Source organism: Microcebus murinus, chromosome 9, assembly GCF_040939455.1.
Source record: "Microcebus murinus isolate Inina chromosome 9, M.murinus_Inina_mat1.0, whole genome shotgun sequence".
Taxonomy (NCBI): Eukaryota; Metazoa; Chordata; class Mammalia; order Primates; family Cheirogaleidae; genus Microcebus; species Microcebus murinus.
The window spans coordinates 14437701-14509789 of record NC_134112.1 but is presented as its reverse complement, the minus strand read 5'-3'; the positions used below and the strand labels follow the sequence as shown (position 1 = coordinate 14509789).

General features: G+C 41.0%; 1 protein-coding gene and 2 pseudogenes across 1 annotated transcript; 1 reads left to right on the top strand and 2 right to left on the bottom strand.

Annotated features, from left to right (window-relative positions):
* Window positions 1-20382: 20382 nt before the first annotated feature.
* Window positions 20383-20864, bottom strand: LOC142872880 (large ribosomal subunit protein eL21-like; annotated as a pseudogene).
* Window positions 20865-42761: 21897 nt separating this feature from the next.
* Window positions 42762-48640, top strand: YAE1 (YAE1 maturation factor of ABCE1). Its single transcript, XM_012777601.3, has 3 exons — window positions 42762-42946; window positions 44420-44541; window positions 46024-48640. Exons 1-3 carry the CDS (start codon window positions 42818-42820, stop codon window positions 46451-46453), a joined length of 681 nt encoding a protein of 226 aa, XP_012633055.1. The 5' UTR covers window positions 42762-42817; the 3' UTR covers window positions 46454-48640.
* A 16546-nt stretch (window positions 48641-65186) lies between these two features.
* Window positions 65187-66139, bottom strand: LOC105878265 (large ribosomal subunit protein eL6 pseudogene; annotated as a pseudogene).
* Between the last annotated feature and the right edge of the window lie 5950 nt (window positions 66140-72089).

Below are 72089 nucleotides of genomic sequence, written 5' to 3'. Positions count from 1 at the left end.
GCGTGAGCCACCGTGCCTGGCCTGTAAATAATTTTAAAAGTATAATCCCTGTCCATCCTTATACTGGAAACCAGTTGGACTCTAAATCCTCTTATACTTATTAAAATGGAGACATTTGTTTATATAAAAGCTATGCCACAAGAATAAAAATAATACCTCAGATAAATGTTGTGTGTGTGTGGTTTTTTTTAAGTTTTAAAACCAAACTTGCACTGTGGCCACGAGGGACGAGCCCAGCGGCAGGGGCTGGCTGTGGGTTTGTCAGGTACCTTTTCCCCACTTTGGCTAATGGGAAGGAGGCTGGCCATTGTGCGGCGATAGAAGAAAAGGAACCTGCAGCCCCTCTGAACAGCGGGTGCTGAAGTTCTGTCCGTGGGAATATTCCTCAGAAGAATAGGAGCCTCATTAAACCACAGGAAAAAACATTAAATAAATGATGGTTTCCAGAAAAAGGAGAGCAAGAAACGAATGTTTCTCGGTGCTCGCAGGGATGTTGTGCTGGAATATGAGTAAAAGAGAAATAGGGACGTGTTCTAGCAGGCGCCCCTCATTCCGATGAAAAGCAAAGAGCAATGCAAGGGAAGGAGAGCAGGGAGGATGGAGGAGGGATGGGGCGGGGGCTGGCGCTGGAGAAAGAGAGAACAAAGATCAGGGAGAAAGGAAGGGAAGAGGTGGGGAGGAAAATTAGAGCCCCTGAGTTCTTGCTGGGACTCCTGGAGAGCCCCTCACACTGGAAGAAAGAGGGCCTCTCCCTCAGATGCCTGTGCGCTTTCTCTCTTGTATCTGTTTCCCCGCAAGGGATTTCTGAGAGGGGGAAATAGAAGCTTCCAGTCTTCAGTGAAAACCGAAAGTTTGAGAAGGACGCTCTTAATTAGTTTCTTAACCTCCGGAGTAAGCAGCGAGTGTCACAATCCAGGCAGCCCTGTCCCTCTGAGCCTACACACTGACACGCACACCCTCACACGCTCACGTGGACACACGCATGCACACCACGCTGCACACGAACACACGCACACCCACACCTGCACACTCACATACACACAGGAGTCCACGCACACGCGCTCTCTCCTTTGGGCACTCCCAGAGCCCACCCTGCTAAGCACCCACAGTGGGCCCCCCCCCCCGGGGCCTTGAATTCCTCAGGAACTGCTCCCAGTGCCTTGGAATTCCAGCACCATCCCTCATGCTCCCCCCATCCCAAGGGAAATATTTTTATTCTGTGTGCCCCCCTAGAAGAGCAGTTTAGGATTCCTACCAATTCTGAGAAAAATCAAATTGATAAATCACTTCAAAAAGAAACTTGAGGGGCTGGGTGCGGTGGCTCACACCTGTAATCCTAGCACTCTGGGAGGCCGAGGTGGGCAGATCGCTCAAGGTCAGGAGTTTGAAACCAGCCTGAGCAAGAGTGAGACCCTGTCTTTACTAAAAAAAGAAAGAAATTAATTGGCCAACTAAAAAATATATATAGAAAAAATTAGCCGGGCATGGTGGCGCATGCCTGTAGTCCCAGCTACTTGGGAGGCTGAGGCAGAGGGATTGCTTGAGCCCAGGAGTTTGAGGTTGCTGTGAGCTAGGCTGACACCATGACACTCTAGCCTGGGCAACAGGGTGAGACTCTGTCTCAAAAAAAAAAAAAAAGAAAGAAAAGAAACTTGAGGAAAGAAAGCAAGGAGGAGAGACAGAAGAAGGGAGGGGGGAGAGGAACATGCCGCCCCCACTAAGCTGGCAAGGTGCAAATACTATGCTAAGTGCCTTACATATGCCCTCTCATTTTCCCTCAAAAGAATATGAGGAGGTGCATCTTACTATCCTCTTTTGAATATAAGGAAACTGAGGCTCAGGAAGGTTAAATAACTTGTCCAGTGAAAGTTCACAGCTACATCAGAACCCAGATTTAAACCAGACCCGCCTGCCTCTGCATGCAGAACTGATAAATATGGGTGACGGGAGAGGGAGACCCCAGGGACGACTAAGCTAATTGTTTCTAAATGTAAAGGTTTCCAATAAACATGGAGCTCCCTGAGAGAAACTGGACGAGGCTGGGGCCCGTCTGGGACCTCACTGAAGGGTGGCAAGTTTCCGTGTTCATCCACTTCTGGGTCTGCCTCATTTCTGAATCCATTTCCATGCCCACTCTGCGTTCTCTTCTTTTTCATGATCTTACGCTATCTAGCAATATTTTAAGTATTCTTCTAAGCCTCCATAAATCTCCATTTTAAAAACCTCCTTTAAAAAAAAAAACACATATAAAGAAATTAATTTTAAAAAGAAACGTGCCAACATAAGAGAGATTCCAAGTCACCTGGGACCGGGGTGACCCAGTTGTCAGGACGGTTGGCTGTGGGCTGGTTTGGGTCTGACCCCTGAGAAGAGGTCTCCTGCCCATCCTCGTGTCTCCAAATCAAACTTGATCGGCTGCTGGTTTCCTGCGTGAGTATGGTCAGTTGTTACTCAGTAAAGAGTGATAACAGGATTTCCCAGGAGGTGGGTTAGAAAGGTTTTGAAGTGCTTGGGTGAAAAGAACCACAATACAATCTTTTTGGTGTCTTTGAATGTCAATACCTCACACCCACTTTTCAGTAACCTTTTAAGAGCAGCTCAAGTGTGCTGTGCCGCAAAGCCGCTGACTCGGAATGAGGAATCGGTCACTGAAAGTGCTTCAAGGCTTTTCGAAAACAGCTAAAGGAGCCCGTCCAAGAGCTCTCTCCTGAGCCCCAGGGAGGCCCCAGATTTTCCCTTGCAGGATAGATTATCCTCACCCCGCAATAGAAGTGCGACCCTCAGGTCACAAATGGGCCTCGAACAGTCAGACCTGGGTTCAAAACCTGGCTTCACCACTAACTCTCTGCATAGCTTTGAGTAAATTATTTCACCATGCTGCCCTCTATTCCCTCATCTATGAAATGGACACAATAACGGTACCCACCTCAAGTTTTGTCAGTGTATTAAAGCAGATAATGGATACAAGCGTGCCCTGCAGGTATGAGTCGCCACTCTCCACATTATCAGCAGTGGCTGCAGCGCGGCCTCTCAGTTGTGTGTTCATTTTCTCTCTTCCATGGGCCCTATCTTAGGACAGACACTGTAAGATACTGGGCTATAAGGACAATGGACACCTTCCAGCTTCTGTTTACTGCTTGTTTGCTAACCGCAAGGCATTATGGGTATATTATGGGATGCAGAGGAGAAAGACAAAGAACGTGGAAACCGGAGTCTCTCAGCTAGGACCCGGAACAGGTTAGAGCCTATTGGGGGGCAGGATGAAGTAAGAATCACTGTGGGGGCGGATGCATGACCAGTGTGTAAACAACTGAGTTATAAAAGGGCACTAGCACACAAAGGAGGGTCCCTGCCCAAAGAAGAGGCCGCTGCGCTGGCACTCTGGGGCTCGGACCCCAGCTAGAGCTAGACAATAAAACTCCTTTTGATAATTACAGCCTCGGTGACTCTGTCTCCCTGTCCTGCGGCCTTGTGAATCTCGAATATAACAACACAACAGAGGACTTTGGTGGCAAGGAGTTAATTTTGGATTAAATTTGAATGTGCCAGTAACTCGGTTTTATTGACGGAAGTTTTTTTCGAGTCACCCCTACCCCTAGCCTCTGCCAGGGATTGGACAGTATCTTCCTTAAAGCTGATACCAATTACCCCCAGTGCTGCTGGAGCATCCTCCATCTTTCTGTCTGCGGGGCTCAACCAGCCACTGTTGCGGGTAGAAGTGGAAGGCAAGGCGCCATGCAGCTGGGAAGTCAGGACGCTGTGCCAACTACGCAAAAGACGGAGGAATTAAACCCCCAGCCCTTCCCCCGCTGTCTCCTGGTTTCTGTGCATTATAGAATTTGAGTCGTTGTTGTGGGGTGTGGGAGACAGCACATTTAAAACGAGCACTAGGGGGACAGAGTCACACAGCACTTGACCAGGGTCACTCCTAGGGTATGTGGGGACCAGGAAAATGGGTTTTTGCAGGACCTCTGGCCATATAAACAATTTCAACAAGCTGGGTGCAGTGGCTCACGCCTGTAATCCTAGCACTCTGGGAGGCCGAAGCAGGTGGATCGCTCAAGGTCAGGAGTTTGAAATCAGCCTGAGCAAGAACAGCGAGACCCCGTCTCTACTAAAAATAGAAAGAAATTAATTGGCCAACCAAAAATATATATAGAAAAAATTAGCCGGGCATGGTGGCGCATGCCTGTAGTCCCAGCTACTTGGGAGGCTGAGGCAGAGGGATTGCTTGAGCCCAGGAGTTTGAGATTGCTGTGAGCTAGGCTGATGCCACAGCACTCTAGCCTGGGCAACAGAGTGAAACACTGTCTAAAATAAATAAATAAATAAACAAGCAAACAATATGAACCACCAAAAGCAGCATATCGGCACCAACTGGCAGCACAATTTCATATGGTTCCACCAAAGAAATACTAGCTGGCCAGTGGGAGCTATTTGCTCCCCAGGCTGCCCTCCCAGAACTGGAGCCCAAGCTCTGGTCCCCAGACAACATGATGGGCACAAGGCCAACCTCCTGAGCCATCTGGTTGACCCCCATGAGGAGCAGAGAATGGGAGAGTCTCCCTAAAGAGCAGAAATGGGCATCAGGACCCACAGGGGTCCTGGGACAGGGCCAAGGAGTCCCACCTGGTTGGTTCTGCTAACTCCTGTGCATCCCAGGCGTCAGAGAGAAATTAGAAGGATTCAAGGAAGGTGCTTCAAAGGACAGAGCCCCCTGGGGTGCAGGGCCATGCCAAGGGCCCAGTTTGCTCAAATCTCAGGATAGGACTCTAATTCCAAAGCCTCCATGAAAGTTTCCCTCTCTGAGTCAGGCTCAAAAGGAACACCATCTCCTTCCCCTTTAGTGTATGGACATCGTAGGAGCCTCCTAAATGCTAGGCGACGGTCTTCCTCTTTTTTTGTATTCCAGCATCTCAAGGACCATAGCCATGAACTAGGAGGTCGAGTGTCATTATGGTGAGCCATTTGCCTATTAGTGATCTGGCAGATGGAAGTAAAAACAATAGGGTTGAATCTAGCACAAGTGAACCAGCTTAATCCCATCAGGAATTATTTGCAAATTCCATGTTTTTGCTCAAAAAGCTGTAAGCCTGGACTCCAATACAGGCCTACTCTAACATCTACAGGCCTAGGACAATAACACAAATGGAGGGCCCTGGCCCACTACCCACCCTTGTCTCTCCTGCCTCTCCTGGTTCTTCCCAGATCATAGAAGACCTTTTCCATATGCACATGGGCATCCCAGCTAATCTCCATCTACTCCCCCACCCACAGTCCCTGCCAAGCAGCCACCCCTTGGCCACCGTGTGGGCACATAAGTGGCACTATTAGCCCTCAAAACTCAGACGTGGGAAGGAAACTCACAAAGACCGTGTGTTTGGGCAGGGAATCCCAATGTCCCCAGTTACCTGAAGCATAGTCTAGAAGTAGGCGGGCATGGGCTCCAGGTGGGCACACGCCGGGTCTCCTAACCTTCTCGTCCCATAAGGAGGGCACAGCCCGAGGAGGGCCGGAGCCCAGCTCTTGAAAGCTAGGACCAGAGCAGAGGCCCAGCTGCCCGGGTCTGAGGGTGCTACCCCTCTCCATATGATTTCTGAATCCAAGCCTTACTCTGCTTTTCAGTTTCTCCTTCCTCCCGCTCCTTCAGCCCACTCACCAACTGCTCCTTTTCTCTCACGTATAAGAATCCCTAGTTCCTATTTCTGAGTCATCCTGAATCTGACCTTGAAGCTAGTGTTATACAAGAAAGGAGATATTATATCTTTTTTAAAAGTCTACAGAACCTGAATATTTATGATGTGCCACATCAAGATGTCCTGGTAAAGAAATGTAATTCTTGTCACCTATGGCTACTGAAAAATGACTTTCTGGATACACTGGTGGCACTTTTTATCTTTCATAGGCTGACAGATAATGGGATTGCAAGTTTCAAGCAGTAATCTCCTCGTCTTACTGTGGTTTCTGGAAATAACAAAAAAACAAAACAAAACAAAAAAAGATGGCAATACGGCTAAGCTCTATAGAAGACTGAACAGACAAGCAAACAAAATAACACTCTACGGCAAGAAGTCCCGTTCTGTAAGCAACCTGAGGGGTGTTATACTCTTCCCAGGGGAATCAGTGTTGTTCCATTTCATGGATTGAGGATACCAATGAAGAGGCAGAAGAGTGGCTCTGAGATTTGCCCCAGAAGCCAAACCCAGGGCTGGCAGAGTCCGAGTGCTTTAATATTACATGGTATTGCAATATGAGCTCCTAAAAAATGGATCTGATCTTTCTTCTCTTTGAAGCCACGTAACACTTTCCTTGTAATTTCCTTATGGTAGCTGTGGTATAATAAAAAAATATATATTTGGTCTTTATCCCTGGTTCCTGGTATAAAGCTCATAAAACCCTTGGAGTCCCCAGAATGATAAGAGTGTCCTTTGTACTCTAATAAGATTACTGGTGGCTGGGGGCCCTTAGATAGCTTTAGGATGGGAGCTGGTTGCCAGAAAGAACTTTCGGCCCTACCTCCCAACCTAAAGAGAGGAGAGAGGACCTAGAAGTAAGTTAGTCACCAATAGCCATTGATTTAATCGTTCATGCCTAGGCAGTAAAACCCTGAAACTATGGGGCTCCAAGAATTTCTGGGTTGGCAAAAATATGCATGTGACAGAAGCGTGTTTGCACCCTAACGCCACAGGACAGAATTGAATTGTTGAACACCCAGTTCCTGTCCAGAGAATTGGTTATTGGTGTTGGAAAACACCCCAAAATGGTTATCTGACATTGCCCTATATTATGGTCATTTGTGCTCTTGTTTTTTCCCTCCTATTGGTTGTTTTTTCTTTGAAGATAAGAACTGGGTCATACTCATCTTTGTACCTCTTATGACACCTAGCACAGGGCCCTGCCCATAATAAAAGATGAATAAATATTGCTGAAGAGGTTCAAATTTGTCCTTGGGTCTTCTGTTATGATTGTACAAGGCAAGTAGGAATCGTGCCACTCACTATAGCTATGTCTACCACCTTCCTACACAGCAGCAGGAAGAAAGACACAGATGTTGGGCACAAGCCAGCCTGGTCACTAGGCCGCTGACTCACAGGCCCAACCACTCTGCAGTGCTGGTGGTTCAAGTTCACGCCTCGGCAAAAGTATGCATTTCGCCTTATAGAATGTACTTCCAGTTTATGCTCAAGAGGCTGAAATTTTAAATCTTACAACCATAAATGGTCAGAGTCTATTATGTGGGAAAATTGTTGCATATCTCAGTCAAATGGGAAAGTGTAGAATAAACTGAACTAACAAGGAGAAAACTCCCCAAGAAGTGACAGTAATTACTAGTCTTTCTCAGCCTCTTTTTTTTTCTTTTTTACCACTCTAGTATGACTGCCACACTAGAAAAAAATTTTTCCTTGGGGCCACAGTGTTGTATTACAAAAATAGAATAAAAACTTCAAAAAACAAAATGATCTTTTCTAATTCAATGAAAAATTTGTTATTTTTCATTGTTTTCTGTGTGTGTGTTATATGCAACTTGACAAATAGTTCACACAGCTCCCAAGATGAAGAGATGTGTGAGTTCCATATGCTTCACGAGGCCTCGGGCTCAAAACTGGCGTGAGTTAAATACAACTCACAGGGCAATCAATGTGTTAAAGTGAACGAAATGAGGAAGAGTCCTTTTCAGCCTTTTGACTTGCCTGGGCCTCTGTGTCTGCCTCAGACCAAGTTCTGTGACCATATCAGCAACTTGTCGCAGGTACAGCTTCAGATTGTTTCCCCCAAATATATTTTTAGATCCATTACAATTAATTAGGAGAAAAAAGAAGAATGAGAATCAGGCCTTCAACATGCTCATGATGAAGTCTCTTAGAGCTGAACTTAAATGACAGATTTGGTCTGTCTTTAGAGAATTAAAACTTTCCCCCATACACACATGAAATCATTAACAATAGCTATAAAACATGGCCAGGCTCGGTGGCTGACACCTGTAATCCTAGCACTCTGGGAGGCCGAGGCGGGAGGATCAGCAGTTTGAAATCAGCCTGAGCAGGAGCGAGACCCCGTCTCTACTAAATAAATAGAAAGAAAATTAATTGGCCTACTAAAATATATAGAAAAAATGAACCTGGCATGGTGGCACATGCCTGTAGTCCCAGCTACTCGGGAGGCTGAGGCAGAAGGATTGCTTGAGCTCAGGAGATTGAGGTTGCTGTGAGCTAGGCTGACACCATGGCACTCACGCTAGCCTGGGCAACAAAGTGAGACTCTGTCTCAAAAAAAAAAAAAAGAACACAGAGAAGATTCAGGACCTCTAGTACATCTCTGGGCACCCTGGGGCAGGAGCAGGGAGGGAATTTTTACAGCAAATCTACAGGCTCTGCGGGGCTTGTCCACTTGTGCAATGGATGTCTCGAGTTGACTCTGGTGGGCAAACCCCATATTCTCCCTCAAACAGCAAACCACAGTACAGTGAGCAGCAGAGGGCAGGCACCCCAACAGGCACCCCAGGGTGCTCATTCCCATCCTGAGGACAGGAGAGTGGAGAAGAGGGGAGGGGAGGAGATCGCATCATCAACCTGTGCGGTTTGATAAGACAGATGCCACACTAGCCTCTTAGCGGGCCAGGCCACAGGCTGTGGGCCACCAAGGCATGTATTCTAAGGTGCAATTCTTCAGTTCAGCTTGGGGAAATTCACATTGGTCGTGGCAAAGGATTCAATAATGCAATACCTGCCTGGAATCCCAGCATCATGACCACAAAAGACCATTTTGTGATTTTTTTGTTTTTTTGTTGTTTTTTTTTTTTAGTTCACTCCCCAGACCAGAGTGCACTCAACCCCCTGCAGGATAACCTCTGGCCCATCATCCCATCTGCTCTCAAATGCCTCAAGTAGTGGGATTTTCACAGCTTCCCCTGGGAAGTCATTCTTAAAGTTGAACTGCCAGGGCATTTTTCCTGATATTGAACATCCATCTTGCCTTTTCTTAGCTTCATCCCTGTTATCCTGCAGAATAAACTCCTGGCCTCAGCATTGTCTTTGTCTCTCAGCGTTTACAGACGCATTTCCTACGCACGCTTACTACACCGCTCGGGCCCTTGTGCAGTCGAGCCTCGGAGAGCAGGGAACACCTAAGAAATGCAGTGACAAATAACAGCTCTGCCATCCAGCGGACAGAAACATAAATGAGACGTGGGCCCAAAATCTCCATAAAGAAGGGATCACTATCAATCCGCGCTCCGCGCAGAGCCCCAGGACAACTGCAGGGCTCCGCTGCAGGGACCGATGCTCTGCCAGCCGGCCCCTGTTCTCACTGGGATTCATTCTCACAATCTAGCACGGTCTGTCTCCCCAAAACTGATTTTGTGAAATACCAAATTTATTTTATCATATGTGTCCTTAATTTCATTCACCCTACTTGTTATGTTCTGTATCTCACTGCAGTGTGTGCAGAAACGGGCCCCGGTGTGTATATTCTCATCGTGCAACCTTTTGAGAGCTGTTTGCCAGCTCATTGCTTTAGGCAGAAGAGCAAAGGGGGCTGTCATAGCAGCGCTGCCCAGAGGACATTTGCTTTGTTTCTGCACTGGCGACAGTGGGAGATTTGGCTGTCTTCTCCCTACATTTAAACAACCTTTCTCCGCCAGGTGGCTCACGCCTGCAATCCTAACACTCTGGGAGGCCAAGGTGGGCAGATCGCTCGAGGTCAGGAGTTCGAAACCAGCCTGAGCAAGAGTGAGACCCCGTCTCTACTAAAAATAGAAAGAAATTAATTGGCAAACTAAAAATATATAGAGAAAAAACTAGCCGGGCATGGTGGCGCATGCCTGTAGTCTCAGCTACTTGGGAGGCTGAGGCAGGAGGATCGGTTGAGCCTAGGAGTTTGAGGTTGCTGTGAGCTAGGCTGATGCCACGGCACTCTAGTCTGGGCAACAGAGTGAGACTCTGTCTCAAAAAAAAAAAAAAATTCTAGCAGTGTGACCACACACGAGCCCTCTATTATACAGCGTCTCTTGACATAACATGCAAGGGAAGAATGGTGAGCGATGAGGCTGGAAACACCTGCCAAGGAGTGTGGACATTCTCTTGAAGGCCAGGGGGAGCTGGTGAATGGTTTCAAGGGGAGCAGCAATATAGTCCAATTTGTATTTTAGGATGGTCACTTTGGAGAAAGAGTGAGACCAGAAACAGAGGTTACTGTAGGCACCCAACTGGTGAGTAACAAGGATCTGGAAAGCATGATTCAAGGGAGATTTAGAAAACCAGACAGGATTTAGCAATCAATTACATGCTGTGGAGAGTGGGTGAGAGAGAAAGAAGAATCCCAGATAACACCTAGAGGGAGTCCTGCTGAGGCCACGTGTTGAAGAGTTACCATTAATCAGAAGCACGGTCATAGAAAGAACTTGGTTCTGTTATGTTTCCTTCAAGATCAAAACAAAGAGTCACATGTTTCATCCTATAATGATTTTCTCCTGCTCTGAACTTCAGTGTTTCTTCTTTTTTTTTTTTTTTTTTTTTTTGGGGACAGAGTCTCACTCTGTTGTCCGGGCTATAGTGTCGTGGTGTCAGCCTAGCTCACAGCAACCTCAAACTCCTGGGCTCAGGCAATCCTGCTGCCTCAGCCTCTGGAGTAGCTGGGACTACAGGCATGCGCCACCCTGCCCGGCTAATTTTTTGTATATATTTTTAGTTGGCCAATTAATTTCTTTCTATTTTTAGTAGAGATGGGTTCTCACTCTTGCTCAGATTGGTCTCAAACTCCTGACCTCAAACAATCCTCCTTCCTCGGCCTCCCAGAGTGCTAGGATCACAGGCGTGAGCCACCACACCGGGCCTGAACTTCAGCGTTTCTTTCTGCAGGTGGCACAACCCTGCCAAACAGGATGGAGCTCACTCATCTCCATCGGGCCCTTGTGGGAAACAGACGGCTCTCTCAGCAGGGGTAATTGAGAAGAGTTTGTTGGCAGGACTATTTCCAAAGGTGTGGACAGAACTCAGGGAAATTAGCAAAGACGGTGACTAGTGCTGACAGGGAGCTGCTGCCACCCATGACAGTTCCCCGACACGCCCAGCCCACTCCCACTGAGCCAGTGCGGACTGGATCAGTACCAGGACCTGAACCCCACCTTGTGTCTCCATGGTAACCCTCCCTCCCTGATGATGTGTGGGCTCCTCGCTTCTCTCAGCTTGTGCCACGCCCTTTCCAAATGAGTCCCTGTGTTCTTTTAAACCAACTCACTGGTACAATTTGAAAACTACACCCTCCTCAACTCCTCAACTTGTTTTTTGTTTAAATTATCTACAGGTTATTTTTGATGAAACATATGTTTGGGAAGCTGTCGAAAGTATTTTATGGAGTTCTATCCCTAGCTGCAGTGTGCCTTACCTAATAAAAAGGAGCAAAAATAAATATTATTTCATAGGAGGCAGAAAATTGAAGTGTGAGCTGAATAATTTTAAAGAATAACCCATCAAACTAAATTAGAGCTGAAAATAATTAAATAATAGCACCCTCAAAATCGGGACCCCAAGGGAACACAACCCTTGCTAAAAATAGATTGTTCTGTACTTTCATAAATTGGTGAGTCCATTTCTATTGAAAGTTATTGCTCACACTTAGCAACATCCTCTTTAACCTCTTCATCAGGATAAATGAACAAATTCATTTCAGATGATAAAAAGAAAGTGTCTTTAGATCTAAAATGCATGATCTGGAAGAAAGGGTTAGAGGTTAAGGTTAGAGTTCCACACCTACACAAGCTCCACAACTAGCAAAGTGGGTCCCCAGCCCTGATCCAAGCTGGTTATAGCAGGTTGAGGTGCAGCCCTGGTTCCTAGGTACAATATGAAAATGTTAATGTGAGGAAGCAAATCCAAAACCAGAAGGGACATTTAATTATTCATCAAAAATAGCTAGGTATAATTTTCAAATTCCTTTTGAAAGCAAAACGCAACTATGTAATTTTGAAATTACTTGCCAAAACATCCTAAATAATTTAAAATAAGATCTATTTTTGTTATTCCTAAATTAAAAGTAAGCTTGTCTTTGATGTTTTCTTCTTCGAGAGACATCAATAAATTCATGCCATGGGCCTCCTTTCTTTCTGCTGTGACCCTGAGCCTAACACTGTCCCTGTTTTAAGGTATTCTTCACTAATGTGGTATATAAATAGACTTTTTAAAAGTACATTAGCAAGAGTTCCCAGTCTGATTGGCTAACATTTGACATATATCATCTTATATACTCCATACACAACAGGCAAGAGAGAATTTTTGCCACACTGTGCAAATCAGCAAACTAAGGCAGGAAAATATTTTATTTAATCTTTTCAATTAAAAGTTATTGCTTTTTATTCAGTAATTATTTTTACTGCATGACAAAATCAAAATTATACATGAGCCAGGTCTGTCTGACTCCAACTTGTGTGTGTCTGTGTGTGTGTGTTTTAACTCACTCTGTGTATCAAAGCTGGTTTCAGCATTATTTTCCCCAACATTAAAAATGTTTTTATTGTCTCTGGAAGCTAATATTGCTGATAAAAATCCCCCTTCATTGTTCTTTGCAGGTCATCCGATTTTTCTGTCTGGTGACTTTCAGGGTTTTCTCTCCATCCTGGATTTTCTGCCATCTCACCCTGCAGTTTCGCTGTAGTATATGCCTTGTGTACTTTTTAATCCTACTCACCACACCATGGGCATTGTAAATGAGTCTCGTTTTTCTTCCTTTATGGAAAATTCTCAGCTATCATATCTTTGAATATTTCTTCTGCCATTCTCTCAATCATCTCACTCCTATTAGACATTTGTTGGAACTTCTTATTCTGTAAGTTTTGCATATGAATTCATCTTCCATGGAAATGTTGATCTGTGGAAGCTTCTGTCTTAAGTGCCTTACATTGTAGAAGCCATGAGACAGGCGGAGGGATTCTGAATTGCTTCTGTCTGGGACCTGGAGGGTTTGATTTTTAATCCATCCCTAAACTTGAGATTTCCACACTGCACCAGTGAGGACTCAGGGTTCTGAGCCCTGCCTGGGTGGTGAGACTCCAGCCCCCATGGCCTGCATTCAGTCCAGGTCCTCCACGCACCTCATGGGTTCTTCTGCCATTTGCTGGCATGGCCTCCTTACCTGCTTTGAAACCTTAAGACTTCACTTACTGCTTTTGAGCTTAGTGTTTAAATAGTTTATCTATTATTTCTAAATATTTGGAATAGAAAGACAGTTAAGTTAGTAGCCAGATGTCTAATATTAGAAAGATTTTTAAAGAAATTTCATACATAGTACATACTGCATTGAAACAAATTCAAAACTACCCCAGGGCCAGGCATAGTGGCTCATGACTGTAATAGCAGCACCTTGGGAGGCCAAGGTGGGAGGATTGCTAGAACCCAGGAGTTCAAGACTGGACAACATAGCAAGACCCTGTCTCTACCAAAAATTTAAAAATTAGCCAGGCATGGTGGAGCACACCTGGATTCCAGCTACTTGGGGAGACTGAGGCAAGAGGATCATTTGAGTCCAGGAGTTTGAGGCTGCAGTGAGCTATGATGATGCCACTGTACTCCAGCCTAGGCAATAGAGTGAGACCCTACCTCAAAAAAAAAAAAAAAAATTGCCAAAGTATATAAGCAGGAAATGTTACTGTCCTTTCCAAACCCACTCCCTAGTGTTAACCATTGATAACAGTTTAAAACATGGGTCCTTCCAAACTTGTTTCTATGTATGTAAAACATCCAAGTATATCTACATGAGAGAATCTACATGAGAGAATTAGACTTAAGAAAGTAAAAGAGAAATTCTGTTATCAATAACTTGCAGTAATTTTTTTGTAAACGATTGAATTACAGTAAACCCATTTTTCCTTAATGAAAATTTCCTATGTTTACAGTCTGTCTATTGGTATGCAAACAATCTTGTAACTTTGATAATGAACCGTGAGAGATTTTTAAATAAAGCCTCTAAATATGTCATTTTAATAACATACAGTTTTGTCACTTTTCAAGTACATTCTGCCTCACATAAAAAAAAAAAAAAAAAAAAAAAAAAAACCAGGCGTGGTGGCTCACGCCTGTAATCCTAGCACTTTGGGAGGCCGAGGCGGACAGATTGCTCAAGGTCAGGAGTTTGAAACCAGCCTGAGCGAGACCCTGTCTCTACCAAAAATAGAAATAAATTAATTGACCAACTAAAAATATATATACAAAAAATTAGCCGGGCATGGTGGTGCATGCCTGTAGACCCAGCTACTCGGGAGGCTGAGGCAGTAGGATCGCTGAGCCCCAGAGATTGAGGTTGCTGTGAGCCAGGCTGACGCCACGGCACTCACTCTAGCCTGGGCAACAAAGTGAGACTCTGTCTCAAAAAAAAAAAAAAAAAACATGAAGTACATGAAGTACATACATGAAGTAGCTTGAATTATTATTCAAAATATTTGTGGCCTTCCTCCCATTTGTATCTTCCTGTCCTGTGGGAGGATTCTACTTCCCATCCCATTGACCTCAGGCTTGCTCATGTGCCTTTCTTAGGCCGGCGATACGTGCCACTTCCAAGCAGGAGCTTTAAGAGCCATGGTGTGTTTCCACCATCCTCTTTTCCCTTTGCCATGAGAATAAGGATGTTCCCAAGAGAGATTACTCCTTCAGCCAGGATCCTAGAGGGAAGACGCACAACAGAGCAACAGTCATTCCTCAGCCAGCACCTGACATGGGCCAGCCACCAGCTTTACTGTTTTAAGACACTGAGATTTGTAGGTTGTTATTACAATATATCCTAACCTAAGCTGCTTCGTACAACATACAAAGGGGGCGATTGTTTGTTTATTTTTCAACAATTGGTTCAGATTATAAATTTTTCTCTGCAACTTCCTATTTTCATTTAACGTCTCTTAAAGCCCATGTTCTCAACCACTAAGTTACAACGCCTTTGCATGTTAAGGTTTGGCCTTACAGGAAACAAAATATAACCAATCTACGAATCATGAAGACACTTCCATGACAACTTTGTTAAGTTAGGGTTGGAGAAAGGAGTTGTGAGGTCTCAGGTTCACTCTGCATATCGTGACATAAATACTGATCCAGCAGATATGGGCAAAGGGTTTTTGTAGACTAAAGTCGCATGTTAGACACCAAACTTAAAACGATTTTTGGCCCGTAGGATTTCCAAGCCAAGATAAAGAGCTCTTTTCTACCATCCCTGTGCATCCCCTACTTCACCTTTCATCTTTTGGTTTTCTTTTCAGGAGACCTAAAGGAATCTCCAGAAACCAGCCTAGAAAAAACAACTATGTGAGCACTGTGCCCTAATTAAAACCGATGCTTAGCAAGAATGTGCAAAGTTACTTGATATTAAAGATAAATAAGAAAGCCTTATAATAATCCCAAATCCTCCTTTTTACCAAGAACAAAAATTCTAGTCTTCACCTTTCACTATTATTAATAATTAGACATTGCTTCCGCGGCTTCCATTCGGCATTTGTGAAGGCAAATGTTAACATCAAAGCTCTCTCTCTTTTTTTTTTTTATTTTGGCATATTGTGGGGGTACAGATTTTAAGGTTTCAATAAATACCCATTTCCCCCCCTCCCCCCAAAAGTCTGACCATCCATCATGACCATCCCCAGATGGTGCACATCTCACTCATTATGTATGTATATACCCGCCCCCCTCCCCCCTCCCACCTGCCCAATACCCTATTACTGCAGTACCTATGTGTCCACTTAGGTGCTACTCAGTTAATACCAGTTTGTTGGAGAATATATCTGGTGCTTGTTTTTCCATTCTTGGGATACTTCACTTAGTAGTATGGGTTCCAACTCTAACCAGGAAAATATAAGATGTGCTATATCACCATTATTTCTTAGAGCTGAATAGTACTCCATGGTATACATATACCACATTTTATTAATCCATTCTTGGATTGATGGGCACTTGGGCTGTTTCCACAGCCTTGCAATTATGAATTGTGCTGCTATAAACATTCGAGTGTAGGTGTCTTTTTTGTAGAATGTCACTGGATCATTTGGGTAGATGCCCAGCAATAGGATTGCTGGATCAAATGGTAGATTCACTTGTATCGCTTTAAGGTATCTCCATATTGCTTTCCACAGAGGTTGAACTAGTTTGCAGTCCCACCAGCAGTGTAGGAGTGTTCCTCTCTCTCCGCAACCACGCCAAAAGCTCTCTCTTTTAAATGGCTTTTTTCTTTTATTATGAAAGCAATGTGCTCATGATAGTAAACTAGGAAAATCAGTATAAATATTAAAAAAGAAAAAATAGTGGCTGGGCGCGGTGGCTCATGCCTGTAATCCTAGCACTCTGGGAGGCCGAGGCGGGAGGATTGCTCGAGGTCAGGAGTTCGAAACCAGCCTGAGCAAGAGCGAGACCCCGTCTCTACTATAAATAAAAATATATTAATTGATCAACTAATATATATAGAAAAACTTAGCCGGGTATGGTGGCGCATGCCTGTAGTCCCAGCTACTCAGGAGGCTGAGGCAGCAGGATTGCTTGAGCCTAGGAGTTTGAGGTTGCTGTGAGCTAGGCTGACGCCACAAAGCGAGACACTGTCTCAAAAAAAAAAGAAAAAAGAAAGGAACCATAAATTAACCATAGTCTCATAACCATAGAGATAACCATTACTCAAATGTCGATTTTTTTCTCTTCCTTTGTTTCTATGCATTTAGTTTTCTTAACTAGGATCATACTTTATATAATGTAGTTTCATATACTGCTTTTCTCATTTAACACTATAATTGTAGTATTTCCCATGTACTTAAAAGGTCCTCAGAATATTTAATACTGGCATTGTAATCTTCCACTTAGCACAATGTGTCCAGCCCAAGGTGGGGATCTTGAGGCTAAAAGACCACATGCAAACTTCTAGGTCCTTAAGTGTGGCCTTTTGACTGAATCCAAGTTTTACACAACAAATTATTTTTATTAATAGAAGTTTGTTCATCTTTTATATTTTCATTTTATATTTAAAATGAATGTATGTAAAATACCAAAGAATAAAATGTTTCAACAAAATAATCCTCCCACCTGATCAAATTAAAAAGCTTCTGCACAGCCAAAGAAACTGTCAAGAGAGCAAAAAGACAACCCACAGAATGGGGGAAAATTTTCGCAAGCTACACATCCAATAAAGGGCTGATAACTAGAATTTATTTAGAACTCGGGAAAATCAGCAAGAAAAAATCAAACAACCCTATCAAAAAGTGGACAAAGGACATGAACAGAAATTTTTCAAAAGAAGACAGAATAAAGGCCAACAAACATATGAAAAAATGCTCAACATCTCTAATCATCAGGGAAATGCAAATCAAAACTGCAATGAGATATCACTTATCTCCAGTAAGATTGGCCTTTATCAAAAAGTCCCCAAACAATAAATGTTGGCATGGATGCAGAGAAATAGGAACACTCCTACACTGCTGGTGGGACTGCAAACTGGTTCAGCCTCTGTGGAAATCAATATGGAGATACCTCAAAGCGATACAAGTACATCTACCATTTATTTGATCCAGCAAGTCCACTACTGGGCATCTACCCAAAAGATCCAATGACACTCTACAAATGGGACACCTGCACTCAAATGTTTATAGCAGCATAGTTCACAATCACAAAAGTGTGGAAACAACCCAGGTGCCCATCAATACATGAGTGGATTAATAAAATGTGGTATATGTATACCATAGAGTACTACTTAGCTTTAAGAAACAATGGTGATATAGCACCTCTTGTATATTCCTGGATAGAGCTGGAACCCATTCTACTAAGTGAAGTATCTCAAGAATGAAAAAACAAGCACCACATGTACTCACCAGCAAATCGGTATTAACGGATCAACACTTAAGTAGACATATAGGAATAACATTTATTGGGTGTCGGGCAGGGGGGCATAGGCAATATACATAACCTTAACATTTGTACCCCCATAATATGCTGAAATAAAAAAATATATATCAGGAAAAACAAAACAAAACAAAATAATCCTCCCAGATTGACTGGCACAATTAGAACATTAGAACATAAGGGCTAAATTGACAGCTGCTAGACTCATGATTTAGTTCTAACTTGCCCCGCCTGACTGGCGCCACTACGTGCAGGAGGCGGGTTGGCAAGAGTTTAGGGAGGTTACGTACGCCAGTCTGCTATCAGCTTTTGACAATGATGCACTGTGTTTCTGTTTGAAGTGGAATTTGTGAATAGTTGCATAGCTCTACAGTGTTTTTAATTTTGTCTGTTTAACAGCCCATTGTGTCAAACAAAGAAGACCAAGAGAACACTGAAAGAAGAAAACAGATTTTTTAGTGAGGATTGGGATTTGCACTGTTATCTTATTTATGCTAATGACAAGATGATCTGCTTGCTTTGTGACACTGCAATATCAACATTAAAGAAATTCAATGCTCATCACCATTATTACACGCATAAGGATCACAAATATTTTAAACTAGAGGGAGAGGCATGAAAAATTGTATTGCAGAAATTAAAATATGAAAAGCAAAAGCAAAGACAACTCTTTCAAGCAGCAATAAGACCTGGAAATAAGACCACTGAAGCAACTTACAGAGTATCTTATATACTTGGGGAAAAAGGGAAGACACTCAGTGATGTAGAAATTGTGAAAGAATGCATTGTCAACGCTGTAGGATGCTTAGACCCCAATAACCTTTCAAAGTACAAACAATTGCCTCTTTTAAGGAGAACCATAACTGATCAGCAGCATGAATTAGGCTTCAACTTAACAGAACAACGTCATGCAATACTTCAAAAGGAAAATATATATTTTCCAATCGCTTTGGATGAACCAACTGATACTACTGACTTGGTACAGGTTTTATATTTCACTCGGGTCATAATAGAAGATTTTCTTTGCCATGGAGTTATTCGTTTTGGGCACTCTTGCAAACAGAACACAGGGAATAGATATCTTCAATAAATTTCAAGATAAATGTGTCATGAAGTTGGACTGAATTTGGTTAATTTAGCGAATATATGCAAGACAGTGCATCTTCCATGACAGGAAAACATGAACAGTTTATTGCACAGATGAAGTATTAACAGATCCAGATGCTCTCATTTCTTTTCATTGTATCGGAAAAATCTCTGTGCTAAAGCTACTATTTTAAGTGACACTTTGTAACAAGTTATAAGTATTGTTAACTATTTTCATACATATGCAACATGGCATTCTCAGTCTGGTAACATGCTAAAATTGAAAGATGAGGTATTCAGTGTAGATTTGCCATATCATTCTAAAGTATGTTGGGACAGGTGTTAGCCAAAATTTTATCTCTGTGAGTACAGGTAATTAAATTTTATGAAGAACAGAATCAGCAATGTGAATTATTGAAAGAAGAAATGCTATATTCTATAGGATTATTTGATTTGACATGTGATAGCACGTCAAATCAAAACGACTCAAATAATTCTTTACAAGGTAAAACTGAGTCTAGATATGCTACGTGGCAAAAAAAAAATGCAAGCATTTTGAAAAAAAGCTATCTTTTTTAAAAACACTTTTTCAAAAGGACATTTTAGATGAACATTTCCCCCAGTTAGCAAAGGTCATTGATGATGTATGCAGGATGATGTATGCAAATCATTTTAAGATACATAGCTCTTATAGACCTATTTATTGGAGAATACAATGAAACATTCACTGACTTTGAGAATCAGGACATCATACTCAAATTAGCATTTCATTCTCACCTAGCTGATATCATCAAGGCACCTAAAGAAGTACAGATGGAATTGATTGAGCTCTCAGTAAATGACATTTTAAAGTCATTGTTTGATGCTAAGAAAGATCCAATTGAAATATGAAAAAATACTGAATACTCATGCCTTCGGCAACATGGCCAAAAAGTGCTTTCTTGCTTTTCAACCACAATTACATTCTCCTACCTAACCCAAATCAAGACATCTTTAAGATCACAAATTACTGATACCCACCTAGAGGATCAAGTGAAACTGCGTGCAACCAAATACTCAAATGCTTTCCAACAAAAAAGCAGACACAACAAAGTCATTAAAAGGTTAGTGAAACTTAAAATTAACAAATAGTTTTCATTTTTTGAAATTATTAAGTGCATAGTAGTTAGATTTTTACAAACTAATGTGCATTTTGAAGTATATCTAATTGAAGTTTCTTTCTTTTTTTTTAATTAGGACACAATTAAAATTTGCTTTAAAATTTGCAATTAAAATTTGCTTTATTTCTTTGGGGAAAAGGCCACAACACTTCTACACAACGAAAAGAAACGTTTTTAGAATCCGGCAGGTTTTTTTAGGTTTGTTTCCCATGACAAGCATTAATAGGGAATAGATTGCCACTCACAAGGTCCTTCGTTTGTTTCACAGAATGTACCACACATGCCTATTACACCAGGAATACATAGGGATCAGATTCCAGCAGCTCAGTCTCCTTTCCATGGTTCTCACAAAGTGTGCTTCTCTGGGTGGAGCAGGCTGGCGCTTCAGCTGAACCCAGGTATCTTTCTCTTCGGGCTTCCTTCTTTTTCTGATCGTTTTCCTTCACACGTTTCAGGAAGCTATCTCGGCTCTTAAAGTGCTTAATATGCTCAATATGCACATTAATCTTCTTGGCAAGAATCTTGCCCTTCACTTGTGTGTTTACAACAATTCCAACAGCATGCTGGGTAACATTGTAGACTCTTCCGGTTTTGCCATGGTAACATTTATGGGGCATGCCTTTTTGAACAGACCCATTCGTTTGATGTCTACAATATCACCTTTCTTGTAGATGCACATGTATGTGGCCAACGGAACAACTCCATGTTTTCTAAAAGGCCTAGAGAACATGTATCGAGTGCCTCTCCTCTTTCCCTTTGTGTTTGCCATTTTGGCAAATTACTGGAAGATGGTCACTCCGGCCAAAAGGCTAATTGAAGTTTCTTGAATGCAGGCTTATTTGATTACAGCTAAATTAATACAGACTTCCAACATGAAAAGTTTCCCCACCCCTGGTCTAGCCATTTCCCTCTTCTTGTGCATTTTAAATAATGCTATAATAAACAAGGTGGTGTGTAAATCTTTGTCTACATTTCTAGTACTCACTCATTATTTACCTAGGGTAGATATTTTTAAATGGAATCACTGAGTCAAGGAGTTATTAATATTTTAAGGTTTTTGATGTATAAATATACTGCCTCTGAACACACATAACAGAGACTCCTGCCTTAACCCCCACATATTAGAGGTCTGCCTATATCACAAACACACACACACACACACATGCATATATGCACATGCAAATGCATTTATTAAAAAACACATATGTGCCTGGATCCATCAGGATCCAAGGTTCAGCATCATCTATAATTCTAAATATCTGCTTTCATGAATAAGACCACTCAGGCACAGGAACACACAGCTTCACCTCTCTTGCCCAGTGTCCTTAAAACACAAAGTTTACTTCATTTGAGTAACTGTAAGGTTTAAGAATTATGTCCATCAAAGATGGACATTTCTCTGTAAAGCTAGGAAGCACCTAGGTAAGAGAACAACAAATTAACCTGACAAGCCCTTCCTCTCATCATAAAGGAAGTAGATTCTTAGAAAATGAGGGATCATTTGCTGGCAGTACTGAGGGTCAGTTTTCCAACTTCCCTTCATGCTCCAATTCATGGTTCCCAAGTTACTCATTAATGTATATGCAACAGTCCAGAAACACTCTGCAATATAAACCAATTTACATTACTCTTCAATTTATTTCTATGTATGTATAGATGTAACACACATGAAGCATAAAACAATTCTTTTTTTTTCTTTTTTTTTTTGAGACAGAGTCTCACTCTGTTGCCCGGGCTAGAGTGCCGTGGCATCAGCCTAGCTCACAGCAACCTCAAACTCCTGGACTCAAGCGATCCTTCTGCCTCAGCCTTCCAAGTAGCTGGGACTACAGGCATGTGCCACCATGCCCGGCTAATTTTGTATATATATTTTTAGTTGGCCAATTAATTTCCTTCTATTTCTTAGTAGAGACAAGGTCTCACTCTTGCTCAGGCTGGTTTTGAACTCCTAACCTTGAGCAAACCTCCTGCCTTGGCCTCCCAGAGTGCTAGGATTACAGGCGTGAGCCACCACGCCTGGCCAAAACAATTCTTCACATTAGCAACTACATGGACATTGATGTTAAACAATTTTGAATAGTTTTACTTTCATAAAAATTTTAATAAATCAATTTTTTAAATTCTAATATTAATAATAATTTTTATTTTAACATTTAATTTTAATAGATAATTTGAATACTTTAGAAGAAAAATAACATTTTAAGTATATATGAAACATAATTTTAATCTTCCACTTCTCACATCTAGTTTAATTTACATGTTTAATGGGGATATATTCAAATATATATTCTTTCAATGTGATTACATATTTTAGATATTTAGACAAATGGCATAGGAACTTCCATTTACACTTATATCCTAGGCCCCCAAATGTCAGGGGTTAATTAATAGCTCTCTGATGTGTGTATAAACACATATTTTCCCACATCAAGTCAAAATATTACTTATAATTATTCTCTATGATTAAGTGACATTTTTCATTTGCATTGCTTTGGCTACTAGTTAAGGTGAACATTTTTTAATACACACTAGTCATTTGTAATTTCTCTTCTGTAATTTGTTTCTTCATAACACTTGGCCCATTTTTAATCTAGGGCTTTAAATGTTTTTCTTATTGATTTGTGTGAACGCATTACATATTAAAGATATTGACCTTTAGTCATGTTTCTTACAAACATTTCCTCAGATTATCAAAATTGTTAAAATTTTATAATGTAACCCAAAGGTCAAAAAAAGGGAAAAAAGAAACAAACTTTTATCGGGTGGTAGGCAAATGGGAGGGGGGAGGAGGGGAAGAATTTACACTTACAAAATAGGTGGGATGCGCACCACCTGAGAGTAGGACATGCTTGATGTTTTGCTGAGGCGGGGAGGGGGGGCCGGGGGGAGGAATGGCAGGGGCAATATATGTAACCCTAACAGTATTTGTACCCCCATAATATGAAAAAAAATTTTTTTTAATTTTATTTATGATATTTTAACATACATACATTTTTAATTTGTATTTAGTCAAATCTTTCTATCTTTTCTTTTGTGAAAGTCTCCTACTGATTTCATGCTTAGAATGCCCTTTCCCACTCAGATCAGATAAACATTCATCTTAATTTTCTTCTAGTATTTTTACTTTTTAAACATGACTCATTAATGTACCTGAAATTTATTTTAGCATATAATATGAGCTCATAAAGTTTGTTTCTAGAAAAAATATTCTCTTTCATTGACCTGTGGATCTATTCTTGAGCCACATTAGCTAATTATTGTAGATTTATAACATCTAAATATCATCTAAAGATCTAAACATCATAGGATTAGTCACTTTCCTTCCATTAACCTTCTATTTCATACCTTATCCACTTCCTTTCCATCTTTTGCAGATGAACTTCAGAATCATATAATTGGTTCTCAACTTGTCACCCCTCTGGGCCCTGCCTTAGTAGTAACTGGGCTCCCCTTGACCGGAAGTAAAGCCAAAACCAAGTGGCTATCTGGTGGAAAGGCAGGACTGGGTAATCACTAAAAATAATTCTACAGTCTCTGGCCTCTGGCTCACACCTGTAATCCTAGCACTCTGGGAGGCTGAGGTGGGAGGATTGCTTGAAGTCAGGAGTTGGAGACCAGCCTAAACAAGAGTGAAACCTCATCTCTACTAAAAATAGAAAAATTAGCCAGGTGTGGTGGTGTGCACCTGTAGTCCCAGCTACTCCGGAGGCTGAGGCAGGAGGATTGCTTAAGCCCAGGAGTTTGAGGTTGCTGTGAACTAGGCTGACACCATGGCACTCTAGCCCGGGTGACAGAGAGAGACTCTGTTTCAAAAATAATAATAATAACAATTCTATAGTCTCTTTCAATGTTAGTTATCTGTGTACTCCAAGCTTCCTTCCTCTAATTCTACAATCAGAGTCTCCAAAACATTATTACCTACAACTATTTTGCTATATACTAGAAAAAGCATAGGCTTGTGGTCAGATTGACCACCACTGACCACATAGTCAAATGACCTTAGGGAAGTTGTGTTGCTTCTGTGAACCTCAGCTTCCTTATCTGTAAAACCAAGAGGGCAAATGCAACCTTACAGGGCTATTGGGAAAATTAAAAGAGATGATGAAGGTAAAACACCCATTATGAGGCCCTGGAAGAGCTCTCTTCCTTTCATCACTCTCTTGCTATGCCACCTCTAGGCACCTGCCTTTCCCTCTTTCCAGCAGCTTTTAGTCCTGAGCCTTGCCTTTGAAGGCATTAGAGTATCTCTGCAAAATAGATGCTCAGGCTGATGCCTCAGGGCTTCAAGGGATGTCACACTGGTTGACCTCTTCACTCTCTGTGAGAGGAAAGGAAAAAGTCACCCTTCAGTTTTGTGGAGTCCTGAGTCCGCCTCTTTACTGGGCTGTCGGGACTATACGCTAAGCTCTTGCCTTCAAAGATTCCTCTGCCAGCAGCAAAGAGAAAAGTGTGAACATTTTAAATGATTCCAGCCAGCTTGTCAGCATGTTCTTCAAATCCTTCTACACATATATTTACACTCTGTTAAAAAGATGGATCACCCTTAGCCAGGCAGAGAAAGTGACGACTCTAGGTGGTGATCTGACACTAGTTTGGACATAGTTTTCTTTCTCCTAAGAACATCACTCCAACAATAGGAATTATCTGTTAAAAAAGAACATGATAGAAACATATGGTAAATCATTTTTTTCTTCCAACTTGCTCTAAGTTTGAGCCCATAAGCCTCTAAGCTGAGCCAACATTGTGAAAGAGTCTTCAACAAGATCACATCAACCCTGCCCTGCGTCACCCAAACTTAGCCCCAGCCCTCCCCCTGCTCCAGGACAGCGACCAACACATTCAGCCTCCACCTGAGTGTGTTATCTGCTGTTCCCACAGGGCTCCATGTTGCCCCTGCAATACCCTCACTGCTGTCTTCCTCATGAAGTAACTGGTTTCTGCCTCTCTGGTATAATTAAAAATAAATACTGTTGACCCTGGACAACATGGGTTTACACTGTCGGTTCACTTATATGTGGATTTTTCTTCTGCCTCTGCCACCTCTGAGACAACAAAACAACCCCTCCTCTTCCTCCTCCTCCTCAGCCTGATCAACATGAAGATGATGAGGGTGAAGAGCTTATGATGATCCACCTACACTTAATGAATATTAAATATATTTTCTCTTCCTTATGATTTTCTTAATAACACTTTCTTTTCTGTAGCTTACTTTATTGTAAAAATATGGTCTATAACAGCAGTCCCCAACGTTTTTGGCACCAGGGACCAGCTTCATGGAAGACAATTTTCCCACGGACAGGGGTGGGGGAATGAAGAGGGCAGAGTTCAGGCAGTGATGTGCAGCCACTGCACCACTTTGTTCAAGGATCAACCGAACTTAGTTTTGGTCCCCAGTTGCTGGCACAGAGCTTCTAAGACCCTTGGAATTTACTGCCTTTTGTATGCTCATAAAGTGACTCATGGTGGAGGCATGATAGAAGGGTTAGAAACTTTGGTCCCCACCCAATTCTGGGGAGAGAAGAGGGGCTGGAGACTGAGGTCAATCACCAATGGCCAATGATTTAATCAATCGTGCTTATGCAATGAAACTTCCATAAAAACCCCTAGACAATAGGGTCTGTGGACCTTCCAGGTTGGTGAACATGTGGATACATGGAGAGTGTAGCACCTATAGAGGACATGGAAGCTCTGTGCCCCCAAACCTTGCCCTGCACGTCTCTTCCATCTGGCTGTTCCTGAGTTGTATCCTTTATAAGAAACTGTAATAGTAAGTAGTGTACTTTCCTGAGTTCTGTGAGTCATTCTAAAGAATTTTCAGGCTGGGCATGGCGGCTCACGACTGTAATCCTAGCACTCTGGGAGGTCGAGGCGGGCGGATTGCTCAAGGTCAGGCGTTGAAAACAAGCCTGAGTGAGACCCTGTCTCTACTAAAAATAGAAAGAAATTAATTGACCAACTAAAAATATATATACAAAAAATTAACAGGGCATGGTGGCGCATGCCTGGAGTCCCAGCTACTCGGGAGGCTGAGGCAGGAAGATTGCTTGAGCCCAGGAGTTTGAGGTTGCTGTGAGCTAGGCTGACGCCATGGCACTCACTCTAACCTGGGCAACAAAGTGTGACTCTGTCTCAAAAAAAAAAAAAAATTTTTCAAATTACCTTGGCTCAAGCCAAGGCAGGTGCAGGGGGGGTGGGATCACAGGACTTCCCAAATTTATTGCTGGCTGGGCAGAAGTGTGGGTCACTGGGGACCCCACTGGTGGCTGGCAGCTGAGGTAGGGACAATCTTGTGAGACTGAGACCTTTAACTTACAAGATCTGATGCGAAGTCCAGGTTGATAGTGTCAGAATTGAACTGAGTTGTTGGATACCCAGTTGCTGTCAAAGAATTGGTGCAGAAAAACAACACCTATTTGGTGTTAGGAAAAAAACACACATTTGGGGTCAGAAGAGGTATCAGAAAATGCCACACAGCCCCAGACTCCCTACACTCGGCCCTGGCCCCCAGGTGCCACCTACCCTCATTGTGTTCCTTGGATCCCCAGAGGTGGTTCATAAATCCCATAAATCCTAATTCCAAAGCAGGCCCTAAGCTACAGAACTGTCCCTTTCTCCTTCTCTCGTCTCCCCCACCCACTGCCACAAGGAATGTTTACATTCCTTGTTCTGTGCTTTCCCATTTCTATAACTTTGACCACCTGGAATGTGTGTGTCTTCTTTTCCTGCATATTTGAAGTTAAGCTCAAATACCTTCTTGAAGTCTCCCCTATCCCTCCACAAAACATCATTTATCCCTACTGGGAATAATCCATCTCCACCTCTCTTTATCTGTATGCTTTAATGCCATTTGACTTTCTATATCATAGTTTTCTGCTGTTCATAACATATTTTCCCTACTAGACTGTAAGCTGTTTGCTGGCAAGGAGCTCACAGTCAAATTAGAGAAATACGTTGTGATCCCTGCTTGAATTGTCTTTGTATTCACAACCTGAATGAATGCCGGAATGAGTCAACCAATCTTGCCGTGGCACTGTATGAAACCTACCAGCCTCAAGAGCAAAATTAATCCCCGAAGTGAACATGTGCAGAATCTGCTACATGGAGTAGAGCAACTCTGTCCTTTTCTACACATCAGGTCATGGGCAAAATCAAACATGTTTGGCTGTGCTTACCACCCGATTGATTATTTTGCCCGGAATCCTGGTTTACAGGGCCACAGCAACTTTTGAATCTGAATCAACACGCAAAGAATAAAAGAAACAGCTGGGGTCTTTCCTCCTAGAACGATGATTATTATTTAATACTGCGTCCTGTCACGTGTCCCCAAACCTCAAAAGCTTCAGGCCACGCAGAATGCTGAGAGTAATTGCGAAGTGCTGTTTTGAACCTGCAGACCACAACCAACTTGTGTGGCTTGACAACCTCCGTTATTCATTATCTGATGATTTGGTGAGAAGCAAAAACTTTGCCTTGTCAATATTTTGCGATTAATTTTTTCCAAAAGAAGTGGAAAATAGAAAGACATAGACACTTTCAAACAATAAAACTCTTGGCAAGTTCTGCTCACACTTAACCATCCCTGAAGATTGAACGTGTTCCCTGCTGGTCCCCCCACACCCCCATGGAGGGCTGTCACAGCTGCAGGGAAACGCTGTCCCCTGAACTCAACAGCTGATGAGAAACTCTAGACAAGAAAACAGGAAAAGAACCCAAAGGAAGAACTGAGCCCTGATCTCCACGAAGCTGACTCGACTAAATAAACGGCCAGGCTCAACCGCTGCGCTTCACTCCGCTGTGCAGGGGGACGCCTCCGTTTTATTGCTGTCGTAAATTCAGACCGGAAAGCGACAGTGCATTGGCATTTCAATCAAGGCAGCTTCAGATAGGCACACAAGCACACACGCCAGCGAGAACACGCGCGCATCCTTTCCCTGCCCGGCCCACTCGGCTCTGTGTGTTGAAAGCTTTATGAAAGCAGCCTGGAGGATTTCCAGAGATCGCTGACAAGATTCAAAGGGATGGAATTGCACAAATCCTTATAAAAGAACCAGGAGCCCTCCCTTGCCAATAGGAATTTCAAATATGTCCCTCTGCTCCTCTGCCTGTACTGATGAAAAAAAAAAGCACAAACAACTTGCTAGGGACAGACATTCCCACCGAACACATCACCATCAAGCTAAATGCTCACTGTCCTCCCTTCTTTAAGAACTAGGAATCAGTGACATTACTGGGGTTAAGAGGGACACGCCCGGCGCCTTCAATCACTTGGCAGATTGTAAGACAGGGCTATGTCACCTCAGCAACTGAAATAGGGAGGCAGACCAACATTATCAAATAAGCACGTGCAGTGCAGGGGTATAAGAAATGGGGCAATATTTCAAGTGCCCGGGAAGTGACAAATTTTATGTTGAGCCACATCTACTGCAGGGCACTGTATGATATTTCTTCAGGTGCAGACATTGTTCTGTCCGCATTTGTAAAGTATTTATATTCCATCAGCTTTCTTGCCAGGAGAAAAATAATAGTGGTTCTTTGCACATATGCCAGATTAGTTTTACAATGGAGGCCATAGCTTGTTTCTAAGTAAATTATTAAATCACCAGCTCTTTCATGAAATGGAATTGTCTGCACTGATCTCCCAGATAAAAGATGCTCAATTGTAGAAAATGACTGTCCCAGAATAGGAGACATGACTTAAACATAGGCTTCAGAAGATGGTGGAAAGGGAAGGAAAACAGCATTTATTGAGCAAAGCACCAGACACTGAACTGAACAGGCACTTGCTACATGATTTCACTAATTCTTAATATCAACCCTTCAAGAAAAGAGTAAGTACTCCCACATTAGAGATGTAAGCATTCAAAGAGGCTAGGCCACTTGCCCAGACACACAATGCTAAGAAGTGGTAAAAATAAGATTTGAAAATGTAGGTCTTACTAAAACCTAAGCTCATTCAAATACTGTATGCTAACTCCCATTATCTAGGCAAAGTTGGCCTAGATAGTCTCGCCCTGAATTTTCAAGCCAAAATTGAATATACTCTTACTAAGTAAGTCAGTTTGTCAACTGATATGTGTTAATGTCCGTACATATTGAGTAATTATATGTCACTCGTTTCATACATATAGACTATATGTCCTAATATAATTTCTATTAGCAAAAAAGACTCACTAATAACAAGCATGGTCAGAACAATACTTTTGCATTTTATTCTAAAATATGAAGGAGTACAAATGTTTTTGTTACATGGATACCTTGTATAATGCTTAAGTTGGGGATTTTAGTGTGCCCATTACCATAATAGTGTCTATTGTACCCAATAGGTAAGTTTTTACCCTTCATCCCCCTTCTAACCTCCCCACTTTTGGGTTTCCAATGTCCTTCATATCTCTTTGCACCTGTGTGTAGCATCGTTTAGCTCCTAATTATTAGTGAGAACTTGTGGTGTTTGGTTTCTTAGTCCTGAGATACTTTGCTTAGGATAATGGAATCTAGTTCCATGCAAGTTGCTGCAAATGACATTATTTCATTCCTTTTTATGACTGAGTAGTATTCCATGGTATATATACACCACACTGTCTTTATCTACTCATGAATTGATGGGCACTTAGGCTGATTTTACATCTTTACAATTGTGAATTGTGCTGTAATAAATACTCGGGTACAGATGTTTCTTTGATAAAATGACTTCTTTTCCTTTGAATAGATACCCAGTAGCAGAATTGATGGATCTAATGGTAAGTCTACATTTATTTCTTTGAGGAATCTCCCTACTGTTTTCCATAGAGGTTGTACTAATTTGCAGTCCCACCAACAGTGTATAAGTATTCCTTTCTCTCTGCATCCACACTAGCATTTATTGTTTTTTGACTTTTTAATAATGGCCATTGTGACAGGGGTAAGGTGGTATCTCCTTGTCCCTGATGATTAGTGATTGAGGAATTTTCATATGTTTGTTGGCTATTTGTCTATCCACTTTTGAAAAACTTCTGTTTATATTTTTTACCCACTTTTTAATGGGCTTGTTTTATTCTTGCTGGTTTGTTTGAGTTCTTCATAGATTCTTGATATTAGCCCTTTATCAGATATATAGCTTGCAAGTATTTTCTTCCATTCTCTAGGTTATCTATTTACTCTGTCAATTATTTCCTTTGCTGTGCAGAAGCTTTTAAATTTAATTAAGTCCCATTTATTTATTTTTGTTATTGATGTATTTGCCTTTGAGGTCTTCGTCCTAAATTCTTTGCCTAGGCCAATATCTATAAGAGTTTTTCCTACTTTTTCTTGTCAGAACAAAATTGTTTTTTTGAGACAAAGTCTCACTTTGTTGCCCAGGCTAGAGTGAGTGCCATGGCGTCAGCCTAGCTCACAGCAACTTCAAACTCCTGGGCTCAAGCAATCCTGCTGCCTCAGCCTACCAAGTAGCTGGGACTACAGGCATGCGCCACCATGCCCAGCTAATTTTTTCTCTACATATTAGTTGGCCGATTAATTTCTTTCTATTGATAGTAGAGATGGGGTCTCGCTCTTGCTCAGGTTGGTTTTGAACTCCTGAGCTCAAACGATCTGCCCGCCTCAGCCTCCCAGAGAGCTAGGATTACAGGTGTGGACCACCGCACCTGGCCCAGAACAAATTTTTTAAAAGAATTGAGTAGAATGAAAGCTAAGTCATCTAATTCATCCACCCATTCACTCATTCAACAAATATTTATTGAGTGCCTATGACCCATACACTGTTCTAGACACTGAAGATACAGCAATAAACAAAACATATAGCATCCTTACTCTCATAGATTTTATATTCTAATGATGAAGATGGCCAATAAATAAGCAAATAAGTAATATGTCATCAGCACAATGGAGAAAAATAAGCCAGAATTGGAAAGGAAGAGTGATTGGGGTTCTATTTCATACTAAAATAGTTAATATAACCATGTCACCTCTCTGATAAGGTGGCATTTGAACAGAAACCTGAAAGAAATGAGGGTGCAAGCTTTGGAGGGTGAAATGAGGTGTTCCACAAGGAGGGAACAGCAAAGGCAAAGCCCCTGGGGCAAGAATATCCTCATTATGTTCAAAGTCAGCAAGGAGGGAGGCAAATGTGGCTGGAGAGAAGGAAATGAGGAAGAAAGACAACGGAGTAAAAGAAACTAAAAAGACGTGTCAGCCAAACACAATGATCGGAGTATTTACATTCTGATTCCCAGAGAGGCAACTGAAATAATTAAGAAACAATTGTGCTGGGCAGAAATGGAGACGTGGGTAAGCAAAGGGAACGGAAATACAGAGGATGTAAAGGAAATGGGTTAAGTTATTCATTCAGGAGACAAAAGTGTCCAAGAGGACTCTGCAGATCTCTTCAGCATCTAATCTCTGGGCAGATAAGAGAAATAAGTATAATTGCTAACATTTACAACACTGCTTTTGTACAGTTATTCATTTAATCTTTATGACATCTATATGAGGTAGATACTAGTATTAGTCAATGTTACTGATGAGGAAACCGAGGCACAGAGAGATCAAGTAACTTGCCCAAGACTATGCAGTCAGTAAGTAGCAGAACAAGCATTCACACTGACGAAGTTTGACTCCAGAACCCTTGCTCCTAACCACTGGGGTGTAACTGGGGCATCCCTGACCAGATAATGTTTCCAAATAAGTACCAAATGAAAATAATGTTGTCCCTGGGAACAATAATGCCATGAATAAGGACATTACTTGGCAGGTGAAATGGGGCTAAGGGAAATGTTAGAAGCAGTTGTAAATACAGAAGTAGGAATCTGTACTGGGGGAGTGGAGAACAGCTCAGCCTCTGGAGAAAGACGGGCAAGGGAACAGAGTCACGCAAACCCTCCTCCTCCAACAGGGGCAGGGCCTCCTTAAGGTTCCTAAGTAATGAAGGGAAGATCTGGCATGCAGAATCTCTCATTCAAGAAATGTTTATTGAGCCGAGAAATATATGAAAAAATGCTTGACCTCACTAATCATCAGGGAAATGTAAATCAAAACCACAATGAAATATCAACCAGTTAGAATGGCTAACACCAAAAAGACGAAAATAACAAATGCTGGCAAAGATGCAAGAAAAAGGAACTCTCAGACACTGCTGGTAGGAACTTAAGTTAGTAGGGCCATTAGGGAAAACAATATGGAAGTTTGTCAAAACACTAAAAATAGAACCACCAGCAATGTGGTGGCTCATACCTGCAATCCCAGCACTTTGGGAGGCTGAGCAGGAGGATCGCTTGAGGCCAGGAGTTCAAGACCAGCCTAGGCAACATAAGTAAGACTTCATCTCTACAAAAAATTTAAAAATTAGCTGGGCATGGTGGCATGTACCTGTAGTCCCAGCTACTGGATAGGCTGAGGTGGGAGGATCAATTGAGTCTGAGAGTTCAAGGCTGCAGTGAGCTATGATTGTGCCACTGCACTCCAGCCTGGGCAACAGAGTGAGACCCTGTCTCTAATTAATTAATTAAATAGAACTACCATATGATTCAGCAATCCCACTATTGAATATTTATCCAAAGGAAAGGAAATCAGTATATGAAAAGGATGCCTGCACCCCTATGTTTGTTGCAGCACTAATCACAGTGGCTGAAATGTGGAATCAATCTAAATGTTTATCAACAGACAAATAGAGAAAATGTGGTGTATATATACACACAATGGAATACTATTCAACCATAAAAAATGAAATCCTGTCATTCACCGCAACATGCATGGGCCATTATGTTAAACAAAATAAGTCAGGCACAGAAAGATAAATACCACGTGTTGTCACTCAGATGTGGGAGCTATGAAATACATTTGGAGCTCATGGAAGTGCAGTGCAGAATTGTAAGCATTAAAGCCTGGGAAGGGCAGGAAGGAGGGAAGGATAGGAGAGGTTAGTTAATAGATACAAAATTACAGGTAGGTAAGAAGAGTGAGTTCTTGTGTTCTGCAGCCCTGTAGGGTGAACCGTGGTTAACTATAATTTATTGTGTATTTTCAAAAAGCTAGAAGAGAGGATTTTGAATGTTCACAACACAAAGAAATAATAAATGTTTGAGGTGATGGATACAATAATTACCCTGATTTGATCATTACATGTTGTATACACATATGGAAATATCACCCTGTATCCAATAAATATGTATCATTATTACATGCTGACCAAAATTTTTTAAAAAATAAATATTTATTTAGTGTTCACTATGTGCCAGGCACTATTCTGGGGACTGGGGATATAGAAGTAAGCAAGACAGCCAGGGGAGACACGGACAATTTTAAAAAATAAACACGGCCGGGCGAGGTGGCTCACGCCTGTAATCCCAGCACTCTTGGGAGGCCGAGGCGGGCGGATTGCTCAAGGTCAGGAGTTCAAAACCACCCTGAGCAAGAGCGAGACCCCGTCTCTACTATAAATAGAAAGAAATTAATTGGCTAACTAATATATAGAGAAAAAATTAGCCGGGCATGGTGGTGCATGCCTGTAGTCCCAGCTACTCGGGAGGCTGAGGCAGGAAGATTGCTTGAGCCTAGGAGATTGAGGTTGCTGTGAGCTAGGCTGACGCCACGGCACTCACTCTAGCCTGGGCAACAGAGTGAGACTCTGTCTCAAAAAAAAAAAAAAATTGGCTGCTGCAAAAGCCCTTAGGTGGGCATAAGGCTTATTGTGAGGGACATACCAATGCTGACCTTGTGGGGGACATAGCAGGCTGTGGGTTCAATAAATAACTATTAAATGATACAAATAAAACCCCACCAAAAAATATTTGTATCTTTGGCAAGAGTATGAAACCTTCTTCAGCTAAATAAAACTTAACAGTATCAAGGAAAACTTAAAAAGAAATTTTAAAACTTCAAATCCTTAAATATAGAGGCAAATTGAAGTTGACATGTTCTAAATTCCCTTTCCTCCTCCCAGATACACACATTTTCAAACATGTGAACACAGATGGTAAAAATACTTGTGTTCTCATAATTATAACTGGAACATGGGATAGCTTAAAATGAGGTGTTGAAGAATTTAATGAAATTCATTAATTTATGTTATAAACATTTATTGATGATTAGGGAATATAGACAATTAGGCATTTATAAACAAGGTAGTAAAGACTAGAACACATATGGGAAGGACAGCTAACCCAGATTGAGCAGATCAAAGAACACTTCCCTATGGAAGTGACACCTTAGCTAAGAACTGAAATGTAAGTAGCCTTTGGCAGAGGGAGCAGGTGCATTTCTAGACAGAGTAAAAATCCTGTGGTAAAGGACTGAAAACGAGTGTAAGTGAGGGGTGCTGAGAAGCAAGGCCAGAGAGGGGGGCAGAAGCCAGATCACACATGGCATTGTCAGCCACTGAAAAGGAGTGGGACTTTATCTTAAGAACAATCAGGGCCGGTTGAGGTGGCTCATGCCTGTAATTCTAGCACTCTGGGAGTCCGAGGCAGGAGCATCACTCAAGGTCAGGAGTTCGAAACCAGCCTGAGCAAGAGCAAGACCCCGTCTCTACTAAGAAATAGAAAGAAATTAATTGGCCAACTAAAAATATATAGAAAAAATTAGCCAGGCATGGTGGCACATGCCTGTAGTCCCAAGCTACTTGGGAGGCTGAGGCAGGAGGATCACTTTTGCCCAGGAGTTTGAGGTTGCTGTGAGCTAGGCTGACGCCATGACACTGTAGCCAGGGCAACAGAGTGAGACTCTGTCAAAAAAAAAAATAAAAGAAAAGAAAAGAAGAGAAAGAACAATCAAGAAGTATTGAAGATCTCAAGTCGGGGATAGGCCTAAAAAAAAAACCCAGAAAACAAAATATTAATAAATAAGTAAAAAATAAACATTAAAAAAAAGAAGTATTGAAGAAAGTTAAGCAAAGGATGGGCCCTATCAGATTTTACTTTAGGACTAATGCTTTGGCTAAGTAGGAAAAGTGGGCTGGAGGGGAGACAGGACGGGAGACAGGACAGGAGACAGGGAGATCAGTTAAGACAGCTGTTAGAATATCCAAGTAGGACAGGATGGTAGCCTGAAGCGGGGAGCTGGCAATGGGAAAGAAAATAAAATGGACAAATGTGAGAAATACTTAAGACATGGTGACCAAGAGGAAAAGAGTCAGGTTCTTGGCTTGGGCAATGGGTAGGTGGTGCTGATGCTATTCAGTGACTTGCAAGGATTCCCAAGCTTGACTATGCATTCGAATCACCTGAGAATACAGATTCTGATTCAATAATTCTGGGCTGGGACTGGGAAATGTGCATTTCTAACAAGCTCCCAGGTGAGGCTGATGTTACAGGCGTGGGCACCACAGCTTGAGTAGCAAGAAGCTGGAGAACAGAAGAGGAGAAAGGGCACTGAAAAAAAAAGATAAATTCACATTGATGCATTAAAACCCCAGTTAGACACACGAGTCTGATGCTTACGGGAGAGCTGGGAGGGAGAGATTGGAGAGTCGTCAGTAAAAAATATTCTGGAAATTGCTCCCACCCCTCACCTTCATTGTAAATGGTATAGAGGAGCTGGAGGTCAGATTACAGTGAGCTGAAAACGTGGGAGGTGCAGAAAGGACTGTTTCAAGAAGTTTTGTTGTTAAGGGAAAGAGAAGCATAGAGCAATAACTAGAGGAGGGCTTGAAAAAGGATTCTTTTTTTAAAAGATGAGACAAACCTGAACATGCTTAAATATTATTAGTCCATCAATAGGCTTTTAGAAAGATCAATCAAGAGGGAGGAGGAGAAAAAAAGAAATATCAATCAGACTTCCTGTCTATCTGACATTTCTACTTCATCCTTTTCTAATATTCAACAAACATTCTATATTGGACTAGTAATTTTCCTCTTAGCTTGGATAGCTATATTATAACTGGAGTCTTCTACAGACACAATACTTTAAAATGAAGGTGGCAACTATGCCCAGAATCTACCTGCTCTCCTTATTCTAAGGCCCTCTCTTTAAAAGATATATTTCAAATGCTCTCTCATCTCTTTTCACCAGTAGCAGCAATTCTATTTTTCTAATACATATTACGTAGCCTTAGAGCAGATGTGATATAAGCAATTAAAAGATGGCACCTAAGGACTTAGTTGCTCAATACCACTAAGGATAGCAGAACCTATGAAAGCTTAGACAAAGAAAAGTGGGGAAACTACTTCACTTGGCATATGGAAATCAATTCTGCTGCCTGGTTGTCGAAGATGGAATGATTAAAGCCAGTATGCTAGAAACTTTGAAGAGGAGTCTGGGAAAGGTCTATCCCCCCTTAGAGTTTATTACATCAACTACAAAACAGCAGTTTGCAAAAGTCACAAATAAAGCATTGAAGACTGAGATAAAGAATAAAACTTAGCAGGAGACTGGAAATAGAAGGACATAAACAAAGAATTGTTGAAGGCTTTGAAAGAATAGACAAGGATGAACGATAAGCAGAAGAATGAGAAGAAAATACAGTGAATCCTAAAGGTTGACCTCATCATAGAGTGTTTATTTAAGAGATACTGAGCTGCAAGATAAGTTTAGTAAATACTCTGGAGTAAGTTCACATTGTGACAATGAAATTTATGCAGGAGATGTCAATGTTATTTACAGTTTATTCTTTAACAAAAGGAGGAGGAATGCTACCTTGGAAACAATAAAATCACACACTTGAAAGGACCTTGAAATCATCTGCTTCTTGAAAGCATAGTTAGCTGTCAGCCTTCAGCTATTAGCGCCTCTAGGAGCTGCCTCAGATTTCTAACCCAGGCCACACTCTTCCAGGTCATCCCCCAGCCAATAATTGAGCATGGCAAGAATAGCAAGGCCAGACCACATGTGCCTAAGGTAGGACTCCTCTTTGCTCCAGAGATCCCTTTTATGTTGGCCAAGGCTTTGTCAGATCTAGACAGCAATCTGAGCCTCTCCCTGCCCAATCCTACTTCCTCCTCTCTCCCCTACCACAGGGATCAGATCAGAGCAGAACAGCATCACTTTCTTTTTTCTTTTTATGTATTTATTTATTTTGTTTTTGAGACATGGTCTCACTCTGTTCCCAAATTAGAACGCAGTGGCTCAATCACAACTCACTGCAACCTCAAACTCCCAGACTCAGTGATCCTTCTGCTTCAGCCTCCTGAGTAGCTGGGACTATAGGCACACACCACCATGCCCAGCTAATTTTTGTATTTTTTGTAAAGATGGAGTCTCATTATGTTGCTTAGGCTGGTCTAGAACTCCTGGCCTCAAAAAATCCTCCCACCTTGGCCTCCCAAATTGCTGGGATTACCAAGCATAAGCCACCATGCCTGGACCAGCATCACTTTCTGAAGGTTTTCCCTGCCTAATCAATCTTCCTGCTCTTTTTACCCTTCACAGGCATTATGCTTTACAACTGCCAATTGACCTCATGCACTCCTAACTCTATCTCACATCTGTCTCCTAATGGATATAACTAAGGCAAAGAACATATTCACAAAACACATATCTGACAAAGGACTTAAGTGCAGAATGTACAAAGAACCTTTCAAACACAGTAAGAAGACAGCCCAATATTTTTTAATAGGCAAAGATTTTATTTTTTAAAAATATACAAACAGCAAATAAGCACATGAATATGTATTCAGTATTGTGGACAGAAAAACCTAAACTCTGCAAAACAATTTAAAATGGTTTATTCTGAGCTGAATGTGTGCGATCAGGCCTAGAGATGCAAGGATGGTTCAACATCTGTAAATCAATCAATGTGATACATCATATCAACAGAATGAAGAACGAAAACCACATGATCATTTCAATTGATGCTGGAAAAGCATTCAACAAAATTCAACATCCCTTTATGATTAAAAAAAAATGCTCAAAAAACTGAGTATAGAAGGAACTTACCTCAAAATTATATGCCATATATGACAGACCCACAGCTAGTGAATCAACCTGAGTGCCTAACAATGGATGAATGGATATAGAAATTGTGGTACATACACACAATGGAATATATAACCACATAAAAGAATGAAATCCTGCCATTTGGACCACCATGGGTGGAACTAGAGAGCATTATGTTAAGTGAAATAAACCAAGCACAGAAAGACACATTCCACATGTTCTCACTTATATGTGGAAGCTAAATATTAAAGACAATTGATCTCATGAAGATAGTGTAAAATTATGGTTAACAGAGGCTGGAAAGGGTATTGGGGAGGGGGGATAGAGGGAGGATGAGTATCTATATATAGTTAGACAGAATGAACAATATTTGATAGCACCAAAAGGTGATTACAACAAACAATAAGTTAGAATATACTTTAAAACAACTAAAAGATTCAAGCATCATGCAAAGTAGTAAGAAAAAAAACCAAAAAAATAATAAAAATAAAACAATTAAAAGAGTGGAATTAGAATGCTCCTAACACAAACAAATGTTAAATGCCTGAGGTGATGGATGTCCCAATTACCCTAATTTGATTAATTCACATTGTATGCCTGTATCAAAACTTCACATGTACCCTATAAAGATGTAGAACAATTATGTGCCCATAATATTTTAAAATTTAAAAATTTTAAGAAAACGAAGTCTTGAGAAAATGCACCCAAGTCAGCTGGTTTACAATTCGGTTTTATACTTTCATGGAGACAGGAATTACAGGTAAAACCATAAATCAATACCTGGAAATTATACATCGGTTCAGCCCAAAAGGTGGGCCATCCCAAGGGGGGCTCACAAGTCACAGACGGGTTTTAGGAATTCTTTAGCTGGCAATTGGTTGAAAGAGTTAAGCTTTGTCTGCAAACCTGGAGTCAGCAGAAAGGAATGCTTGAGGTAAGATAAGGGGGTCTTCTATCTGTCATATGATGCTATACCAGAATCGGATTGGAAAGTAAACTATATCATACAGGGTTAATAAAAGCTGTTTAGTGAGGTTTTAGCATTTGTGTGACTCACCAGGCCTCTTAGAAAGGAATCTGGACAAGAGAAAAAAAGGTTAGAGTCCAGTCCTCAACATCATAAATCATCTGGAAAATGCAAATCCAAACCACAGTAATAGATACCAATACACACCCATCAGAATAGCTAATACTAAAAAGACTGATAGTTCCAAGTGAGGTAGAGGATGTGGAGCAACTGACACTTTCATACATTGTTGGTGAAAGTATAAAATGGTACAATCACTTTGGAGTTTGGCAGTTTCTTATAATGTTCAATTTATACTTACCATATGACCCACCAATTCCACTTTTAGATATTTACCCCCCCAAAATGAAATCATGTGGGGCCAGACATGGTGGCTCACACTACTGTAATCCTAGCACTCTGGGAGGCCAAGGCAGGAGGATCATTGAACCCAGGAGTTCAAGACCAGCCTGAGCATGAGTGTGATCCCATCTCTACTAAAAATAGGAAAAATTAGCTGGTGATGGTGGCCTGCACCTGTAGTCTCAGCTACTCAGGAGGCTGAGGCAGGAGAATCGCTTGAGCCCAGGAGTTTGAGGTTGCTGTGAGCTAGGCTAATACCACAGCACTCTAGTCCGGGCAACAGAGTGAGACTCTGCCTCAAAAAAAAAAGAAAAGAAAACATGTGAACAGAAAATGACACATACAACAATGTCCATAGTAGCTTTATTCATAATAGTCAAAAATTATAAACAATCCAAATGTCCAATGAGTAAATGGACAAAATATGGTATATCCATACAATGAAACCATACATGCAACCACATGAATGAATCTCTAAAATATTATGCTAAGTCAAAGAAGCCAAATACATTAAAAAAATATTATTCCATTACTATGAAATTCTAAAACTGGCAAAACTAATCTAAAGTGATAGAAATCAGATCAGGAGTGGTTGTTGTTGGGGGGGGGTAAGAGTCTGAGTGCAAAGGAGCATGAGGGAATTTTCTTGATTGGGTGGTGGTTTATTTGCCAAAATTTATCATACTATACACTCTAAATTTTGCATGTTACTGCATGATTTTAAGAATGTGTTCCTGAAATTTATAATCACAATACTATAAATGTTAAATACTAAACAAATATATAAATAGATACTATATTTAATAATATTTGGTGGTATCGCAAGTGGAATAGTCAGCTCATTTACATTTTTAGATGGTTATTACTATAATAGAAAAGAAAGAGGCTATTGGTATGTTTATTTTTCTTATATCCAGAGACCTTATCAAATTATCTTACAGTGTTGTTTTTAACTGAAGTCCATTGGGGTTTTCTAGGCATACAATCTTATAATCAGCAAAAAGAAATAACTTCATCTTTTATTACCCAACATTTATAGAGATTATTTTGTTTACTTTTTTAAGTGCATGCACCAGTCTCCAAAAGAACGTACAATAATAATAATAATCACCAGATATCTTCTCTTTTCTATACTGTAAAGGAACTATCTTAACATCTGAGTGTTTAAAACACTACTTGCTGGTGGATTTCTGATGTCTTTACCAATTTGTAGTTCCTTTCTATTTCTATTTCTACTGCATTTTCTTAAGAATGATTTTTAAGTTTTTTCAAATGACTTTTCAGCATTAGTATATTTTGCTTCTTTAAATTGTTAATGCAATGAAATATGCTCATAGATGTCCTAATATTGTAAAAGTTTGCTTCCTGGAATAAAACCTCCTGAATTATTCTTTAAATGAGGTACTGAATTCTCTTTTGAATATATATCCATAAACTAACTTGAATTTTCGTGGTTTTTCTTCCTTTTTTTTTTTTTTTTTTTTTTTGAGACAGAGTCTCACTTTGTTGTCAGAGCTAGAGTACCATGGTGTCAGCCTAGCTCACAGCAACTTCAAACTCCTGAGATCAAGCAATCCTTCTGCCTTAGCCTCCAGAGTAGCTGGGACTATAGTCCCATGCACCACCATGCCTGGCTAATGTTTTCTATATATTTTTAGTTTTTCAGCTAATTTCTTTTCTATTTTTAGTAGAGACGGAGTCTTGCTCTTGCTCAGGCTGGTCTCGAACTCCTGAGCTCAAATGATTCATCTGACTTGGCCTCTCAGAGTGCTAGGATTACAGGTGTGAGCCACCGCACCCAACCTTGGTTTACTTTCTGATACTATCTTTATGAGGTTTACACTAAGGCTGGCTTCATGAAATGATTTAGGGAGTTTTCATCTTTTTCTCTCCCCTAATATATTATAGTAAAAACAATTTAATTATCCATTGGCCCTTAAAGATTAAAAACGATTTAAAGGATTTAACTGTGAAACTGTCAAATCTCCATGCTATTTTTAATAGCAGATATTTAACATCCAATTTTTCTATGGTAATTAGTTTCTTCATGTTTTCTACTCTTGGGTCAATATTTTAGGAAGTCATTCATATCTCCTAGGTTTTCAACCATGTTGCTGTTGAGTTTCAGTAAGTAATTCATATTTTAATCTTTCTTCTGCATAGAGGTTTACATCCTTCTCATTCCTATCTTGTCTAATTTTGTTCTCTTTTTTTAAAAATCAGGGTTATGGCAGGATTATCTATCTTATTGGTGCTTTCAAAGAAAACAAAAAGAAATTGAATTTATTTATGCAAGTTTTGGGGTTTTCTATATTATTCAACTGTTATCTTTATTGCTTCCCTTACTACTGTTTTGTTTCTAATTAACATATTTGCATATATCTTAATATATTTTATGTTAATAAAATTTACATGTTATAATATTTAGAGTTTATATATTTATATTATTTGTGGATGCAAAATTCTCTCTGAAGATTTAAAATTGTAACCTGTACCACCCACCTACTCACACACACACTCATGGTTCCCCTTACTTTGCTTGTTTTTAAATTTTTTATAGCATTTATCATTTGTGATCTTCTAACAAACTATATGTTACTTATATATTGTGTATGGGTTATCCTGTCAATTTTACATGAGTATAAAGTACACAAGGGCTGTAAATTTTTGTCTGTATTGTCTGTCCACTTATGTATCCCGAAGCCTAGAATGGTGCCTGACACAAGGTAGGTGTGCAAGAAAATATGTTAGATAAATCATTATCATTGTACCCACGCAAAGGGCAAAACAAGAATACTACTGGTGCCCATTCATTCACCAACATCTAGTTCAGCATCTACTGTGTGTTAACAACAGTACTGGTGCTGAGTGTATATAAATAAGAAAAGTCCCTACCAAACCAACAGTCTACTTTTAGGGCATCTGAGGAGGAATGGGAAGCAGGATATTGTATAAGTGAAAAATGTATTGATTTTGCAAATTACTCTTTATATTTATTGATCTCATATTGGCCCTAGTATGTAACTCTGATTTTATTACCCTTGCCTCCACACTCCTAACAGCTGAAAAATGTCGGGTTGTCAAATCCCTTAAATGCACTGAGGGAGATTCCAAAAGAGACCGCCTTTGGGCAGTAACCACCCATCAGCTTAACTACGCCAGCAAGTGTGAAACCCAGACCTCTGCAGAAGCTATGGTGGCAATGGAAGGTGTTTCACTTGAGGGTCCGGACGGACTTCCGCAGAGGTTAAGAGAATGCGGACCCAGCGAAGTAGGGATCTGCGTCGCTCACAACAGGCGCAAACCGATTTTCTGTCAACTGAGAAAGCCCAAAACACTACGAGCTAAAAGACCCCAGGGCAGTCGCTGTTCACACGCGACACCTGGACTCCACCCCCGCGCACGCGCAGTTGCCTCCCAATCCCCGACATGCCGTCTTCGCCCCGCCCCTCAGAACCGGAAGGAATTGCCGGCGCTTCCCGTGGCCTGCGACCCCCTCCGTTGTCTCGGTGATGTCGTGGGTTCAAGCTGCCGCCTCGGTCCAAGGCCCCGGAGACGAGGGAGACGTGTTTGACCAGGAAGCGGACGAGTCCCTTCTGGTGCAGCGGGAATGGCAGAGTCACATGCAGAGACGAGTCAAAGTAAACCTGGGTGCGGGGGACTCGTAGGTGTGCCGGGTTTGGGGAAGAGAGGCGCGGAGTTGTGAAGAAGCTGGGCTCTGAGTGGTCCCTGCTTGGTCCGGCGCTGCCCTCCTTTGCCCCTTGCCACTCAGTCCGGCCCGCGTCTTGCTAGGATTTCTCGATGGGTTACTTGAAAGTGTGCGAAAACAGGGCGCGTTCTTTGAGCACCTGCGGGGTGCGTTAGAAGCTGGGGCACCGACCGAAAAATAAACTTTGTCCAGACTTTGAAGAGCCCTCACTTTGTTGAGGATCACAGGGAAAGGGGTCGGGGGAGAAACATAGACTCTCTGTGCTAATTATGGCTGTTAAAGGATATGTACCCAGCTTACATGGGTTGCTCGAGTGGATGGGGAGCCTCAAGTTAGGTGTGGTATTAATCAAGGCATATGGAAAAGGTGATCTTAAGAATGCTGTCAGAGGGCAATAGGAGAAAGCAAGTATGGAATACTGGTGGCTAAGTAAGAGAATTTTAAAGTTGGTTTCTTTTTTTTTTATCTGGTAGGTGTGAATTTTTCGTCTCTAATTTGTCCATGTTCCCTGAAACTAGGCTTTATTTCTGTGTGGAGCACTCAGAGCTTAGTTCAGGGCGAGAACTAGATGATGAGGTCTGTGTTCACTTAATGTATTTGCCAACCATGAAATTGCCTCTGAAGCTGCAGTTGGTAATCTACCCTAGTTTAATGTTTCAGTAAAATAATACTTGCTTAGCCCACAATCATGTTGTCCAATTACAAAAATGCTTTATGTGAGGCTGGGGCTAGACTAGTAAGTATTGAGCATCTTTTGAGCACTATGACATAGTGAGAGATGCAGGCCAAAATGTCTACTCACAGAGAACTTGCAGTTTAGTTGAATTTAGGTATCAAGCAAAATTTCTAAAACCAGACTCCTCATCTTCCTCTTCCTAAAACAGTTTTCTCTTTCCCTACTTTGCCCTGCTTCCTCACCCACCCACACCATTGCAATTAGTTATTAAGTGACCAGACATGTCATTTTCCATGTTTCCTTTCTATGAAGACGCTGCTAACACAGGATTTTTAAAAACTGTAAGAATCAGTGTTTTAAAAGTTGCCCATTAAGCCAAATGAAGACAAGCTGAAACTAAAAAAGCAAAGAGAAAAAAAATTATATTAAATGTTTAAAAAAATAAATAAAGTAAAAGTTGCCCAGTTCTCACCATCCATGGAATGTGAGGAAAAAAAAGACTTGCCCAGTAAGTCTAGACTTCAGAAGTGGCATAAAGATAAACCAATAATAAATTCTTATAAAAAGCATGGTCTGCTTTGGTTGTGTAGCTGTGCCATATTATTTTCCATAACACAGTAAAGGTCTATTTCATCAACTTTTTCAGTTGGTTCTGTGCCTTTTTAGAGGAGCTACATATGGTTCACTTTATGTTAAGTTACAGCTGCATTTCTTCATTGCTTATTTTAGGAAGGTTATAGAGAGGGAATAGATGCTGGCAAAGCAGTTGCTCTTCAACAGGGCTTCAATCAAGGTTATAAGAAAGGTGCAGAAGTCATTATAAACTATGGACAACTCAGAGGAACATTGAGGTAATTTTAAAAGCTTAAATGCTGACTCATTTTAACTTTGATACTAGAGGGTTTTTATGAAAGTAGAATGTAAAACTAAAGTGTTTAAACTGAAGTTTAAAGTTCTTTTATTGGTGTTATATTCACAAGAGTGCTGCAGAGCATCAAATACTAATTGTCTTTGAAAAATCAAAATTATTAACAGTTCATTCACTTTCATGTGTGAACCAGATGTTTTTTTTTTTTTAAAGAAATCGTAGGAAGGTATATGTTTTTTGTTACCTGAACTACCACCAATCTCCCATTAAGAAATCTTCATGTTTTGAATAACACTTTTAGTACTTGCACACAATTTGACAGACCTCTAGACTAGAAAGAAGTACATGATAAAATATAGTTAGTAATAGAAAAACGATTCTATTTACATTAGTCCTGAACATTGAATACCTGTCAGGATGCCATAGCAGTAATGGCATATATCAGAGTCAAGTAGTCAAACGATACGCAGAGCTAGAAGCATAGCAGGCTTGTCCTCTTTGAAGCTTTAACTGTCCTCTGTAGAGAAAAACATAAAATGCTTCAGGAGATTACTAATTTTAAAGAATGATAAAAGATACAAGTTACCGAAACAAAACAAAAAAATTCATCGTGTTTGGGGTTTTAGAAAATCCCAACTATCAGAAACCGGAATTTATAGTGTACTATAGTAGGAAAATGGTTAATGTTCATCTTCACATCAAATTAATCTTTTATTTTATAAGCTTTTATAAGTTTAGAAAGCTTACTGTTGAATCTTTTATATCAATTGATTCCATTTTTAAAATGTTACTTTTTATAACCATTATTTTATGACATTACACGATTATCTGAACAATATTAAATCTGTTAAGACTAGAAGAATGCTTACCTGTTTCAAGAAAATTGTTAGTAGCTCAGCAAACAATATCTACTTTATAATATAAACTTGAGAAAGTGATGTTTCTTTTTTTTGTTTTTTTAAGAGACAGGGTCCTGCCCTGTCACTCAAGCTAGAGTGCAGTGGTGGGTGTTCTGTAACCTTCAGTCTTGATGGCAAACGACTGTATGCTTAGAAAAATGGTTTTCAACTTTGGCTATACCCTGAAATCAGCTGAGAAGCTTAAAAAAAGAAGATGCCCCAAGAGATTCTGACTTAATTGGTCTGGGATGTCACCTGGGTCTTGATAGGTTTAAGAGTTCCTCAGGTGATCATAATGTATGTCCAAGATAAGAGAATCACTAGTTTAGAAGCTGTTTGATATCTAAATCCAGTTTAATTTTTATTTAAAGATAATATCTTTATACTTTTTAAGTCCTATTTACCATCATTACTTTTCTGATTTTGACTTGCGTAATTATCCTAAATCCATTTTTGCTTGGTGTTATATAGAAGAGAAACATGTAGGGCTTACCATTAAACATTCTAAAAAGCCTATGGTTGTTTATTCTTTTTCCTGTTTAACTCTTTTTTATATTTTTGTTCAGTGCTTTGCTCTCCTGGTGTCACCTTCATGATAATAGTTCAACTTTGATCAGTAAAATAAATAATCTTCTGGATGCAGTTGGCCAGTGTGAAGAGTATATGCTCAAACATCTGACATCAGTCACTCCTCAGCCCCATGTTGTAGATTTATTGGACTCCATTGAGGATATGGACCTTTGTCACGTAGTTCCAGCTGAGAAAAAGATTGTTGAAGCTAAAGATGAAAGACTCTGTGAAAATAATGCTGAGTTTAACAAAAACTGTAGCAAGCGCCCTAGTGGGATAAATGGTTCATATTTACAATGTTGTAGAACACAGGAACATGCACATTCTGAAAACCCAAACCTCACTTGGATTTTAGAACAGACAGCCAGTTTAGTTAAACAGCTGGGAGTATCAGTGGATGTATTACAGCACCTCAAACAACTATAAAAATTATCTTCCCTTTTCTGATGAAAATGTTCAGAACATCTCTTAGAGCATTTTGTTTCCTAACAAGCCAACCAAAATTTGTACTGGTTTCTTCATTGAACACTACCTGTGAGGTTATCCTTGATGGAAATTTGAAATGTCTTCAAAATTAACACTATTAAATGTAATATAAGCCTTTTTTCTTTGTCACTGGTAATTTTTATGTAATTAAATATATGTGCAGAAATTTCACTTGTCATTTTCAAATTTATGATCAGAATCAAGCACTTTTAGATTAATTAGCAAAAGTGAATAAGAATCAAACATATTTTGTAAGGACCTAATCCTACTTTCTGCTCCTCTCACCATTAGGTGGGCAGGACCTCATCAAACCAAAGTTACCAAAAATAACCTAATGGCTAACATAAATATAGACACATAGACATAAAAATACTTAGATGTAGATATGTAGATATATAGATACAGAAATTTGAGAGACTGAGAAACTGAAGCAATGTTATGCTGTTGATTAAATCACTAAAAGCGAAATACTGGGATGCGTTTTAGTATGTTGATTAAAAGTAAGGACATTTAATTCTATGAAAATACAGAAAATAAATTTATGCTCAAGTCTAAAGAAAGGTGCCAACTTAATTTTTCTAAGTAGTAAGAAGTTAGTAGTGTTTAACAATGTGCCATATTCTAAACTGCAGTTTTGCTTCATATTCAAATAGGAATAAAACACTGAAACCCCTGACTTATATATTACCTTAAAGCAATATTCTTAGTCTAACATGGACAAAATTAGATTCAAACTTTTGCTCCAGGACCTAACTATGTCAATATCAGGAAAGGGTTTTTCATCACTTTTTCTCACCTGAAGCACATATTTATCTGACTTCAGAGGCACCCAAATAGCTTTCTTGGGTGCCTTCAGAGGGACTTCAGTGATAGCTTTAATTGCTGTTTCGCCAGTATTTATATCTACCGTCTATGCTAAAAGACATACTGTATTCTGACAAAATAGATCTTTTTAAGATATTTTAAAAATGTACTACTGTGATATACAGCCTTACTAAAAGTTCACGGAAAACTAAGAAAGTGACAAATTTGAATTTTCTTCTTTTTCCTTTTCCAATCCTTTACTTCAGGAATACAAATTTGAAATTAGAAGGCCATATTGAGTTTCAGGATTCACTAAAACCTGCTGAAAATATCCAAGTGACATTTGACAGCTGGTTTTAAAAAGTGCTTATATCTCTCCACATGTAAACACTATTTCAGAGATAGACTAATTCATCTTGTTATATTTTTCCATATTTATGGACACAGCCAAAATTCCAAATCCACACGAATTATAAGGAATCTCTAAAGTCTTTATTGCTCTGCCCTCAGATATGAAATACCTATCTCAAGAAAGTCACCCTCAGTAAAGATTTCCATGAGTAGTAAATCTTGAGATTTTTATCTGGGCTTGCCCTGATAAGATTCCCTGACAATAACACCCCTCGGCACCATTGGTTACATAAAGTGTGCACAGATGTTCGTAGAAAATGAACTCAAGAGAATTAGCTAAGTTGATGAGGCTATTGGGTTGAAAACATCTGTTAAAATGGCTTGGCTTTTTAAAAAATACTGAAGTTCCTGGACTCCAGAGGAATATTAATGGCATTAATATTCCAGGCTCATTATACCTGTGTACCACGAACACGGTTCCAGTTCCTCTGTACTGGTTCCAGTTCCTCTGTGCTATAACCAGCAAGAATGAAAGAAAGGTCTTGCTGGCCTTTTGTCTTTTGCCTTGTTTCATATGTTGGAGTCCTGCCAGGTCTTCCCGTAAGACCCTAGATGAACATAAATGGCCAACCAAGATTGTCCCAGAGCTGGCACAGCCAGAGTTTTTTAAGATCCAGGACCCAGACCTTAGGCTGAATGATGTGGCTTCCTTAGAAACAGAAATTTCGTCTAAAATAAGTTATTTCTGGATGCTGACATCTGGGATTTTAAAAAGGAGAAGGGAGAAAGGTAGCCCACAATGCTATGTTTTTCTGACATAGTTCCTAGAACTGCTGAGGCCACCAAAATTTTTGTGATACACAAACAGGAAGTGGGCAGCTGAATACACCTCTTGTATCCTTTTCTCATTTATGTCCTTTGCACTGTTTGCTAACTGTTTTGTGGTAAATCAAAATAAAAGCCCTGAGACAAGACTAAGTTGTGATTCTTACCCTCTTCAAACTAAGGTTAGAGCTTTGTGTTCCACTCTAAGATATTCGGGTCTGGGGTAGAGAGAGAGATATATATAGGAATAAAATATTTAACTTATTTTTTAAATCATTCTTAATTTTAGACCAATTATGAAGTAAATATCATGCTATGTTAATAAACTACCAATCAGACTTCTCACTCTACAGAAATCCTCTGATCTCCACCCTGAAGATAATTTCAACACCATAGTTAGCTTTCTTGCTTCTGTCCTTGCTTAATGCCTTTTCCCAATAAACTGGGAAAAGGCTGGAAGAGGATTCCACTGTCACTGTCTCAGTTTGCTTACTCATTCACTCTTCAGCCTCAAACTGCTCTTTGCTGAAGTCACTGATAACTAAAGTCACACAGCTGTCCATTACTGACTTTTCAGTCCTACCATTTGTCTCCTTTCCATCCTGGACATGATGAATCATTCTCTACTTTTCACAATCCCTTCTGCTTGCTTCTGCAGCAATACTTTTTCTTCTTGTCCTGCTTATTACTATTCCCTATCATTCTGCTAACTCCATTGCTCCCTCTGCCCTTTAAATGTAGGGATTCCCCAGAGTTTCATTCTTGGACCTCTTCTTGTTTTTATACTCTAACTGGATAATCTCACTCCCATGGTTTCAATTACACTGACCATCCCAAAGCTAACATTTTAACCCCTATCCCTCTCCCAAGTTTCAGATCTAAATTTCCAACTGCCAATTTCTCATGCCTACCTCAGTGGCTTAGTATACACAGCATGTTTAAAACTGACGTCCTGTCTCCTTCCCACCCCTTTACTTTGCCTTTTGTATTTTCAAGCTATTAATGTCATTTCTGTCCACCCAAAACTAGAAACCTGTACGTCTTTCTTTCCTTTGCCTTTGCCATCATACTCTATTTCCAACTGAGTTGTTTTACATCTTTTAAAATATATTTTGAATCTGGCCTCCTTTCATTCTAATCATCAGATTTTAATTAACTATTGTACCAACCTCATCACTAACATCAGTACCTCCAATCTAGCCGTCTTTCTGTCCATTCTCTTTCTTGCCACTGTTATCTTCCTAAAACAGCTTACTTCCCTGATTTAAAAACCTGAATTTATTCCGTTTTTTAAAAAAAATCTGGGTAAATTATAAATTTGAATTTCAGTTCTGGGCCCAAGCACCACCGTCAGTCTAATTTTCCCATCCTGCCTCTTTCTGCCCCACCACACGCATTACACTTCTTTATGGACAATACTACAGTGCTTTGTGGACATACACCTACTCTCAACTTCTGTTTGTATTCATTGCTGACACTGGTCAGAATACTTTATTCTGCATCCTTTTTTCCTAGCAAATTCCTATTTATCCTTCAATACCAGCTTAAATTTCAGCTTCATCAGGCAGACTTAAGTGCTTTTCCTAATGTTCCCTCTGCATCACTTTGAGTATCTCTTAACTTCAGATTTCTGTAGGAAAATACCTTTTTCAGTGTTACATACCCAGCACTTAGCATCATGCCCTGTACACAGATGCATAGGTGGTGCTTGATGAGAGAAAAAAAAAAAAATGAATCCGCTAGCCAAAATGAAAATATAACCAGAAGCGTAGGATTCCAAAATACATCATGTTATATGCTTTTGTTTCTAGAAGGGAAAACAAACCTTTATATTTGCCATTTTTAAAAAATGTTCCATTCCTGCAGATTGTATGGGGCAGAGGAAAAAAATGTTCCTCTTCATTTTGCATGTTAATAATAAAAACCAACTTTCCAGATTGTGTCATCATTAGGATAATAGCATTTACTAGTCATTAAAAATTATAGTAATGAATAAATAATATTACAACATAATGGTAAAACTTTTAAAAGAGGCAAAATCATATGTTAGTACAGTTTTAGCTTTTAGAAAGGCCAGAAAGAAACTGCACAAAAGGAAAAAAACTGGATGCAAATTCAAGATACTAGTTTCTAGCAGGATGCCTGGTGCATAATTTCTAATAACAGAAGGAGTTAGAGGATGAGGAGGGGGAAAATAATTGTTAACACAGATAGTGTTTACTACAAACAGACACTATTCTAAACATTTTACATATATTAATTTCTTTAATCCTTATGACAGCCCTATGCAGAAGAGCTATTATTTATTATTGTCATCCTAGAAATGAGGAAACCAAGGCACCAAGAAAACTGAGTAACTTGTCCAATTCATAGCTACTAAATGGCCTGCTTGAGATTTACACCAAGGCAAGTCTGGTTTCAGAGTTTATGCACAGGATAGATGTTTACTAAAAACACAGTAGCAAGGATTGTGTTTAATAGGGAGACTGTGTATTTTTCTCTTGCTGTTAATTTCTACTTTTCTGCACTTCTCAAGTCTTCGTCAGCAAGTATTATTTTTATTTAAAAAAGAAAAATAATTTAAAAATGTGTATAATATCCAGCAGTTACAAAGAATGAAAAATTTACCAGAAATTTGATATACATCTAGAAAAAGAGAAGTACCAGTGCCTACTGGAAGGAGAGAATCTTTTATCATGTAGAAAGTGGTATAAAAAGGTTTGGTTAGCACATACAGGAACTAAATTCTCCTTGGACTCCTTTGACTTTCTACCCTACTCCTGGGAGCATAATTTGTGTCACTCATTTTGTGATAATGTATCTTTAGCTTTCATGGATTGCTAATTGACTCAAAAAAAAAAAAAGGATGTTAGCTCACCACTTACAAATATATAAACTGCTGCAGATCTGCCAAAAAGAGCCAAAAGTCCTTAATATACAACACACTCCATTTTCTTACCCTATAAATAATCTGATCTTACCAGAAAGAAGGTCAACAAAGAACTAATTAGAACTATTAACACCTACAGATTCAGTTCTGCAAAAGTTGAATCCAGGTGCTTTCATGCAAGTGCATACAATTCACCATTGAGAGAGAGGCCCTGGGCCTTTGGAGCCTGTTTCTTTCCAAAGAGCTGTTAAATTAGCTCAAGGCCACTGGGTGGTGCTGATGCACCCTGATATGTCAGCATGTGTTTCATTCCTTGGTAATGTGCCCTTTGCTCAGACTTCACAGTCATGAAGACACGAAGTTAATGATTATCCCTAAAGCTATGCCAAACAGATTGAGTCATTTGCAAACTTGGGTGGGTAGGGAGGGTTTTCTGGTTACGTCAACAAACAAGAAATTACAGTGCCCTCCCTCCTTCTAGGCTAAGAATTTTTCTAAAAAAAATAAAAAATAAAAAAAATAATAACATAAGGAAACCTGTTCATAAGAAAGAAGCATCTTTTATTCTTCAAAGCTCTGGGGCCTAAATGTAAATACCTAGAACCCAAAGCATACAGCTTTCCATCAGAAGTCATGTAAAATTATAATTTCACATGCATGAAGCACCTCTACTTGCCAGGCAGGTCTGTAGATCTATGGCTAAACTGTTGCCAACAATTTTACTTTATCTGTTGATCTCTTGCTTTCTAGCTATCTTCCTCACACAAACACGATTTTTTAGGATTTAGAGGTAAGGAGAGGTAACAACTTTATTAACCTACTCAAATATATCACAACCTTTCTTTTTTGAGTCAACAAATCTACAACCAAATAGATTTTCCTGTCATCACATACAACTCATTTAAGACTTAAGCCTGTTTCCTTATGAATTACATAGTCACCATTATCTATGTAATGTAGCTTTGGTGTTTATAAAAGCACATGGTTCTATATAAAATTTTTAAACATAAATGATATATCAAATCCCTTATAATAATAAGAGTGATTTGACAACAATAGTATACTGACAGCCCTTGCAAATAAAGCAAAACCAGGCTGAAATGGTATAATATAAATAATTTGAAAATAAAATATCTTCCTTTTTCTGATTTAGAGACATTGCAAGTCATCTTTCTTCCAAAGTGAGATTCAGAAATAACCAGGACTCTCTAACTCATAATTATAAATGATACCATATCAAATCATTTGCTTATTAAAAACTAACCATAGAAATAATTTTTAAGAAGTAAAAATTAAATTTTTTTTTAATTTGTAAAAACTAACCATAAAGTTTTCTCTATCAGCTGTACTAGAAATTACTGCAATGGAGCCGATTATAGAAGAAAAACCCATTTAATTCATTTAGACATCTAAATCTCAGTGGAAGCCAATTAAACATATTTTCAGTCCAGGTGCGGTGGCTCACGCCTATAATCCTAGCACTCTGGAAGGCCGAGGCGGGGGGATCACTCAAGATCAGGAGTTTGAGACCAGCCTGAGCAAGAGCGAGACCCTGTCTCTACCAAAAATAGAAAAAATTTAGCTGGGCATGGTGGCGCTTGCCTGTAGTCCCAGCTACTCGGGAGGCTGAGGCAGGAGGTTCGTTTGAGCCCAGGAGTTTGAGGTTGCTGTGAGCTAGGCAGATGCCACAGCACTTTGCTTTTCAGGTTGCTAAATGATGTGTTATTAGTCTGCGATTTTAATCTTATGGGCCTATATGAGGTTCACATGATGTCTGGAATGTTCATTATGACCTAACTCATTTGTCAGCTTAAAGAGCATTTTTGTTTCTGTCAATGTGCCGAGACAAAGGATGGTAGCAGCAGCACTGAAGTCAGAAGATATGGTCCATTTTCACTGAGCTGCTCAGAGGCCGCTGCCTCTTCAGTGTGAACATGAGACTTCTGACCTCATCACAGGTTGCATTTGTCTCCAAGAAGTAACCAAGGGGCAATATGAGAAAGTCAGACAAAGTAAGCTGCCGACAACAGATGTTGTTCAATTGATGAAAAGAATGAGTGGAGATGTGGACAAAGAAATATGCTGAAGATCTGTATAGCTTTTGATTTGATATAGCAAAGTATGTATCAAAGATATTTATATCTATTTCCCTAGAAATCCCACTTCTAGGAATTTGATCCAAGGACATAAATAGGTGATTAAAAATTTGCAGCACAAAGCTATTTGTTGTCACATTCAATGTAGAGAAAAAATGACCAACAATAAAAATTACGAAAATTATAATATCCACTCAAAGAAATGTACCCATTACAAGTTATCATTATGAGAACTGTAGAAAGAAGGAGAATGTTTATGGTACATTTTTAAGTGAAAGTCACTATAAAATGTTATGTACACATATGAATACATGATGTAAAAAAAATGTATATTTTGCAGGTAAAAACTCTGGGACTGCCTTCCCTGTCTCTCCTTTTTTTTTTTTTTTTTTTTGGAGATAGAGTCTAGCTCTGTCACCCAGGCTGGAGTACAGTGGCATCATCATAGCTCACTGCAGCCTCCAGTTCCTGGGCTCAAGTGATTGCCTCAGCCTCCGAAGTAGCTGGGTTTACAGGTGTGTGCCACCATGCCCAGCTATATTGCTCAGGCTAGTCTTGAACTCCCAGCCTCAGATGATTCTCCCACCTCAGCCTCCCAAAGTGCTGGGATTACAGGTGTAAGCCATTGCACCTGGTCTACTTTTTCTTAACAAAATAAAAATAAAGTCATTTATTGGATTTGTCACAACATTGCTTGTGTTTTCAAAGAGAAAGATTAGTTTATGAAATTGGGACCACTATTAGCTCAATTGAGTTATTTTTCATTAATTCCAGGGGAAAACCAATATCACATGTATAAGTCACTTCTCCAGAATACAGTTTAGCCAATAATAGACAAAACGTCAGAAAATTTGATGAGAATTAACTGATTTCTGCCTTAAATAGATTTGAAAGAGAATATGATATTCTTATGATTTATTTGGTTCTCCACATTGATTTGATTGTGGCAATAGCTTCAATCATGTTGGCCATGATTTTGTACATGTTAAACAATATGCATATAAGCCATCTATTTCCCAAGAGATGTGTGGCTCTTAGTTTCCAAATCTATAAAATCTGTAAAATGGAGGAAATGGCAACGATGTCATTGTCTCTGTGAGGGTCACCTGCAGTAACTTATGTAAAGTACTTGCTCGGTGTAGGGCACCCCCTAAGTGCTCACTAAGGGAGAGCTATTCTCCTGTTGGGGTTTAGCAAGGCAGCCCCAAAGCCAGACTGTCTGCTTTAGCAGTGCACTTGCAGTCAGTTCACTCTCCTGGGTCTGTTTCTTCATCTGTCAGATAATAACACCTGCCTCATAGGGTTGTTGTAAAGAATGAGTGGCTCTACACGTGGAGCACTTAGGACAATGCCTTCCACATATTCAGTGCTCATTAAACATTAGCTGTTATCATCGTCACACCTGCAATTTGGATAAAGTACTGCAAGAGGTTTCACTGTCCTTAGACAACTTCAGCTGTCACGAAACTTTGCCATGACTCAGACACGGCCAAGCTTCCCACTGGCACACCTCGAGGTAATTGGCATGATTTCTTCCATCATTATCATTTTAAAAGAAAAGGAGGGGCCGGGCCAGGTGGCTCACACCTGTAATCCTAGCACTCTGGGAGGCCAAGGCAAGCGTATAGTTCAAGGTCAGTAGTTGGAAGCCAGCCTGAGCAAGAGCGAGACCCTGTGTCTACCAAAAATAGAAAGAAATTACTTGGACAGCTAAAAGTATATAGAGCCGGGCGCAGTGGCTCACGCCTGTAATTGTAGCACTCTGGGAGGCTGAGGCGGGTGGATCGCTCAAAGTTAGGAGTTCGAAATCAGCCTGATCAAGAGTGAGACCCTGTCTCTACTACAAATAGAAAGAAATTAATTGGCCAACTAAAAATATAGAAAAAAATTAGCTGGGCATGGTGGCACATGCCTGTAGTCCCAGCTACTTGGGAGGCTGAGGCAGAAGGATTGCTTGAGTCCAGGAGTTTGAGGTTGCTGTGAGCTAGGCTGATGCCACAGCACTCACTCTAGCCTGGGCAACAAAGCAAGACTCTGTCTTAAAAAAAAAAGTATATAGAAAAAAAATTAGCCAGGCGTGGTGGCGCATCCCTGTAGTCCCAGCTAGTCGGGAGGCTGAGGCAGGAGAATCGCTTGAGCCTGGGAGTTTGAGGTTGCTGTGAGCTAGGCTGACGCCACGGCACTCTAGTCTGAGCAGGGAGGGAGGGAGGAAAGAAGGAAGGGAAGAAGAAAGGAAGGGAAGAAGGAAGGAAGGAAGGAAGGAAGGAAGGAAGGAAGGAAGGAAGGAAGGAAGGAAGGAAGGAAGGAAGGAAGGAAGGAAGGGAGGGAGGGAGGGAGGGAGGGAGGAAGGGAAAAGACGAAAATATTTTAAATGTTTGCGAATGTTGGTATAAAACTATACTTTAAAGTGGAGATGATCAGAGGGGGAGTTTTTGGAAACATTTGTGGTTGCCACAGTGATGGAGGAGGGGTACTACTGGCAACAGTTGTGGGGAGGAGATGCTATCTGTTCTGCATCTATCTTGCCTGGACCAAGAGTGCAAAACAAAGAGTTGTGCTTGTCCTGCTCCTTCACCACTTCCAAATGCCCCAGGAGACATTCATGTAAATGAAAAATCCGGTTTGATTTATCTAAGCCTAGAATCTACATTTTAAATATAAACACAGTATTTTTTGTTATACTCTAATTTAATATATGTTCAGATTATAAAATAATCAGGCTTCTTGTAAAATATTTAAATATTATAGTGGCCAGGCATGGTGGCTCATGCCTGTAATCTGGGAGGCTGAGACGGGTGGATCACTCAAGGTCAGGAGTTCAAGACCAGCCTGAGCAAGAGGGAGACCCCATCTCTACTAAAAATAGAAAGAAATTAATTGGACAACTAAAAATATATAGAAAAAAAATTAGCTGGGCATAGTGGCGTGTGCCTGTAGTCCCAGCTACTTGGGAGGCTGAGGCAGGAGGATCACTTTAGCCCAGGAGTTTGAGGTTGTGTGAGCTAGGCTGATGCCACGGCACTCTAGCTCGGACAACAGAGTGAGACTTTGTGTCAAAATAAATAAATAAATATTATAGAAGCATGTAGAAAATACTTAGGACAAATAAATCTTTCATATTCCTACCTTTTATGGACTTAATTTGTGTCCCCTGCAAAATTTGCATTGAAGCCCTAGCCTCCAGTACCTCAGAATGTGACCACATTTGGAGATACAGGTGGGCCCTAATCCGATCTGACTGGTATCCATATTAGAAGAGGAAATTTGGATGCACAAAGCAAAACCAGGGATGCTTGTGCACAGAGGAAAAGCCATACGAAGAAACAAAGTGGCCAACTCAAGTCAAGGAGAGGAGCCTCAGAAGAAACTAAACCAGCTGACATCTTGATCTTGACTTCCAGGCTCCAGAACTGTGAGAAAATAAATGTCTGTTTAAACAACCCAGTCTGTGGTATCTTGTTATGGCAGCCCCAGCAAACTAATAGACCACTCCTCCAGATTCCTCTACATGCATTCTAGCAAATGGCACAATTTTCTTTTGTATAAATTCATGTCTTCAACAGGTATTTATTATATACCCACTACGTTTAGGAGGGATAGATATATTGGTAAACAAAAAGTTTCTACTGAAATGAGATCATACCAGATATACAAATAGCAGCTGGGTTTTTTGTTTTTGTTTTTGAGACAGAGCTTCACTCTGTTGCCCAGGCTACAGTGCCGTGGCGTCAGCCTAGCTCACAGCAACCTCCAACTCCTGGGCTAAAGCGATCCTTCTGCCTCAGCCTCCCAAGTAGCTGGGACTACAGGCAAGTGGCACCATGCCCGGCTAATTTTTTCTATATATTTTTAGTTGTCCAATTAATTTCTTTCTATTTATAGTAGAGACAGGGTCTCACTCTTGCTCAGGCTGGTTTCGAACTCCTGACCTTGAGGGATCCTCCCACCTCGGCCTCCCAGATAACAGGGTGAGCCACCACACCTGGCCTAGCAGCTGTTCTTTTCCCTAAGTATTAGTCTATGTGAATAATAACAACTACCACCTATTGAGGGTTTGTGTGTTCCAAGCACTGGGATAAACACTTTGCTAGAGTCGTGTTAGAGTATCTCCTGTACCTCCAAGCCATATGAGATGACAGACTTGAAAGCCCTTTGGAAACTCTAAAGCTCGAGGGAAATGCAAAGGGGTTTCCTCCAACAGCGGCACTTCACTAGCCTTCAAGCCTGGAAGGAGCCTTAATAAGCAATGGATTCTACTCATTACTCATGAGGGAACGAGGCCCATAGAAAATGGGAATTGTCAGAGTTTTTGGCTGAGGTCAACAAATTGATTCTGGTCAGTGGAAGCCAAAAAGGCAATTTATTGCAGGATCTTGGGGAACAAAGGAAGAACAAAGCTCAGAAATTTAAGGGAGAGTGGCGGCGACTCACCCAGCCACTGTCACCTAGAGCAGCCTGGGTTCTCACATCTGCCATTTGGCTCTCAGCAACACCACTGCAAGTAACATATAACTACTCCGTTGATTTTGTCCACTCCTTTCAGATTCCAAGTTCCAGGCAAGAGTGTCCAATTCATTGTTCTGTCAGGGGCAGGGGGAGAGAATATTGGAAGAATGAGCCATGCCTCCCACCAAGCCTCACACTGTGGGGGTGGGGGGAAATCAAGGAAGGGGATTCAGACCTTGGGCATCCAGAAGGGCCAATGTCTACTACAAAGGGGAAAAGTGAGGGCTTGAAATCGGGTATCCTGACTTTCAGTTCAATCTTTTTTTTCTTTGACAACTCCTTTCTTTATATATATATATATATATATATATATATATATATATATATATATATATATATATATATAATACAGTTTACACTGAATTTTTCAGGGATACAACTATTATCTAATTAAAAAGGATGTTGCACCCTGTTGTACTGTTTGGAACTTTATGCACTGCTCCTGGTATTGTGTCACCAGTACCAACACCCCTGCCAGTCTGCTCATTCCCTGCACCATACTCCTTTTTTTTTTTTTTTGAGACAGAGTCTTGCTTTGTTGCCTAGGCTAGAGTGAGTGCCGTGGCGTCAGCCTAGCTCACAGCAACCTCAAACTCCTGGGCTCAAGCAATCCTTCTGCCTCAGCCTCCCGAGTAGCTGGGACTACAGGCATGCGCCACCATGCCCGGCTAATTTTTTCTATATATATTAGTTGGCCAATTAATTTCTTTCTGTTTATAGTAGAGACAGGGTCTCGCTCTTGCTCAGGCTGGTTTTGAACTCCTGACCTTGAGCAATCCACCGGCCTCGGCCTCCCAGAGAGCTAGGATTACAGGCGTGAGCCACCGCCCGGCCAGACTCCTTTATTATGCCTTCGTGGAGGTATGCACAAGCATTTGTGTATCAAAATGCATACTATTGTGCTATTGTTTATCTTCCTTTTATTTCTCCTGTGTATTACAGTTAGGATCTTATAATTTCTTTAAAATTATATGCATATATAAGTTATATTATGTAAAATAGTATTGCAAGGTAGTACAGGGAGCATTATAATATGTTAGTTATGAAAAAAGGTACTGTGTCTAAAAACCACTGCTTTAAAGACAACTTCTAATAAAATTTAGAAAACAAAAGCTCCTGTATGCGTCTTCCTTACTCCTCTTTATTTTTTTAAATTGCTATTTAGTCTCCTTGTTTCATTTTCTTGCCTGATTGGCTCCAATTCTTTCTTAGTCTTTGTTGGTTTCCAGGACTTGTTAATAATAGTAGCTCCGACCCCTACAGTTGTTGCTATGAGACGTTAAAATTTCTCCAATCTTCCCTTCCCTAAATTTAATTAATATATTTCTATGGACTTTTTAGTCCTGAAAACCTAGTATTAGTCCTTCTTTGTACGTGTTGGGGGCTTGAAAGCCTGGGAAAGCTTGGAAGAAGGAAAAATGACAGCTACCCCAAACCCTGCAAAGCAGTCGCAGGAATCTCCAGTGTTTCTTTTCTAGTAATGAAAGCCCCCTCTCAAAGGAGAAAGCTTCCCCATTAATACCAAGTATGTGGATATTTGCTTAGTACTGTAGTTGTTTAGTGATTACATCCACTTATTTGGTTTTACTAACAGAATAAACAAAGCTTCCTATTTATTCCCTTGCTTGCTTCTGATTTTTAAGAACTCACACTTTGCCTTTAGAATTTACTTTAAAAATTGAAACATACCATTTTAGCTTTCATTTAAAATGGAGGCTTTTTATTATAAGTCAAATAGTAATTTTAGAAGTGATAGAAACTAATTTACCTTATAGATTGATGAAGGTTTGAAAAACAATGGCAATAGACAAAAATTCTTACTATGTGACTTTCTATATAACTATTTCCGTGGGCTCATGGACACATGTATTTTAGAATGCGAACTATAAAATTGAAGCTATTCATTCATTGCTTAGGAAGGACATTCTTAAACAGGTGCAAAGGAGGGCTGTTGTTCCACATCTGAAATGTGTCCTCCTGGTAGGACATCAATTTTGCAGTATCTGTACTGCTTAATTAGAATCAGTAGTGTTCAAATTTGTTGACATGTGTAAAGATACTTAGATATAAATTATGATTTTTTACATAATCGAGGGCCCTGCTGGATCTTAGTAAAAGTCCCCATATTCTTCTTGATAAAGGGTGTATAACTCAAAGGGTATCAAATCTGGTTCTTAACTGTGCAAGAAACCCTATTTTCTTCTCTATAATATTTAAGAACCAGCAAGATCAAATTTTCCCCCCTTAGCAGTCTCAAACTCCTAAGGAATCCTTTAACAAAACAAAACAAAGAAATGAACTGGACCAAAGCAAAAGAAGAGATAAGCAGAGCAAATGATCCAGTTTTATTTTATTTTTATTTTTTTAATTTTATTTATTTATCTATTTATTTTTTGAGACAGAGTCTCACTCTGTTGCCCGGGCTAGAGTGCCATGGCATCAGCCTAGCTCACAGCAACCTTCAACTCCAGGGCTCAAGTGATCCTCCTGTCTCAGCCTCCCAAGTAGCTGGGACTATAGGCATGGGCCATCATGCCCGGCTAATTTTTTTTCTATATTTTTAGTTGGCCAATTAATTTCTTTCTATTTTTAGTAGAGACAGGGTCTCACTCTTGCTCAGGCTGAACTCCTGACCCTGAGCGATCCTCCCGTCTCAGCCTCCCAGAGTGCTAGGATTACAGGCGTGAGCCACCGCGCCCGGCCCATCCTACTTTCTTTATACAATTTGTATATAGAATTGTTTATCTTATATCTAACAACTTTAATTACATATATTAATTACTATGTCAACTCTTAGCAACCCTAATTTTAAGTGAAAACCTAGGTAGTAAGCAGTTTTAATCATCAATTACATACCAAGAATCCATGAATACAAATTTTACAATTTCCAAAAACATAGGCTTTCTAACAGTACAACTCTTTAATATAGAACAGGACGTTTTTACTAACAGACCCAAATAACTTTTGTTCCTCTGAATTAAGAAACCAAACGTATATGAACCTAAACTAATATCCAGCAACAAATGTGTCAGCATTGTATCTTATCTGGAAATGATCTAGACATTCAGTGAACAACTATCATTTAATTTAGCTTAGCAAAACTCTAAGGGTATTGTTGCTAAAGAGATTTAAGAAATCTTCCCAAGTAAACACATTACAAAATACAACCATTATCAAAAGTTTATTTACAAACTTTTACCCCATTTATATCTATTTAATTCCTTTACTCTTAACAATTTTATTTGGAAAACTTCATGAGACACCAGACAAATCTAGCTAACATCCCAAGCTAAATTTTTTATCAACCAATTTTACATTAATGCATACTAGGCAAGTATCATAAAGGCAAGAACCTTATAATTAAATACATGCACATTTTGCTGATAACTCAGAAGACAGAGCTATTCCCATCAAACCTGAAATATTAGACTAGTCCCATCCACCAAAAGATTACTAAGTCACATGACTTTGAAAAATATTTGGGCTTATTTGCTTAATTTATAAGTACTCCTTTATTCATAAGCCAATTTGGTACCATAGACAATATACAAACAGAAATGTATACACATACAAACACAAAAATACAGACAGACACAAAGATTTTATAGCTCTAGTTTTAAAACTTTAGACATGAAGTAAGATAAAACTCACTAGTTTAAAAGGACAGTTGGATTCAAACTCTTATCTCTGTAAATGGAACAGGCTGAAATTTATCTGTTCCACTGGCTGATGCCCTTACCAAATTTTATAGAAAACAGGATAGCAAATTTACATCTCAAGCATAGAGAGAATTAAACTTCTCCAAGAAGTCTGTGTGTGTAAGAGGAGGATTAAAATGGGTGCCAAGGTAATACAGCAAAGAGCAAATGTTACCTCCCAAATGGATGGGTTTGTTTGTGTGGCGGATATCAAGTCAATAGAGACAGCCAAGTTGGTTATAGCAAGAGGGTTCTTATTACTTGGCACAAATAGGGGCACACCGGCGATAGTTCCCAAAGCAGTGTGTCCCTGAGCAAGAGGGTTGGGCTGGTTTTATAGTCAGAGGGCAATGAGGCATGATCTGATAGGATCTGGCCATGTGGTGATGCCAGGGCTCAATCTGATTGAATCCTGGACCCTGCCATGCAGTGTCTGCTTCTTAATTCAGTCCCTACTCCTCAGTCCAGGTACTCAGGTTTCACCCGTAGTTGCTCGCTTGGTTCATCTGGGCATGCTCAGGTTTCATGACCTGCAGCCTGGGGAAGTCCATGACAACCGTAAAACAATTCCCAACTTTGTTATGTAGAAATTAAGCCATATTATTCTGGTGTGGTTACAGAAGAAAGAGTAGAGAGGAGTAGAAATAAATGGGAGAACAATTATTAAGAAAGGAAGCAGGTCGGGTGCAGTGGCTCACGCCTGTAATCCTAGCACTCTGGGAGGCCGAGGCGCGAGGATTGCTTGAGCTCAGGAGTTCGAGACCAGCCTGAGCAAGATCAAGACCCCTTCTCTACTATAAATAGAAAGAAATTAGCCAAACAACTCAAAATAGAAAAAAAATTAGCCGGGCATGGTGGCGTGTGCCTGTAGTCCCAGCTACTTCGGAGGCTGAGGCGGGAGGATTGCTTGAGCCCAGGAGTTCGAAACTGAGCAAGAGTGAGACCCCATCTCTACTATAAAGAAATTAATCGGCCAACTAAAAATATATATAGAAAAAATTAGCCAGGCATGGTGGCACATGCCTGTAGTCCCAGCTACTCGGGAGGTTGAGGCAGAAGGATTGCTTGATCCCAGGAGTTTGAGGTTGCTATGAGCTAGGCTGATGCCACAGCACTCTAGCCTGGGCAACACAGTGAGACTTTGTCTCAAAAAAAAAAAAAAAAAGGAAGCAAACAAAGGGACCAAGCACATATTTTTTTAAAAAGGGGGGGAGGGTTTCAGTCCACTGGAAATGTGTGAGTGTGTGTGTGTAGACTATCAGCTTTGTAATTAAGCTGACTTTTAATCATAGAGCTCTTTGAAAACAAAATCCATTTAAATGTATTAATTTTGGCCAGGACAAAGAGCTGATATTGCTGGGTTTTGAATTCTTTTCCACATGAAACCAATAAGCCTTAGCCAAAGTTACGACTTAACCAAGAATGCACAAGGCATCTCCGAAGAGATGAATGGGTACCCCAAAAGTCACATAAATATCAAACCCAAAAGGACTGGTTCCTTTACTGGGAACTGAACCCAGGCGGAGGCAGTAAAACCACAGAACTTTAATCACTGGACTACAAGGTGGAACAGCCCTTCTTGTGAATCCCACAGGAGATCCAGAGCAGGCAATTTGAGCATTTAAGAGATTTTAACCTGTTTCAGATCTGATGCCAACTGGAATGGTGCTTAGCTAATTCCCTGGATGTTAGCATTCCAACATCAGCATCAGTCACTGGTCCTAGTTTAGAAAATATGTGTTAGATCTGCATTCTTACAATCTCAGAAGTGATATTTTCATTCTGCAGTTGTTCTGTTTGTTCCTTCTGTTCTAAATTTAAATACATTTTCCCCTTTTAGACTATCCATCTTCCAATTACCTGTTTCATTGCCTGAAGCAATTGTCAGCAACAAAGGTTTATTTTTAGAGACCCACCTTATTCAACGGGTGGTCTTTTTACCTTAGTTTGTGTTTCTTAGCTAAAATTACCGAGTTCAGCGAGAAGCCCGTGGAGCAATAGGGCAAAGAAAACATTCTCTATGTGTGGACTCAGCATGGTCAGCTCTGAAAAAGAAGCAAGCCTGCTTTACCCAAGGGCCTACTTTTTATAAACACTTTATCCAGGGTAGCTTTATTTTAGCTCTTAGGGCAGGATAATAACTAAGCCAAAAGGTTAGCAGATTGAATTTTCCTTCTTACTTCATTGCTTAAGCTTTTCATTTGTTTTCTATAGAGTCTTTTAAAAGAGCCAATAAAATATTGAAACCTTTTTAGAATCAATAGGCATCCTTGGATGAGACTAATTCAGGAGCCCTCACTTTTAAATGCACTTCTTAAAATGCAATGCTGTTTATTTGGAACATTCTCTGTAATTTAAAGTTATCTTTAGTGAGATTTTTGCCATTTTTGTTTGCTGTTTTTGGGTCTGATACTTGTACATGTAAATATAGGCATAGCCAGAAGGTGAAGTACTCAGTTCCTCAGAAATTAAAGATTCTATTTTCACCTTGAATCTTAGCTTTGCCTCTCAGATCAACTTAGCCAATGGTTTTGTTCTGTCCATGCACACAGGGAAAAGATACAAAGGGGCTAGCACACACACACAAAAATCCTTGTAAATTTCCAAAAGCTGAAGTTTTTGTACTCCCTGCAGTATTGCCATTTGCTATAATACCAGTTTCTGTTTGATCCAGTTGGACCTTCGAGGCCACTAACTGGATCCAACATAGTTAATTATCAGATCCCGTCCAACCCTGTCTAGTTTGTGTTGCAACTTCCAAACACAGATCAGAACAAAATTTTGCTCAAATAAATTCAAATAGCTCAAAACACAGATCTATGGAGCTTTGGGATCGGAGAGAGAACTTACGTAGGATACCCAGTTGCTGCAAGAGAGGAACGAACACAGTGAGCCTGGGGGCGGGGGTGTGTAATTCACTGGGTCACTCAATGCTCCTGGTGTCACTGGGAGCTCTACTTCAAACATGCCATCTCTTTAAAGAAAAACTTTAGGCAAGTAAATTTTAACACTGAGCAAAGAAAACGGTTTGAGAATTGGACAGCCCCCAGAACAGCAGGTTCATAGCAACTCTGGGACTGCCACTGTAGGAGTTTCAGGGAGGTTGTGAAAGACCCAGGGAGTTTGCTCGGGTGGTGATGATGCATGTCTTTTGTTTACCTCCTGAATGGAGGCAATTTTCTCAGAATTTCTTTTAGACGCTTCTTAGGTGCTGTTGGAAATAAGTCTCCTATTCAATTTGATTCTACAACCAGCTTTTTCTAGTTGTGCATGCAAATAAATTATTTTAGGCATTTTCAAAGACCCCTGTTTTAGTCATTGCTGCTTGTGATCATCCTGGGTTAGGTGGATTCACTTACCTAGATATCTACAAGAAGGTGCCCCATGAGTAAAACCTGCTGGTGTTCAACTAATAGGAGTTGGTCACAAATTAAAAAAATCAAGCCTGAATTTCAAAAATAGAAAAGCAGTTGTAATTTTTTTTTTATCTTTCTGTTATTTAATTAGGTTCTTTGTAAAAATTTAGAGCACCAATCTGTGAGGATAAATTCCATTTGTCAGGGCAAACAGAGATCGCAGATAGCCCTGGAGCTGAGGAATTGCCTTGATTTTTGGTAAAATTTGGGAGTCCACAGCTTTCTGATCTACTTTGCGCTGTTCTGTAATCTCATATTTCTCCTTTTCTGTGTCGAAGATCTCACCCTCCTGGTGTCTGGGCTTCTGCAGCTTCTTCTTCTTAAAGTAAGCATCAGTGAGATACTTAGGGATTTTCACATTGCTGCTATCAATTTTTTTGGTGGTGGCGATGACAAATTTCTGGTGTGTCCTTCGCAGAGGAACTCGATTAAGGGACAGAGGTCCAGTCACAAGTAACAAGCCACTGCCCAGTTGCTTCAGGAAAACCATCCTCTTGCCTCTGTGGGGTCTGGTGAGGATGATGAGGATGGTCCCGGGAGTGAAGCTAGCTTGCAGTCTTCTCACGTGTTGGCTAAATGGTTTTTTGCTGTGGCTCAACAGCTTTCGAGGCACGTCTTCGGTTGGATAGTACCTAGGCATTTTGCAAAGTGTAACCACACGAGTGCCACCATTCTCATCACCACCAACTGGTTTTGTAACAGTGGCGAGGACCTTCTCCTTCTTTTTCTTTTCAACCTTGGATTTAGCCACTGAATATTTCCTCTTGTACATGGCCTTCCTAGAGTACATGGCAGATCAGGAATATCGGCCAATTCCTCTGACAAGAACAGGATTTCGGCTGCAGTGTGGCTTCCCCTTCTTAATCTTTTTAGCCTTGAGGTTAGCCTTTTTCACTTTGCCACCGGCATCAGCCTTCTTGGCTTCAGGTTTCTTCTCTTTAGTATCCGGCTTCTTCTCAACTTTTTTACCTGCCATCTTGCAAGATGGGAAAGCTGCAATTTTTTTTTAATGATTATTACTTTTTTTAATAGACAGGGTCTCCCTCTGTCATTTAAGCTGAGGTACAGTGGTGCAATCATAGCTCGCTGCAGCTTCAAACTCCTGGGCTCCAGTGATCCTGCCACCTCAGCCTCCCGAGTAGCTAGGGTTATAGGCACATGCCACCACACCTGGCTAATTAAGAAAACAATTTTTTAGAGATGGGGTCTCATTATGTTGCCCAGGCTACTCTCAAGCTACTGGTCTCAAGTGATCATCTCACCTAACCTCCCAAAGCACTGGGATTACAGGCATGAGCCACCATGCTCGGCTAGCAGTTGCAATTTTTAAAGAATGCTATGTAAAATGAGACCACCGGTGCCACAACTGCCAAGACCTTGACCTGGACCTTACTGCCAGGAAACAGAGATGGAATAGCAAAAGTTCCATGCAAAGTCCTGATCTTGACCCAAGCCTCTGATCCTGAGGCAGGGGTATAAAAGGCAGCCCCCACATCAAACTCAAATCTCTTACCCTCAGGGTAAAGATGAAAACCTCTGTTCTAGAAAGGGTTTTTAAAAGAACAGCTCAAACAAAGCCTAGACCTTCAACCAAAGTGTGGGATCAGTCCATATTTTCAGTAGGTCTCACCTCTTTACATCCAACAGTTTATCTTGGAATTGCAAGACACAAGGTGTTCAGAGCTAGCCAGGCCTGCTGAGTCCAGGAGGAGTGTCAGATGGTCAGGGTGGTAGATCTGAATCCTGTTCATAGTGTCAGAAATGTCAACCGAGAGGGAAGAGTCTGAAGCACAAAATATGATTAAAGAGTTTATTTGAGCCACAGTAAGGACAGCTGCCTGAAAGATTCAGACCCAAGTAACCTTGGATATTATAAAGTTTTCCGGTGGTGAAAGAAATAGACAGAGAGAGAGAGAGAAAGAGAGAGAGGAGCCAAACAACGTGGCTTTATTGTGCGCTCCTGGATGAGGTTTGCAGGTCCCAAGGGGGGAGGCAAGAAGTTGCATCCATTTGGAGGGGGTGTGGGCCTTTGTAGTATTTGGGATGGGCTAGGGACTTTTGGCAGGAAGATCTGGGGTGATGTTTGGTGGTCATTGAGAAATAGGAGGGGTTGGCAGTATTTGTGGAATCCAGGAACCGAAAACTTTCTTATCTGGGTGGACATCCAGGTGTTGTTTGGTTTCAGCAGGGCCTGGCAGTTGTCCTTGGTGGGTCTGATCTCGTGAGCCTTTTCTTTTTGATCTAGGGAACGGAGGGAGGCTGGCCACCAGCCTTGCAGATATGAGCTCTTGTCAGCCTTTATTTTTTATTTATTTATTTTTTTTCTCAAGACAGAGTCTTACTCTCTTTGAGATCCTCCTGCCTCCACCTCCCGGGTAGCTGGGACTACAGACACGTGACACCATCCTCGGATAATTTTTTTCTATTTTTAGTTGTTTGGCTAATTTCTTTCTATTTATAGTAGAGACGGGGTCTCGCTCTAGCTCAGGCTGGTCTCGAACTCCTGAGCTCAAGCAATCCTCCAGCCTCAGCCTCCCAGAGTGCTAGGATTACAGGTGTGACCCACCAGGCTGGGCCCTTTCAGCCTTCCTTACAAGCAGGTTTTTAAAGGTAAAACAAAAGCATGACAGGTAGTCAGCTGATAGGAAGCTGTTTGTCAGGAATTATTAGTTTACAGAAATAACATTGATTAGTGATTGGCTATATATTGTTAAGCGTGAGTTATAGTGTCCAGTGTGGCATTATTAGGTTAATTGATAGCTACCTGTGGCAGTAGCAAGCAGTTTCACAAAAGGAATACATACATAGCTGGAATGGGAGAGTAAAACACCATTACTGCCTCATTTGAATGTCCCTCTGGGCCTGATCATTTAAAAGGACTTATGTTTCTCAGATAAAAGTTATTTTCCTTTCTCATTCAGACCTGATGGACGTATAGATCAGTTGGGGACTGTCCCGGCCCACGAGACCTTCTGTTATTCGTGGGGGTCAAGGGGGACCATGCCTGAAAGAGATGGGTGAGAGAAAGGAACATGACCAAGCAAATGGTTGTCAAGGTCTACTTTACTTAGATTCTTTGTAGGTTTTATAAGCATACAGAAACAAGGAAGTAGAAACAGAAAAATAGAGTGGGGTGACGATGAGTCTTGGGTTTGGGCTAATCAGCCCCAATCAGCGTCTTATCGGTATCGAAGCTGTTTGTGACTGATTACTCAACCCCAACCTGGCAGGTGGTCGGGAACAATTGCAGTTAGCACACCCTGGAGCATTTCGCGGTCATGGAACGCATTCTTTTCGGAGCTACAGCTGGAGGGTGGGGTGCTGTTTTTGTCCTAGGAATTTTCCAGGGCGAAGCCCGTGCGTAGGACAAGTCATAGGGGTGTTGAGGGTCCCAGCTTCTAACATCTCCCCCTCTCTTTATTAATATGAGGGAGATTTATATAGGTGGGTGGAGAGCCTGTCTTAGGCTACGCGATGGGCTTCTGCGACCAGCACCCCAAATATAAGATCGGGCGATTAACATGAAGGTGAGGCCTCTGTCTTAGGCTATGTAGGTGGCATCCAGCTCCGGCACTTCTGATTATGAAGTGTGCCCCCAGGCATGGACCTACAATATTCCCGTCATGGAGTCACCTCACCGTCGGCAGGGTGTGCATCTGGTACACGGCATCGCAATAATCCCGTTATGGGCGTCTCCACAGCTTTTGGAACCAACTTTGTTCCATGTCTACGGCAAGGTCTGAGAAATTTAGACCTTCAGTGGGTGTATTGGGAGACTCTTCATGAAGGTTTTCTCTGGAGCCTCTTTGTTCTAGCTGTTGGTAAAACACGGAGACCGATTTTTGTGTGGCTGCGTCTACCTGTGACTTGACAAAATCAGTTAGTTTTTTGAATGCCCAAGGCCCAAAGGTGAGGAGCAACAGAAAACCTATAAGCGGCCCTAAGACACTGGGAAGCAATGTGGATAGCCAGGGGGATGTAGAAAACCAATTTTGACACCATGCTTCACTCTGTTCTCTTTGTTTTTTCCTATCTTCTAGGCTTTGTCTAACCCTTTCAATGCTATCTTCTACCAGACCTGTTTTATCTGCGTAGAAGCAACATTCTTCCTTAAGTGCTGCGCACAAACCTTCTTCTTGGAGGAACACTAAGTCTAGGCCCCTTCTATTTTGTAACACTACCTCAGAAAGTGAAGTGAGGGATTCTTTGAGATATTTTAGGCCCTGCTGTAGCTCTCGGAGGTCGTTATCGATGGCAGCAGAGAGCTGCAGGTATTGCTGGTTGGAGGTGACTAGAGAGGCTATGCCTGTTCCAGCCCCTGGGGCACCAAGGCCTAGAACAACTGCGAGTGTTATGGCCGTGATGGGCTCCCTTTTTTCCTGGGGCATTGTGGTGCTGCGCTCCCAAAATTTGAGCAATTCGTCAGCAGGATGTACAGTGAGTCTGGGGAAGAGCATGACTAACACACAATATTCTCTATGCTCAAGAAACGTTTCAGTGACTACATACGGGGTAAGGCCGGAAGAACAAGCAAAATAAGAGGTATTAGATGCCTGAATATACTGAAAGGTGAAGTTGACAGTAATTGACTGATTACATATTTTTTCTAAGGGTGCAGGGGGAAGCATTTTGGGCCAAGAAGGCAAAGGCCTAGGCCTGTGACTTGGCTGAGTGTCAGGCCCTCATGGGTCTCTAGGCCCCATCTGAGTTTGCTGGTGTCATTAGTAAATAATGGTTTATCAAATGTAGCGACACCTTCATAGAAGGGAGGCCGGGGGGAGTAGCATACCCAACACTCTTGATATTCTGAATTGTTGGCCTCTCGGATGGTCCTGACAGAGGCGTTGACCAAGGTGAGAATTAATTCTGCAGAGGAGGGGGGCCCCTCGGGCAGGGTAGGTTGGTATAGGGAGGTGCTAAGCGGAGAAGGGGACACAGCTGGGGAGGAGGGTAGGCCCCTGGAGGGACCGCGAGGCCGTGGTGGGTGTAGGTTGTGGTTAGGACCTATTGCGACCGTAGGACCTCTGGGAAGGCTTTTAATTAATTTGATTTTAAATGTGAGACCAATGTCTCTCCCAGATATGTAAAGTCTAAGTCCCCACTCAAATCCCCTGGACTGATCCCAAGAAGCCTTTTTTCCAGCTTCGGTGAATGAAATTAACAGGGGGTTGCACCACTGGTTGTTACACTGAGGATCAGTGGGTGGTTGTGGGGCGTAAGGGGACGAAGGGGCTTGATGGGGAAACCGCTTTCTGACGGTGATATAATCCCAGGAAGAGGAGGGATTCCAGTAGGCATCACCGGTGGTCTCACAGCCCCAGGAGGCACAAAAGAAGTCAGGGGCGTAGCCACATTGGTAGTTGTTGGTGCGAGGTCGATGGGCCCCTGGGCAAACATAAAAGTCTTTATATCTCGTTGTACAGCGTCCAGCTCCCGAGGAGCAAAGGCCTGGGGAGGAGTCAGTCGTTGGAGGAGCTGGCTGAGGGGCGTAAAGTACGGGAAGGCCCCACGCAGGGTCTTTAGCCCCGAGAGCTAATACGCATAGGTCGACTTCTAATGGATCCCATGGTATAATGGCGGAGAGACGTGAGGAGGAATTAACAACGTCTCCTGCCTCATTAATTACCTGCCATATATAGTTGTAGATCTGATGGATGTTGGTTGCGATGGTGCTCTTGATCACGACCAGAATCAGGCACAGGAGGGGCAGCACCTTTTCTCAGGGAGTCATTGTATTTCTGGAAGAGAACAGAATTAAGAATTCTTCTCAGGGGGTTCCCTGGGTGGGTTATATAACTTAATCGCTCTCTCTGGTAGCCATCTGGCGTTTCCTGCCTGGGTATCATAGATGCAGGCATGTCCTTTTCCCCATATGAGGACAGGGTCAGGCCCCAACCATTTGCCTGTAAGCGGCTCTTTCCATAAGGCCTGTGCATAAGTATCTGTGGTGGATGGGTGCCAAAGGCGGTCAGCAGCTGTTTTACCGGCGGTGTCAAAGGTGAGAAAATTTAAAATGAACAGGGCATGATTAAGCAGGGTTTTGGAATTACCTGATAAAGGGTATAAAATTCCTCCTCCCGATTGTAGTTTGGAGAGCGTATTTTTTAATGTCTGATGAGCTCTCTCTACAATACCTTGGCCCCGAGGGTTGTATGGAATGCCTGTAATATGCTTAATGCCTAACTGAGCACAAAAACTTTTGAAATTGGAGCTGACATATCCTGGGCCATTGTCAGTCTTAATAACTTTAGGCTGAGGGAGGGAGGTGAGACAGGCTATAATATGACTAATAATGTGGCGGGTGGCCTCGCCTGTTTGTAGGGAAGCAAAGATAAATTCACTGCAAGTGTCTATAGAGACATGTACATATTTAAGCTTTCCAAAAGGAAGGTAGTGAGTGACATCCATTTGCCAGAGCTCCCCAGGGATCAGGCCACGAGGGTTGACTCCTAGGTATGGTTCAGGGAGAAGGGTAAAACAGGCCCTGCATTGGCGGACGATCTCTCTGGCTTGTTCCCTAGTAATGGAGAATTTAAGTCTGAGGGTATGGGCATTGAGATGGTGTAAATTATGAGCTTGGCGTGCAGCGCAAACAGGATCAATAGTGATAGTGTGGACTGCGCCTACAACATGGGTTGCTTGATCAACAAGATTATTTCCAGCGACTAGAGGCCCAGGAAGGCCAGTGTGGGCGCGAATATGGCCTATGAAAAAGGGCGCAGAACAGGAGTGAATGAATCCTTGTAGTTGCTGGAACATTTGAGTGGTATTGTTGGAGGGCCGAATATGAGGCACAGTTTCTAAAGTGGCGACAGCATGAGCAACATAAGAACTATCAATATACAAGTTAAATGGTGACTGATCTACGTGTTTGAAGACTGCGACTAAGGCCACTAACTCAACAAGTTGAGCAGAGGAGAATCCGGTGGGAAAACTGCGGACCTGGCCATTAATGCTATAGGCCGCGGTGCCTGAGGAGGATCCGTCGGT

Bases quoted from the DNA above. Each gene is read 5' to 3' on its own strand.
- YAE1 (XM_012777601.3), top strand. From the start codon at position 42,818: ATGTCGTGGGTTCAAGCTGCCGCCTCGGTCCAAGGCCCCGGAGACGAG. The intron at 42,947-44,419 runs GTAAACCTGGGT...TGCTTATTTTAG, and splicing joins ACATGCAGAGACGAGTCAAA to GAAGGTTATAGAGAGGGAAT. The intron at 44,542-46,023 runs GTAATTTTAAAA...ATTTTTGTTCAG, and splicing joins CAACTCAGAGGAACATTGAG to TGCTTTGCTCTCCTGGTGTC.